Source organism: Bufo bufo, chromosome 2, assembly GCF_905171765.1.
Source record: "Bufo bufo chromosome 2, aBufBuf1.1, whole genome shotgun sequence".
Taxonomy (NCBI): domain Eukaryota; kingdom Metazoa; phylum Chordata; class Amphibia; order Anura; family Bufonidae; genus Bufo; species Bufo bufo.
Window position 1 is genome coordinate 73,251,002 of NC_053390.1, and position 72,089 is coordinate 73,323,090.

General features: G+C 42.9%; 1 protein-coding gene across 1 annotated transcript; it reads right to left on the reverse strand.

The window, feature by feature from the left end:
- Positions 1-2,724: 2,724 nt before the first annotated feature.
- LOC120990710 (von Willebrand factor A domain-containing protein 5A-like) lies at positions 2,725-50,651 on the reverse strand. Its single transcript, XM_040419615.1, has 17 exons — positions 50,486-50,651; positions 47,533-47,735; positions 44,053-44,275; positions 41,197-41,366; positions 41,001-41,121; positions 36,268-36,437; positions 36,034-36,122; positions 34,289-34,433; positions 33,758-33,837; positions 27,054-27,168; positions 24,449-24,607; positions 23,565-23,668; positions 22,147-22,367; positions 19,886-19,981; positions 6,746-6,763; positions 4,669-4,686; positions 2,725-2,858 (listed from the first exon to the last, which is right to left on the reverse strand). The coding sequence occupies exons 1-17, from the start codon at positions 50,649-50,651 to the stop codon at positions 2,725-2,727; spliced, it is 2,232 nt and encodes a 743-aa protein (XP_040275549.1).
- Between the last annotated feature and the right edge of the window lie 21,438 nt (positions 50,652-72,089).

Here is a 72,089-nt window from a genome sequence, read left to right on the forward strand (position 1 = left end):
ATGGGCTCCCGGAACCAGACGTTCCTATCGTGCGGCCTGGAAATCTTGGGCTGACTGGTGCGTGGTTAGGAACGTGGATCCCTTTTCAGCACCTGTGACGGAGATTCTGGAATTCCTCAGGTCTCTTTTTGATAAAGGCAGGGCTTATCGTACGATCAATCTGTATCGTTCGGCTATTTCCGCCTCTCATCTAGATTTTAGTGGAGTTCCTGCGGGTCAACACCCTTTAGTATGTCGTCTTCTTAAGGGCTCCTGCCTTTCGCGCCCTCCTAGGCACCGTTTTTCGTCCACCTGGGACGTTTCTTTGGTCCTGTCTCTTTTCTTGTCCTGGCCGCCCAACTCAAATCTATCCTTGCGACAGCTTTCCGCTAAGTTGGTTTCACTATTTTGTTTGGTCTCTTGTAAGAGAGTCTCAGATGTTAGGGCTTTGGACTACGACGCTCGTTCTTTTACACCGGAGGGTGTGGTATTTAATATCACGCGCCGCACAAAGACGAATATTCGGTCAGTGTCTTACCCGTGTTTTCCGGATTCTCCATCTCTCTGTCCAGTCGCTTGTCTTAGAGCAGTGTTTCCCAACCAGTGTGCCTCCAGCTGTTGCAAAACTACAACTCCCAGCATGCCCGGACAGCCTTTGGCTGTGCGGGAATGCTGGGAGTCGTAGTTTTGCAACAGCTGGAGGCACACTGGTTGGGAAACACTGTCTTAGAGAGTATGAATCTCGCACTTCTTCTCAACGTGTTTCCTCTTGCCCTCAGCTTTTCCTTTCTTATCGCCGTCCTTTTCACCCTGTTACCAGCGTCACCTTGGCTCGATGGTTTATATGGATTATGGCCCAATTGATACATTCCACAAGAGGTGGTGCAGCAACTTCCATGGCAGTCGCCGGAGCTCGATTGGAGGACATTATGCGGCTTGCAGACTGGTCCAGAGTTTCGACGTTTCGTGAGTTCTATTTTCGTCCTTCTTCTCATGTTTTTACTTCTGTGGTTTCTCAGCTTTGAACTCGCAATAGGAGCCTCCGTGTCATGTAATAAAATTGCATGATTTTCCTATCCTGTGACGTAAAGTCATGATTTTATTAAAGACACGGAGGCGAGTATTGCCCCTCCCCTTCCCTCCCTCTTATCTTGTTCTCGTTATTGATTCCGGTATTAGTACGTGCTTTTTGCTATTTTAGATGTCTCATACTGTATTGAATTTAGTCTTTGTCCAAACCCTTACAAGGTCAATTACCCTTTGTTTTATGATTTTTATTTTTTATAGGATGAGTCTACCTCGCTACTACTGATGACGGCAGTATCTACGTTCTCGTTCTCCAGCTCGGCAAGTCCGGTTTCCTGAGGATCTCGTCTTAGAGTTTGGTTTTTTCAGCTGGAACTTTTTTCTTTCAAGTTGGAATGTTATGTGTCAAGTGTGGACTCTCCATCAAAGAAAGAGGAGGAGTGTTTGGGGTCCAGACCTTTTATACTAGGACATATGGGGAGGGTTCTGTTGCCTTGGTAACGGGTTTGAGTTGTACTTTTTTCTTTGCTGCTGTTTATTTTAGTAAAGAAAGAGAAAGCAACACTCGCCTCCGTGTCTTTAATAAAATCATGACTTTACGTCACAGGATAGGAAAATAATGCAATTGTCATACTCTACAGTTAAGTCCTACTTAGCCGGTATTCAGCATTTCCGAGCCTCGAGTCAACCAGAAGCTCCCTCACTCTTCTCCATTCATGTAATTAAGGCTACTCTCAGGGGTCTTGAAAAATGCAATCAAAAATACGTCCTGGCCGACAGTCCATCACCGGGCGAACATTTCGTCAGTTATCTGACATGTTAGACAAAAGCCCCTTTGGCACCCAACAGAGTCTAGTGATCAAAGCAGCTATATACCTGGCTTTCTATGGGTTCCTGAGACCAGGAGAGTTTACCTCAGCCCTTTGTAGCCGCAGGTATCTGACTGTCGGTCAACTGAAGGCAAATAGAGTAAGCTTCATTCTCTCGCTCACGTCCACCAAAACATCACAATCAGGCCCTCCAACCCAGATCACATACTATCCTACCACCCACCGCTGGTGCCCCGTTCAAGTGCTACGCCAGTTGTTAAAAGATTCTGACAGTAAACCACCCCATAGTCCACTGTTGCCATTCAATGTGGCGCATCTCACAACTACCCAATTTGTCGCTCATATCCGTACCCTGGTGGCCAACCTAGGTATAGACCCAGCATCTGTCTCTGGCCACTCCTTTCGGATTGGCGCCGCTTCAGCAGCATCCAAGAACCAAGTTCCAGCTCACGTCATCAGAAATTATGGCGGTGGCAGTCCTCCTGTTATTACAGATACATACCTCACCCGAACGTTGAGATGTCTCTTGCCTTTCAGAACTTGGTGTTGTAAGTGCAAATTGCAATAAAGTTTTCTGGTTACATGTTGTCCTTTTTGGCCTCCTTCAGTTATCCCTACAACGTTGCGGTTACGGCACAAATCAAACCGTTTTTAGGTAACTTCTAGTTAGGATTCCTGTTCTAGGTGTAGCCCCGACCACAAGTAATAAGGACGATTTATTGGCCTGTATGTGTGGGAGGGCCTCTGCCCCGCTATTTAGGGTCATTCTCCCCTCCCCTACATTCTACGTCTGTTTCAACACACCCAACCTTCCCACCCTCCATTCCATTGTCACACCAGGGGATGGCCTCCTTCAGTCATACCTACAACGTTGCGGTTACGGCACAAATCAAACAGTTTTTAGGTAACTTCTAGTTAGGATTCCTGTTCTAGGTGTAGCCCCGACCACAAATGCTACTTGTTGAAGTGACACAAACCCTTGAAGTAGAATAAAGAGAAACTTACTTAACACGGGACCAGAATCTGTGAAACAAAAGCAAATTATTACAGAATATTAGTCCATATACCACACACTAATGTCCACATTGTGATTAATCACTACAGAGGGGAAATGCTAGAGAAATAGCATTCTTAGCTTATAATACTATTACTATACTAGGATGTGCTATATATTACTGCTCTATTTACCTGGTTTCCCTCTGCCCTATGTATCTGGCCACTATATGTTGTATGATATCGCTATATTTATTTTATGCACTTATATAGCGCTGACATATTCTGCAGCACTTTACAGACAGTAGCATTGTCCCCAATGAGGCTCACAATCTAAGTTCCCTATCAGTATGTCTTTGGAATGTGGGAGGAAACCAGAGAACCCAGAGGAAACCCACGCAAAAACGGGGAGAACATACAAACTCCATGCAGATGTTGTCCTTGGTCAGATTTGAACCCAGGACTTAGGGCAGTGCTTCTCAAATAGTGGGGCGCGCCCCCCAGGGGGGGCGCCAGGCTCCGTAAAGGGGGCTCGTTCAGGGCCGGCCTTTGGGGTGTGCGGACTGTGCGGCCGCACAGGGCGCCATAGCAACAGGGGCGCCGGGCGGCCGACAGCTCGCAGTGTAATATGCGGCAGGTAGATGAGCGCTTCCATTGTGGAAGCGCTCATCTCCCGTCTGATCAGAGGCCGGCGCAGGCGCTGGACGCGATGTACGGAGCGGGGGCCGGGGGAGGGACTGGGAGGAGGAGCTGGGGGCCGGCAATAGCGGTGGGGCGGTGCGGTCAGTGTACTATAGCCCCGCCCCACCGCTCCCTCCGGTGTACTAATATAAAATGTATTATTGAATTAAAAGTTATTAAACATGCCCCCCTCACTCCTAATAGTACCGTATATCCGAATTTTTTCTGTATAATGCCGGCAGGCAGGCCGGGCGGCCGGCGCGTCCCTCAGTGATGTCACGTGCCTGCGCCGCCTGCTTTATGAATGAAGCAGGCGGCGCAGACAAGTGACGTCACTGAGGGACGCGCCGGCCGCCCGGCCCGCCTGCCGGCATTATACAGAAGAAATTCGGATATACGGTACAATTAGGAGTGAGGGGGGCATGTTTAATAACTTTAAACGGCGGCGGCGGGCACACGGAATCTGTGGATGGCACAGTTAAGGGGTGGGGGTCTGTGGATGGCACTGTTATGGGCTGGGGGGGGCACTGTTATGGGGTGGGGGGTCTGTGGATGGCACATATATAACAGTGCCAGCCACAGATCCCCCTGTAACAGTGCCAGCCACAGATCCCCCCCATAAGTGTCCGTCATCCACAGATCCCCCCATAAGTGTCCGTCATCCACAGATCCCCCCATAAGTGTGTGTCTGATCCACATTTCTTTCTTTTTTTATTCTCTTATACGTTAATAAGGATACAGTGTTATGCAGAGGTGTACTTATAAGAATTTTATAGACAAATGATACTATTTACAGTCGCGCGGGGGGCGCAAAATGTTTTCTTCTTCCTAGGGGGGGCATGACAGAAAATAATTGAGAAGCACTGACTTAGGGCAACAACGCTAACAACTGAGCCACCATGCTGCCCATATATTTGATATTCATCTGATCACTACATGTGATATTTATCACCGTCACTACATGTGATATTTATCCAGTCGCTATATATGCTCCTTATCTGGTCACTATATGCTTCATGTGTCATACATCTTATAATTAAAAAAAGAGCCCCCTGATTAACTTCTTGTTTAATCTCCCGTGTATTTTCATGATCAGTCAAAAGTGCCCTATTCTACAATATATCATCTGATCTTAACAATACAAAAACATATTACTTACCGGTACCAAAAATGTATTCTGAAAAGTAAACAAAAAATAGAATTAGAATTTGTGACCATATCCTGCATACAAGTCTCCTACCTTGATGTAATACATTGTATTGTGTATAGGGGGCAGGACTTCTGATATCTACATGTAATTCTTATATGTTCTCAAGGGTCTAGACTTCAGGTTCTCAACCTGTATTGACCATAGTACATGGTGTGATATTTATCCGGTCACTATATGTGATATTTATCTAGACACTATGGTGGTAATTTATCATGCTGAGATCTGCCTAAATTACGGGTATTTCCGGCGCAGATTGCAGCGCAGAGGTTAGTTGTTGCTGCAATTTGCGACTTCTCCCCGCTCACGCCAGGTCTAAAAAAGTAGGCGTGCTGTGGACGAGGAAGGGGATGGGCCAGTAGGCCGTCTCATTTACCATTTTCTACTCTTGTTTCAGGCGTAGAAAAAAGGTCTAAATGTAAGACATCTAGGAACCTGTTTTACATTTAGAACTGGTGGAGGATCCGCGGAAGTTATGTAGAGGTCTGCGCCTCCTTATAACTCCGGCAGATCTATCGCTAGCTATAGGGCTTTATTAAGACCAGCGTCTAAAACGCCTGTCTTAATAACGGGCCCCTATATATGATATTCATCTGGTCACTATATATGATATTTATCTGTCACTACATGTGATATTTATCTAGAAACTATGGGGGAGATTTATCAAACTGGTGTAAAATAGAACTGAATTAGTTGCCCATAGCAACCAATCAGATTCCACCTTTCATTTTTGACAGCTCCTTTGGAAAATGAAATGTGGAATCTGATTGGTTGCTATGGGCAACTAAGCCAGTTCTACTCTACACCAGTTTGATAAATCCCCCCTATATATGCCCTTTATCTGGTCGCTCTATGCTCGTGTCATATATCTTAGAATTAAAAAAGAACCTCCTATCAAAAAAAAAGTCCATGGAGCATCTATATGTAAAGTAAAGATCTTGGAACTTGGATCACTACATGTAACACCTTCCAGGACATATTGTAATAGGCGTTTTATCTTCACTCCTTCAAGTTTTTTTTCCATTTTCCAGCAGTGTATTTCTCACACAGAATGGGGCACAACAGATGGAAATGTCAATGCTTTGATTCGGCCTAGTCAACCACTACCAGCAGACACATCCAGAGGATTGCATGGAGCGGCACATTTTGCAACAACTAGCAATTTTTGCAGCAATCACATACAGTTCATTGAATTCACACAGATAAAAAGGAGCTTAAAGAGGACCTTTCACCGATTATTACCCTATGAACTTACTATTACAGAGATTCCAGTCCCTAAGTTATGGTAGGCGGAGTCTGCCCTTGTTCTGCTCTAGCGCTGGCCAATCGCAGCGCAGAGCTCACAGCCTGGGAGGTTATTTTCTCCCAGGCTGTGAGCTCTGCAATGCGATTGGCCAGCGCTACAGAAGAACAAGGGCTCCGCCTACCATAACTTAGGGAACGGAGATACCGAAGGGCATAGCAGGAGAACGGAGCGGCGCCCGGGGATAATAGTAAGTGCAGTGAGATCCCCGGGCGCCGCTCTACATGTCTGTATGCTTAGTTCATAGGGTAATAATCGGTGAAAGGTCCTCTTTAAAGGGGTTTTGTCACTTCAGCAAATGGCATTTATTATATAGAGAAAGTTAATACACTCCACTTACTAATGTATTGTTATTACCGATATTGCTTTCTTTGCTGTCTGAATACATTTTTCTATCTCATTATACACGGCTTGTTTCCATTGTTACGACCACCCTGCAATCCATCAGCATGGCTGTGCTTGCATATTATAGGAAAAAGCACCAGCCTATGTGCGCTCCCACGGTCCCGGTCACCAGAGAGGCCGACATTTTTTCCTACAGTATAGTGTGCAAGCGCGACCACCACCACTGATGGATTTCAGGGAAAAATGAATCCAGCCATCAAAGGGAGGCAATATGGACAATCACAATACATTAGTAAGTGCCTTGTATTAACTTTCTCTACATGATAAATGCTACTTGCTGAAGTGACACAACCCCTTGAAGTAGAATAAAGAGAACCTTACCTGACACGGGCCCAGAATCTGTGAAAGAAAAGCAAATGATTAGAGAATATTAGTCCATATACCACACACTAATGTCCACATTGTGATTAATAACTATAGAGGGGAAATGCTAGAGAAATAGCATTCTTAGCTTATAATACTATTACTACACTAGGATGTGCTATATATTACTGCTCTTTTTATCTGGTTGCCCTCTGCCCTATTTATCTGGCCACTATATGTTGTATGATATCGCTATATTTATTTTATGCACTTATATAGCGCTGACATATTCCGCAGCACTTTACAGACATTAGCATTGTCCCCAATGAGGCTCACAATCTAAGTTCCCTATCAGTATGTCTTTGGAGTGTGGGAGGAAACCAGAGAACCCCGAGGAAACCCACGCAAATACGGGGAGAACATACAAACTCCATGCAGATGTTGTCCTTGGTGATATTTAAACCCAGGACCCAGGGCTGCAATGCAACAAAGCTAACCACTGAGCCACCAGTGCTAACCACTGAGCCACCATGCTCCCCTTATATGTGATAGTCATCTGGTCACTACATGTGATATTTATCCAGTTGCTATATGCTTCATTATCTGGTCACTATATGCTTCATGTGTCATACATCTTATAATTAAAAGAGAGCCTCCTGATCAACTTCATGTTTAATCTCCCATGTATTTTCATGATCAGTCAAAAGTGCCCTATTCTACAATATATCATCTGATCTTAACAATACAAAAACATATTACTTAACGAAACATGTCAATCGTGCTGAAAAGTATACAAGAAAATAAAATTAGAATTTGTGACCATATCCTGCATACAAGTCTCCTACCTTGATGTAATACATTGTATTGTGTATAGGGGGCAGGACTTCTAATATCTACATGTAATTCTTATATTTTCGCAAGGGTCTAGACTTCAGGTTCACAACCTGTATTGACCATAGTACATCCTTCACTGATGGAGGTCCCATGTTCCCTGTTACTACTCTAAACCTGGGCCAAAAAAATGGTAAAGAAGACTGACTCTGCTGCAAATTGAAGTCTATCCTTATATCACAGATGTTTATCGTGTCCTGTCCTTTTTGCGCTAGGTTTACAGTATTGAAACACTTGTAGTACGAGGATACTGTTGGACAAGCAAAATGTGTGACGATAATGTAAGATGAAAATGGTGTTGGATAAGTATATAGTAGCAGGTAATGATGGTGTTGGATGAGGATAGTAGTGGATGTTCTGCAGCATCTGATGTTTGCAGTATGATGTTCTGCAGGAGCAGTTGAGGTGTGTATTATACCGTTCTGCAGCATCTGAGGTGTGTATTATTAGGGTCTGCAGCATCTGAAGTGAGTATTTTTAGGGTCTGCAGCATCTGAGGTGTGTATTTTTAGGGTCTGCAGCATCTGAGGTGTGTATTATTAGGGTCTGCAGCATCTGAGGTGTGTATTATAATGTTCTGCAGCATCTGAGGTGTGTATTATTAGGGTCTGCAGCATCTGAGGTGTGTATTATTAGGGTCTGCAGCATCTGAGGTGTGTATTATTAGGGTCTGCAGCATCTGAGGTGTGTATTATTAGGGTCTGCAACATCTGAGGTGTGTATTTCTAGGGTCTGCAGCATCTGGGGTGTGCATATCATTTTTGAGCATAAGCTATTTTTAAAGGGGTATTCCGGTTACGTAAAGTTATTCTCTATCCTGTATTTATGAGATCGGTGGGAGTCCAACTGCTGCGACCCCCACCAATCACGAAAAAGGGGGCCCGTACCCTGTGGAACCCCCTGAAATTGCCGAGTACAGCTCTGCTGTTCTTTCTCCTCTGAAGGAACCAAGGCTGCTGCAGCTATGTTTCTATAGAGACCTTGCCTGTAGCAGGGCTCCATAGGAGCATAGTGAACTTCTCATAGACGCTAATGCTAATTCATTGGAGCCTATGACAGAAGCGATCCAATGATCACATGTTCACATTCCCAAAAGAAAAGTGTAAAATATATATATATATATATATACACTGCTCAAAAAAATAAAGGGAACACTTAAACAACACAATGTAACTCCAAGTCAATCACACTTCTGTGAAATCAAACTGTCCACTTAGGAAGCAACACTGAGTGACAATCAATTTCACATGCTGTTGTGCAAATGGAATAGACAACAGGTGGAAATTATAGGCAATTAGTAAGACACCCCCAATAAAGGAGTGGTTCTGCAGGTGGTAACCACAGACAACTTCTCAGTTCCTATGCTTCCTGGCTGATGTTTTGGTCACTTTTGAATGCTGGCGGTGCTTTTACTCTAGAGGTAGCATGAGACGGAGTCTACAACCCACACAAGTGGCTCAGGTAGTGCAGCTTATCCAGGATGGCACATCAATGCAAGCTGTGGCAAGAAGGTTTGCTGTGTCTGTCAGCGTAGTGTCCAGAGCATGGAGGTGCTACCAGGAGACAGACCAGTACATCAGGAGACGTGGAGGAGGCCGTAGGAGGGCAACAACCCAGCAGCAGGACCGCTACCTCCGCCTTTGTGCAAGGAGGAACAGGAGGAGCACTGCCAGAGCCCTGCAAAATGACCTCCAGCAGGCCACAAATGTGCATGTGTCTGCTCAAACGGTCAGAAACAGACTCCATGAGGGTGATATGAGGGCCCGATGTCCACAGGTGGGGGTTGTGCTTACAGCCCAACACTGTGCAGGATGTTTGGCATTTGCCAGAGAACACCAAGATTGGCAAATTCGCCACTGGCGCCCTGTGCTCTTCACAGATGAAAGCAGGTTCACACTGAGAAAGTGACAGACGTGACAGTCTGGAGACGCCGTGGAGAACGTTCTGCTGCCTGCAACATCCTCCAGCATGACCAGTTTGGCATTGGGTCAGTAATGGTGTGGGGTGGCATTTCTTTGGAGGGCCGCACAGCCCTCCATGTGCTCGCCAGAGGTAGCCTGACTGCCATTAGGTACCGAGATGAGATCCTCAGAACCCTTGTGAGACCATATTCTGGTGCGGTTGGCCCTGGGTTCCTCCTAATGCAAGACAATGTTAGACCTCATGTGGCTGGAGTGTGTCAGCAGTTCCTGCAAGACGAAGGCATTGATGCTATGGACTGGCCCGCCCGTTCCCCAGACCTGAATCCAATTGAGCACATCTGGGACATCATGTCTCGCTCTATCCACCACAGACTGTCCAGGAGTTGGCAGATGCTTTAGTCCAGGTCTGGGAGGAGATCCCTCAGGAGACCGTCCGCCACCTCATCAGGAGCATGCACAGGTGTTGTAGGGAGGTCATACAGGCACGTGGTGGCCACACACACTACTGAGCCTCATTTTGACTTGTTTTAAGGACATTACATCAAAGTTGGATCAGCCTGTAGTGTGTTTTTCCACTTTAATTTTGAGTGTGACTCCAAATCCAGACCTCCATGGGTTAAAAAATTTGATTTCCATTTTTAAATTTTTGTGTGATTTTGTTGTCAGCACATTCAACTATGTAAAGAACAAAGTATTTCAGAAGAATATTTAATTAATTCAGTTCTAGGATGTGTTATTTTTGTGTTTCCTTTATTTTTTTGAGCAGTGTATGTATATATATATATATATATATATTCAAATCAACCCAATTTCTCCAAAATGAAAATAATTAAGCTATTAAAAAAATAAACATCATAGGCATCGCACACACAAAAAACACCCGTACTATAAAAATATAGGAATATTTTTCCCAATTACACAGGAGATTACCTGTATAATAGGAAATTACCACTACATTTTAATATTGCTCACATAAAATTACTACCAAAAATAGGCAAAGACCCAACAATTCCTGGACCATACAGTCTGATTTCTCTAATAGACCAAGATAAAATAATAACCAAAAAAATTGCAGATAGGCTAGCCTCTCTGATGCCAAAACTTTTAAAACCTGCACAAGTTGGATTCATCAAAGGACGAACAGCAGTTACCGTCATTAGAAAGGTTTTATCTATACTAGACAGAACTAAGCACTGTCCCCAATCAGATGAACATCCAACATTAATAACCTTTGATGCTGAAAAAGCATTTGACAATATAAGGTGGTCCTGGTTGGGGGCAGTGCTCGACAAAATGAACTTACAGAACAACTTTAGAAAATTTCTCAACGGCCTTTATTTAAAACTCATGGCCAGAATACATACACCCGGGTTCTTATCTCCCACATTTAAATTATATAAAGGAATAAGACAGGGATGTCCTGTCCCCTATCACCACTTCTATTTGATTTGGCTAGAGAACCATTAGCAAGATCATTAGAAGAATCAGAACTATACAAGGGATCAATATTGACAAAAAAAGAAGTAAAATTAGCTATGTTTGCAGAAGACACAATATTTATGTCTCAACCACAAAAACAATTTTAAAAAAAGTACTGACAAATATTCAAGACTTCGGTATAATAGCAGGATTATATATTAACATATCTAAAAGTGAATTATTAGAACTAGAAAATCCCAAATCTGAACAGTTCTGGTGTCAGAAAGGCATAACTCTAAAACCAGTATCCACACACATGACTTACGGATAAAAATTGGATGTACCCCTGACACAATATATGCTAAACTGCCCCCCTTTATTAAAAAAAAAACCCAGAAGAATTACAAAAATGGGAACATTTATCACTATCATCAATGGGACGATGTCAAATATAAAAAATTATAACTTTTCCAAAATGATATATTATATATCCACTTCAAACCATCACAATATTATTAAATCATACAGACATAACAAACATAAACAAAATGTTTAAAATTTCTATGGCAAAGCAAAAAAAACTAAAATTGCACTAAAAAACTAATGTTACCAAAAGAGGAAGGAGAAATAATCCTCCCGAATATTTGAAACTACAATATTTTGCCTGTTTGAGTCGACACCTTCTAGACTGGCTACAGGACTCTCAGCATTACTCCAACACTCCTTTAGAAAAAGCATTAATAGCTCCAGAAAAATCTCAAAAAAGTCTCTTACACACAAAATACACCTAATGGCCGACCACAGCAAAGAGATCAATAGTCCTAAGAGACACATTGGTAACATGGAAAGAGATCCGAAAAATAGACAAACTACCGTATCTACTGTACATTCTTGTACTAAAGTCAAGTGCAATGATTCTTTGTTTTCTTTTTATTTTATTTGTCCCAATAGTTTGGGGGCTCCCTACCCCAATAATAAAAAAAAAAATAATACATTGTTGGCTACCTCCTCCTCCTCCATTGCTGCCTCCACCTACAACACCACATCCACCGCCTCCTCAACCTCCGACTCCATATCCACCTCCTTCTCTGAGTTGCAGGTTAATAATTTGTAATTTTTTGTTATTTTATTTCATTTTAAGTTATTTCCCATCCACATTTGTTTGCAGAGCAGTTGCCATGCTCTTAAGCACATTTTACTGCCTTTTAAATCCCTCTAGCCTTTTCAAGGACTATTTTAGAGCCATTTTAATGCAAAAAAGTGCCAATTTTAGTGCCCTAAATTGAAAAAATTCTTATTTTCAATTGTCGGGTGACATTTTACCATTTTTGGCGTATACAAACCCCTCCTGTGCCTGGGTGACAGGGGCCTAAATCTCTCAAAATCCTCTGTTCTATTGCTGGGTGACATGAACCCCCTTTTGTCGTGAATGAACCCCTGCTGTGCCTGAGTGACAGGGGCCTAAATCTCTCAAAATCCTCTGTTCTATTGCTGGGTGACATGAACCCCCTTTTGCCGTGAATGAACCCCTGCTGTGCCTGGGTGACAGGGGCCTAAATCTCTCAAAATCCTCTGTTCTATTGCTGGGTGACAAGAACCCCCTTTTGCCGTGAATGAACCCCTGCTGTGCCTGGGTGACATGGGCCTAAATCTCTCAAAATCCTCTGTTGTATTGCTAGGGGACATGAACCCCCTTTTGCCGTAAATGAACCCCTGTTCTGCATTGCTGACAGGGGCCTAACTCTCTCAAAATCCTCTGTTCTAATGCTGGGTGACATGAACCCCTTTTTGCCGTTAATCAACCCCTGCTCTGCATTGCTGACAGGGAACTAAATTTAGTGAAAACATCTGTTACCGATAGGAAGATGCGCGACTACAAGCGCACGCTGCTGATGGCATTCCCACCTGACAGCGGGGGCACAGTGGAAGCACAAGGCGAGGGCAGAGGAGGAGGAAGAGGTCGCCAACGCAGCTGGGGCACCGCCAGAACCTGAGAAGGCAGGGTTAGCATGGCCCAAATGTGGAAAAGCTTTGTCAGCCTTGGAGGTGCTGACCTGCCCTGCAGCCAGTGTATAGTGTGAACGTGTGTTTAGCACGGCAGAGAGCATTATCACAGGCCACAGCCAATGTGGACAAGCTTACGTTTATTAAAATGAACCAGGCATGGATCCCACAGGACTTGTCCGTACCTTGTGCAGAATAGACATTTATACCAGCCTCAACCATCCATTCTTGTACTTGCACTTATTCTTTGTTTTATTTTGTTATATGTCCCAATATTTTGGGGGATACCCCAATTAAAAAATAAATAAATAACACAAATCAGTGTTGGCTACCTATTCCTCCTTCACCATCGCTTTTACCTACACCGCCACGTCAACCTACACCGCCACATCCACCCATCCACCGCCTCCTCAACCTCCTACTCCTAGATCCAGATTGTTATTTAAAAATTTTCTGTATTTTATGTTATTTTAAGTCATTTCCCTATCCACATTTGTTTGCAGAACAGTTGCCATGCTCTTTAGCACATTTTGATGCCTTTTGTAGCCCTTTCCAGGACTATTTTAGAGCCATTTTAGTGCCTAAAAGTTTGGGTCCCCATTGACTTCAATGGGGTTCGGGGTAAAGTTCGGGTAAAGTTCGGGTCCCGAACCCGAACTTTTTTTTCAAGTTCGGCCGAACTCGTCAAACCCGAACATCCAGGTGTCCGCTCAACTTTAGTCAGCAGCTTGCAGTAAAGGTACAGATTGGTGTTACCAGTTGGGGGTGTGTCCATGCAAAGTCTGACACCAGCAGCACTGATTGGACAGAGTCAGACACACCAGCAACTGGTAACGCCCAGCAGTACCTTAACTGCAGATTGATGGCAATTTATTTGTAAACTTTTAGCAGGAATAATAAAGGAATGGCACAACATAGATTTATAAAAATAGATGCTCCATAATTGTTATTACATGGGGAATGCAAATAGTTGCTATGGCTACTTTTACACTAGCAGAAAGGAACTCCGGCAGTCTGTTCCGGCGGGTGAACAGCCCATCGGATCCGTGCTGCCGCTAGTGCACGCGTGCCCCCGGACTACTGCTCCGGCCCCATTGACTATAATGGGGGCGGGCCGGAGTTCCGGCGGCAGCACGGCAAAAATGCCGAGAGGCGGCCGGAATAAAACTACGACACGTCGTAGCGGCAGCACGGATCCGACAGTCTGCCGGATTTCCTTGCCGCTAGTGTGAAACTAGCCTAAAACTGTCAGGAGAGGTGACAGGTCCTCTTTGAGGGTGCATGCATATGGGGGAGTTGGAAGGGAGAGTTGACTGCCTAGAAAGCGTTTGGCCATCGGTTATCTAAATTGTATGGAACTGTATGGCATCCGTTAATGTATAATTTTTTGTATGCATTAAACAGATGTCAAAAACGTGATGTGAACCCATCCTTTACTGGGATGCAACAGATTTTTGTGACTCTTAAAAGGCTCAGTTGATAAATCTGCCTTAAATCATCTCGGCAGGCTAAACACGGCCTCTTTGCCACCCACTTTTGCGACTTTTTGAAGCCAGAATTCTGTTGTGCAGGGCTTGATAAATTTCCTCCATTATTCCCCTTTAAAAGACTTACATAACAGTCATAAAAGTAAAATTAAAGGAGTTCTTCGGGTTCAGGGCTGAACCGGGTATAAGCTTTTTTTTTTACTATATATTAGTGGAGCAAATGAACATTTCCTTGCTCCCCCTTTCCTTGTGCTGCATCACACAGCGCAAGGTCTCTTTGTTTACTGACGGTGACGTACCGGGCTTTACATCACTATGCTAAGCGGAGACTTCCGCCTTCAGTGAGCCCAGGTCTATAGTGCTGCCGGAGGTGGGTACTATGCTACTTTGCAAAAAACGTCAAGTAGGGAGGCTCAACACCTAGATGGAAGGGTAACGGTGGGATCACTGCTCACTGGGTAACCCACCCAGTTAAAGATAAGAGAATGAAGCAAGGAAAAGAGCAGGCACCACCTTCTGGAAAATAATGTTTTTGACTGTTTATTCAGGCTATAATACTCAATACATGATTTAAAACTCAATAATAGTTCAAAAGATATCATATAATAAAAATATAAATATAAACAATAAAAGTCACTAAATAGAAGTCACTAAGTGACTATTCAAAGGGTGTTCAGAGGTCTAGCGCCCTCATAATATACGGAATCCAATGTATACAGTCTCCTGAAACGTGCCACAACCGTGGCAAAAAAGGGTATCCAGCTGTAACACAGAGGTAAGCACCACTCTTCTCATAGACCAATATAGTCTGATGAATAGTTTCCAAGCTAATTAAATTGTCTCAGTGAGACTCTTACCACTCCATAGTGTTTGTAGTGTCCGTTGGTGTGTCAGCAGAATCGCTTACTCACGTGTCTGCACGGGCACCTTCCAAAGAATAGGGAGTAGGATGTCTTCACCGAGACGCTGAATACATGTGTTTGGAGCGCTCGGCTCTGTTGCTTGGGGGGGCGTGTCCAGGTCAGATGATCCTGGTAGACAGATCAGGTGATCAAATCAGCTGATGCAATATTGGAGTCATGTGGTACACAGGTCCTATATCACACAGGTGCACAGGTCCTATATCACAGTAGGAGTCTGTATCAACAATCGTTAGTTCAAGAAATTTATTTTATATCCACAGAATTCTTCTGTACTCTAGGTCCGGACCAGTACTGGATGTGGAGAAGGCGTAGTTCGCTAGACGCGTTTCGAGGCGACTTGCCTCTTCCTCAGTAGACTTTAGTGACTTTTATTGTTTATATTTATATTTTTATTATATGATATCTTTTGAACTATTATTGAGTTTTAAATCGTGTATTGAGTATTATAGCCTGAATAAACAGTCAAAAACATTATTTTCCAGAAGGTGGTGTGCCTGCTCTTTTCCTTGCTACTATGCTACTTTGCCTCCAAAACAGCCTAGGCCCTGCGCCACTCATATATAGTAAAATAATAAAAAATACAGTAGCTTATATCCCAGTTCAGCCCTGAACTCGGAGAACCCCTTTAAATACATGAGCAGCATTTCCTTTAGGCTATAGCACACCTGAAGAATTGTATTTCAGACCTGAAACAAAATCAGATGAGAATTAAAAGAACTAGTCATGAGTGTCCTGGATCCATAAATTTAAAAGGGTTGCCCAGGTCTGTGTCAGCTGATTGGCTGCAGCAGTCACGTGAGGTGGTCTCAGCATCATAGCTGCAGGACAGCCACAGTGGGAAAACCGCAGCGGTGGGGCACTTTCCAGGTGAGACATACTTTTTTGTTAGAATAAGATAATATACTACAACTCCTGCTCCATTCACCTCTCCCTGAAGAAGAATCATAGGGTGGGGATTTTGGATTTGTTCCAGTGCATGGTACAACTTGGTTCTGACATAATATGTGCTGTATTGTGCTTTGTTCTGGTTCTGCATTGATGTAACAAGCTTTGTTCTGGTGCCCTATTTACTGTATGTGCTTGCTCCTGACACCATTCTTATTTCTTCCAGCACACACTTATGGATGAGTTTAATATTGTGAGTGCAGATAGGAAGGGATCTAAATTATCTGCATGCAAATATACTGCACATATTACACAGCATGTAATCAGGATTTTTATAACCCTATCTGTGGATGTTCTGAACCCCCAATGGGCCTCACAATCTAAGTTCCCTATCAGTATGTCTTTGGAGTGTGGGAGGAAAAGGAGATTTTTGTATAACTTACCAGTAAAATCTCTTTCTCGCTCTTCATTGGGGGACACAGGAACCGTGGGTATAGCTATGTCCTCTAGGAGGCATTGACACTAGTAAAAGCTGTTAGCTCCTCCCCTGGCAGCTATACCCCCTCCAGCCTGAAGAGAGAGCTTCAGTTTGTGTACAAGCAGTAGGAGAAGCAAGCCAACCAAAGAAAAACACGTGGAACACCAACCATGTCAAAGGACCCAACGGGGTTCTAACCAGCAACAGCCACAACTGTGGTCGAACAACAATACTAGGTGGGTGCTGTGTCCCCCCGAATGAAGAGCGAGAAAGAGATTTTTCTGGTAAGTTATACAAAAATCTCCTTTTCTCGCCCATATTCATTGGGGGACACAGCAACCGTGGGACGTCCAAAAGCAGTCCACAGGGAGGGAAAAACCACAGACCCATGGAAGCAAGTGTCCCTGCAGGCATCTAAGAACTGTCGCCTGCAAGACCATGCGGCCCAAGGCAGCGACCGTCGATGCATAAGTATGCACCTGATAAATTTTTGTGAACGTGTGTAAGGAGGACCAGCAGCTGCCTTACACAATTGTGCAGCCGAAGCGCGATTCCTCCGAGCCCAAGAAAGCGCCCACCGCTCTGGCAGAGTGAGCCGTGACACCTAAGGGTGGAACCCTGCTCCGGGCGCGGTATGCCTCAGCACTTGCAGACCGAATCCAACGTGCAATCGCCACCTTGGAGTCCGCCAATCCCTAGCGAGGACCCTCCGAAGACAAAAAAGGGTTTTCGCACACCGGAAGGGACTGGAGGCTGCCAATAATGATCAGAGCTCTGACAACGTCCAATAATGTAACTCCCTTCCGTAGGGTGTGAAGGAGAGGGACAGAGAAGGAAGGACAATTTCTTCATTTATATGGAAGTCAGAGACCACCTTCGGGAGAAGAAGGAATGGGCCAGAGAACCACCTTATCCTTGTGAAGAACCAGGAAGGGTTTTCTGCAAGAGAGCGCCCCCAACTCGGACACCCGACTGATGGATGTGATAGCCACAAGAAAAAACTACCTTCTAGGACAGGAGCCGGAGAGAGATCTCCCGCAAGGACTCAAAGAGAGAAGACTGGAACTCTGAGAGAACTATATTCAGATCCCAAGGCGGTAAAGGACGGTATGGAGGAACCGTATGTGCCACTCCCTGAAGGAAGGTTACCATGGGCACCAGGGGAACCAGAGGACGCTGGAAAGCTGCCCCAGGACAGAAGTGCCAACACCTGACCCATCAAGGAACTAAGGGCTAAACCAAGGTCCAACCCTGATTGTAGAAGGATAGGACCGTGGGGAAAAAAAAAAACGGAGTGAGGGGATGTCCCGGCTTTCACAGAAGCCCAGGAAGTACCTCCAGGTCCTATAATAGATCCTGGATGATGCAGGCTTCCTGGCACGAGGGTTTTAAGAGCCACATCTGACTCCGTAATACCCGGGGTCAGGAAGTCGCAGCGAGTGGCTGCGCGCTCTATGTCTAAAGATCGCGCTGTTTCTTAATGGTAGCTTTCTGTGTTTGCCTTGCAATCCTTTTTGTCTCACTCAGGCATCCGTAGCTTCTTCTCCTCAGCTGTTTCTTGTCCGGCACTCCCAACCTCCTTATATTCCCCTCTCCCACTTCTCTGGTTGCCAGATATAAAGCTTCCTGCCTGGATTTCTATACTGACCCATTGGAGCTGTGTAGCTGTTATTCCTGGTTGTCGTACCAGAGCATTACCCTCCGGATCCCTGTTGGTCTTTTGTTGTCCGCTGTTGTCGCCCACCTGGGATTATATGTTTCGGCAGTATTGTCTGTCCTCTCCCTGGTGTTTTCCTTTAGTGTTAGTGGTGCGGACTAGTGTTCCCACCGCCCTATTCACTACTTAGGGCTCATCTTAAGGAAAGCCAGGGTTTAGGCACGTGATCGACGTACGGGTGAGAAACCCGTCTAGGGACGTCAGGGCAGTCAGGTGCCAGCCTCAAGGTGAGTTAGAGGTCACCATCTTTCCCTCTCCCTTGGACAGGGCCTTCCCTTTTCCCTCCCTTTGTGTCACGTATGTGATTGGCACGCCGTTCGTGATAATCATAGTGTGGATGACGTCCGCTGAAAACTCTCTCCACGTCAGAATGGCTATACCCACGGTTCCTGTGTCCCCCAATGAATATGGGCGAGAAATCGGAGTACCTGGAGGAAACCCACACAAACAGAGGGAGAACATACAAACTACATGCAGATGTTGTCCTTGGTCAGATTCTAACTGATTCTAACTAAATTCTAGGACCTGAGCACTGCAAGGCACTATGTTGCCCAATGTCTACTCTATGGTGTGTGGGGGTTGTTAATTTACTCTTTACTCAGGTTGCAGAAAGGATGGGTGCACTCCTGCCTGGTGATCATGGGAATACAGCTAAATATATATTTATAAGACACATTCCCCCCCCCCCCCCCAAAAGTGGGGGGAAAATGGCCGTGCTTCTTATAAAGCGAATACCAGTGAGCGCTTCCGTTATGGAAGCACTCACTAGTATGCATTAGGTGCCATTAGCGGGGAAGAAGCGCTGCTTCCGGTACTCACCCATCCTGGTCTTCTTTGCTGGGGCCGGCGCTGCACTGTCCTGACCCCGTACAGCGTCAGGATGTAGTGAGCGCACTATGACCTAACTCTGCACGCTGTCAGGTGACAGTGCAGCGCAGGCCGGAGAAGACAGGGGAACCCAACTCCTGCCGGAGATGAAGAGGAGCCGCGGCGCATGAGAGGTAAGAGGAGTTTTTTATTTTATTCTGACCTGGAGTCTGATGGGGGTCAGAAAAAAAGGGCTTATTTGAGGTCTGATGGGGTCTCACATAGAGGGCTGATATGGGGGTCTGATATGATGTCCTGATAATGGAGGTTTGATGTGATGTCCTGATATTTATGGGGGTCTCATCTGAAGATCTGATATGAGGTTCATATATGTGTATATATATATATATATATATATATATCAGATATGTTGCTAAGGGAAAAACAAGCTACTGCGTCTTGATAATGATTTACAGATGTAGCACTCAATGCCTTATCCCTCTGCTGAGCACCACGATGCTATACCAATGATAAACGATATATACATGTCATGTGTATGGGTCATTCTAGAAGGCACAGAAGTAACTTTCATGCCCAAAAAGTTCAAAGAAGTAACACTACTCACTCGCTCTTCGCTGAGACATACTACGATACCCCATAACTAATGGTCCACCACTACCCATTAGTGGCATTGACAAGTCAAACGAGGGATACATCACACCTGGGGAAATAAATGAAGGAAAACAACATTTAAAAAAAACATGATTGTTATGTCATTTCACATGGACAAATAAATGGGGATTAGTATTTGTAGAAATGCTCATTGCTAATAATTGCTCTGTGTAGAGGTGCTCATTCATTGGGTAATAGTCTCAGTAAATCGCAATAGATCGCCCCATGTAGACAGGGATCTGCTCCCTAGAATGAATAAATCTGTATAGGGACAAGCAATTGCAGTAGTGATCGCTAGTCCTCATACAGTGGAGGTGATTGCTGCATGTAATTGCCGCTCTCATCTCCCTGATGATCCATTCTTTCCTGATAATTGCTTGATCATTCTAGATAATTGCTTATAATATCAGTCCATGAATACACAGCAAAATTTCACAGGAAGTCTGAGAAGATCCCTGTTTAGAGGAAACTAATAATCAGTTGCCAATATCATATTCTGTGCAGTGTATGAGTTCTCACTTTTGATGTACCAAAAGGTTTTGACATAATCTTGCTGTACTAGAAAGGATTTCATGGTGTGACATCTGTTGTTGCCCCCATGATGCAGGATGGCAGCTCAGTCATACCCAGACAAGACAGTCAAAATGATTGGAGACGGTAATGGCGTTCGAGACAACACAATCCTTGTTAATAATAATGTGATAACTCTTAATGTTGGCCTGCAAATTGTAAGAAGCCCTAACGGAAGTTGGCCATGAAAATGGCTGATAAGATCCATATTTTGAGACCCAAACCAGGTCTATGGTGGTCTTCTCTGTGCGGGGGGCAATGTGTGCACGTATTCTCATTATTTACTCTTCTTAGTGTAACCCCTCTATTCTAGATAAACTCTTCTCAAACTTCCACTGTGAGACAAGGAATTATTGAAGAGTGCAGATCTTCTTTAGCAACATCCAAAACTCCTTCTCAAGAGCATTCAGGTATTTACTGTAAAATCTTTAGTGTGACTGAGTGAAAGTGTCCAAAGCTTCTTGTCGTACATCAGCCCATTTAACCAAAGGATCAAATGCTCAAAGATCTCTGAAGCCTTTGCTTATGTTGATAATGACATCTCTTAGAAAGGACTCAGGTTATTGGGGTAGGCAGTGATACGGTGCCTTCACACGGTGCACATCTGTGTGCAGAAAAGCTGCAAGAAATCTGCACCAAAACCGCACCAAATAAAAACGTACATAAATCCACACTATTTATCACGGTTTTGATGTGTTTTATGCGGTTTCCATTGGAAAGGGTAAAATTCACAACAATTGACACTCTGCAATTTTCAGTAGGTCGATTTTCACTGGGCTGAAGAACTGCGAGTAATCCACACCGTGTGCAGGCACCCTTAAAAGGGTGCTGCCGATATGGTCAGTGATGTAAAATGATAAGGTTTATGACAGCCACTACTATATGGACACTGCACAGTTCTATTATATGAGCACTGATATGACCACTTCTATTATATGAGCACTGATATGACCAGTTCTATTATATGAGTACTGATATGGCGAGTTCTATTATATGAGCACTGATATGACCATTACTATTATATGAGCACTGATATGACCACTTCTATTATATGAGCACTGATATGGCCAGTTCTATTATAATCAAAATCCCTTTATTGGGAGCCGCTTAGGTGAACAAAAAACGTGCAGAGGGTAGTTACATTTCGGCTAACACATAGCCTTTATCAAACACCCTGTGTTTGATAAAGGCTATGTGTTAGTCGAAACGTAACTACCCTCTGCACGTTTTTTGTTCACCTAAGCGGCTCCCAATAAAGGGATTTTTTGTACCGGACATGCTGCCTCCATCTTTATTCATTGGACTGTACATTCAGGAGCCCTGATGGATCTAGGACTCCAGGCAGGCTGCTGCATTCCGGATGACCATAAGTTCTGGTGAGTGCGACTCCACAACACTTCTTTTGCATCAATTCTATTATATGAGCACTGATATGACAGTTCTATTATATGAGCACTGATATGACCAGTACTATTATATAAGGCACTGATATGGCCAGTTCTATTATACGAGACCTGGCATGGCTGGTTCTATTATATAAGCACTGATTTCATAACACAATATGTAGGTTGATATGAATGGTTATATTATACGGGTACTAATATGGCTAGTACTTTTATATGAGCAGACACTTGGTATTTTTACCATGCATAAAACCTGGAGCAGGGATGTCTCTTCGTACTGGAGGACCTTCCACTGGAGTCTTGGTGTCTTTATTAACAGCAACAAAGGCAGTAAGCGAGGAGATGACTCCAGACTCTAGACTGACCTCCAGGATCCTCTTCTTCCGATCCTCGGATCTAGAGTCCTTTTCACATTGCAGCTCAGAGATCAGAGACTTGGCTGCCAGTCTATGGATGGTGGGTCTGAGAAAAGAATGGGATTTAGTAGATGGGTAGATCTATGATTGGTTTGCTGTCAGTGCGGTCATTGTGTACAGTGGTTTCAAGAAGAATCCATGCTCAAGAAGTTAAATCAGAAGAAAAAATCTGGTACTGTAAACATGTTTTATTGATCACATTAAGAGAAAGAAAATAATCATACCAGGTATAGCAGGTATCATACCTTTTAAAGGGGTTTTCCAGGTGTTTTATACTGATGACTATCCTCAGGCCATCAGTATCTGATCAGTGGAGGTCTGACACCTGGGACTCCCGCCGATCAGCTTTTTGAAAAGGCAGCGGTGCCCGCAGTAACACCGCGGCCTACTTCAGCTTTGCCTAGGCCAGGTGACTCTACGTTCATCGGCCTAGGTGCAGCTCAGCCCCATAGAAGTAAATGAGGCTGACCTGCGATGCCAAGCACAGCCGCTATACAATGTACGGTGCTGTGGTTCATGAGCTGAGAGGTCATGGCACTACTGCGAGCGACGGTGCCTTCTCAAACTGCTGATCATCGTATGATGTCTGACCCCCACCAATCAGATACTGATGACCTTTCTAGACAATCTAGAGGATAGGTCATCAGTATAAAACTCCAAGAAAACCCCTTTAATGTCTAATAAAATATAACCAATTTAACATAACAAGCTTTCAAAACAAGTTAGGTAATTCATCAAGCAAAGTATAACAAAATGTCTGAAAAAGTACACACACACATACATATATATTGTATATATTTATACGAAGAAGCAGAGATCTGATGTAATAAATGGACACTTAAAAAAAACTAAAAAACAATAAGGGTCATTTATTAAGACTTGTGTTTTAGACACCGGTCTTAATACCCCTTGTACTGAATGTGCCTAAGTTATGTAGAGGTGCGTATTCACTGCCTGTCCAGGCGGTTCCGTTATGCTTGCCCATAGACCTCTATTCTCACGGGTCAAAATGGAATACCTCTAAAAGGTTTCCATTTTGAATTCCGTCTTTTGAATTTCGTTATTTTCTGTTATAACCATGTTATAACGGAAAGATATAAAGTAATTCATAACGGTGATGTGAACCCGCGCTAAGGCTGTTTTTAACGTCTTTTCCGACAATGCACTGGTGGATTTAATTCATTGTGTCACCCCATTACTCTGTGGGTTTGTTCTGTTTGACAGTGAATTATCCTTGAATTACCTTTCAGCTTTTTCCACTTTAAGAGGGAAACGAATGGTGTTCTTCAAAAGCTCATCCTTAAAGTTGTACTGCAGGCAAACCTCACCCTCCGCTTCAGTCTCCACCTAGAAAGTGCAAAAGTAAGCTTAAATGACTCATCAATGGTGTTACACAGTACATGTACATGGGCAAATGGTTGAGGGGTCTGAATACTTTCTATATAGTCAACCAATAAAAGGTGCGCAGAGGAGGCTTCTATTATGAAATGAGCATAGACTCACCCCTACCAAAGGCATTTTGCCTAAAATAAGCACTTCTTGTGTCATGAGAGGATTCACTCTTAAGACGTGATTGGCAAATGGTTCTGTATATTCTTAGGCCCCTTTCACACGAGCGAGAATTTCGTGCGGGTGCAATACGTGATGCGAACGCATTGTGCCCGCACGGAATCCGGACCCTTTGATTTAAATGGGTCTGTGGGTTTTCACACATGTTCTATATTCTGCGATTTTCACGCAAAGCTGGCCCCATAGAAGTTAATGGGCCTGCGTGAAAATCGCATTGCATCTGCAAGCAAGCAAGTGGATGTGATTTTCACGGATGGTTGCTAAGAGATGCTGCTTATAAACATTCACTTTTTTATCACGCTCGTGCAAAAAGCAGTAAATCGCATTGCACCCGCGCGATAAGAACTGAACAACTGAATGCAATGGCAAGCAAAACTGAATGACTTTGTTTGCGAAATCGCGCAGTTTTCACTGAACGCAGCCGCAACGCATCCGGGCATAATCCGGACACGCTCGTCTGCAAGGGGCCTTATTTTGCCGCTAGCTATTACAAATAATGGTGAGAATTTTATGAGTGGGGTGTTTGGGATCTAGAGCTTTGGACCCGATCATACCTACCTTTCCTTTCAGTTGGGCATACACAATGGACCTTTGTCCCTGGAAGATGGCGGTGGGGACCTTAGACAGGAGAATGGCTTCCAAGCCAGAGGGAAGAGACCAAGTCAGGGAGACATTCTTCACAGTGGGCTGTAAGGGACATTTTAGAGCCCGAAGAACCTAGTAGGCAAAAAAAAAAAAACACAACGTTACGATGATTGGACTTCTTTATTGAAAATGTTACTTGGGTTCACCTGCCTCCATGTGAAATTGTGCTAATTTTTAAATGTTCTTAGCTAATGACTCTGAAGGTAAAGGAATCAGTCTTTAGCGGCAGCAGATTGCCCTGGTATGAACAGAGATGTACTGACTTCAACTCCCCATACAGAGGGGATGATAGCTGCATAGTCATCTCTCCTCGCTCTGTCAATCAGGATGAAAAGGGAGGGATTGGCAGAGGAAGCAGGAGGAGCAAGGGTGCACAGAGTGACTTGGATCCGCCCTCAGTGCACTTAACTGATCATTAGCATATGGATTAAAAGTATTTTTTCTCCAGGCTTAAGCAGACCCGATCACTGAAGTGAAAGATATCATTACATTCAGCTGAGCTAGCCACACTGATGTATCCTTCGATATCAATGATTCGTTTTTAAACAGGTCATTACTGGGAGAAGGGGTGGGTTGTCATGAGGAAACTATATAAGATACAGCATTAAAGGGGTTGTCTCACTTCACCAAATTCCATTTATTATGTAGAGAAAGTTAATACATGGCACTTACTAATCTATTTTTTCATCACATTATGTTTCCATGGTTACGACCACCCTAGCAATGATGGTCATGCTTGCACACTATAGGAAAAAGCACTAGCCTATAGGCGCTCCCACTGTCCCGGTCACCAAAGAGGCCAACACTTTTTCCTATAGTCTGCAAGCACGACCACCGCTGATGGATTGCAGGGTGGTTATAACCATGAAAACAAGCAGTGTATAATATGATGGAAAAATGAATCCAGCCAGCAAAGGAGGCAATATGGATAATAACAATGCATTAGAAAGGGGCTTGATAAATGCCATTTGCTGAGGTGAGACAACCCCTTTAAGCTTTAGTTAGTAGGAGCTCATCTATTGCGGAAGGATGCAGACAGAGATTCCATATCATCTGTTCCTTCCTCCTCATAGTTGCTGCTCAGAATTATGGACTCCTCATAAATCACAAGCTAAGTAGTATTCTCTATTACTTGAGATTTATTGTATCTGTTTGTATTACTGCCTCATTAAATCAATTGCTTTAACCTATTTTAATCAACTTGACTCATAAAAGTACCCTTGTAAAACACACCTAATCTAATACTATTATAATTAGTTAACAATAAGATCCATTACACAGTTACCATATTTCATCTTAACATTTGCTGGAAACCCTTTTAAGAACTATTCCCTCAAGGGGTATGTAGACTTTTGCAACCAGTTTTGTATTCCTCCAATGTATCTGAAATAAACAGTGAAGCAACTATAAAATGTATGGTCGGCGAAGTCCGTGAATAGCTTCAGTATTTGATATTTAAACTGGAAAGCCACTTTAAAACTTGGATCCGAACTCGGCTTCGGTTCCGAATGGTACCTCGGATCCAAATCAAATACCGAAGTTATTTACCGAAGTCTTGAGAGACTTTGGGAATAACTGACTTCGCCTCATCGGAGGCCATACATATTGATGCTGTACAGAGACAGATCTCCGTACACATTAATCCGAAGTTTTGAGCGAAGCGACTTCGGATCTAGGATCTGAAGCTCGCTTCCCTCATCATTGGAGATCTGCTTGTCTCCATAGCTGCAGAGTACCAAACCTGCATGTAGTCTGATCCTGCAGTCATGCTTTATTTCTCTCTGTTCTTGATAACCTCCATGTAGTAGTAGAGGGGGCAGATGACAATGACATGACTGCAGAATTAAGTACAGGGCAGATTTACTTATAAACTGTAACCATAAAGACATAGGTCTGCATAGCAGCTTTCTACCTTTGCATTGTTTGCAAAAGTACAGACACATCCTCAGCATAGGTCATCAGTATCAGATCAGCAGTGGTAGGACACCCGGGACCCCTACCAATCAGCTGAAAGCTGCGGCACTCAGTGGAGCGCTATGGCCTCCTTGCAGCTTACCGAGCACAGTGTTGTTCTTCAATAGCGGCTGTGCTTGGTATTGGAACTCAGTCACATTCACTTGAATGAGACTGAGCTGCACCTAGGCCGTGCGATCGATGAATGTGAAGACACTGACCTACGAAGAGGCTGTGGCATTCATTGAAGCACCGCAGCTAATCACTGGGGTTGCAAGAAGTCGGACTCCCGGCAATCTGATACTAATCACCTATCCTGAAGATAGGTCACCAATATCTAAATCTTGACAACCCCCATACAATGCATTTGTATCTGAAGCACAATAGTCTAGTAGCATTGTGGTCCTGGGAAGTCTGACGGGCGTCAACATCTACAATCCACTTCAGCACATCATCGGGACGTCCATCAGCACAGGGGTGTAATGTGAACACTGAAATTATGCATGTTGCCCCCCCTCACTTGGAACTTCGAGAAAGAAGCCCAACCAAGAAGGCCAGCACTCACCTTGGTTTGCATTCTGTCTTTGCCGGTGATGAACTCAAATGTTCCACCACCTGCTCGGGCCACACCTTTGATGAGGGATGTGGAGGCGCCCTCACCGATCCCAAATGCGAAGCATCTACACAAAAGTCAAGAATATGAAGGTCACAATGTGATATGTCATACATAATCAAACCATACAAAAATTGAGTACCAAGAAACTGGTATCGGGACCTTAAAATGGTTCCTTATATTCACAACTGAAGGAACAGAAAGTCAGAAATGGCCAATCATGGATAAAATATTATATACAGGTGAAACTCGAAAAATTAGAATATTGTGCAAAATTCCATTTATTTCAGTAATGCAACTGAAATATTGAGACAATTAAAAGGCTCAGGAACCCTTTGCTCAGGGGATATGGATTATTTAGGGTACTTTCACACTAGCGTTTTTCTTTTCCGGCATAGAGTTCCGTCCTAGGGGCTCTATACCGGAAAAGAACTGATCAGTTTTATCCCCATGCATTCTGAATGCTGAGCATTCCGTTCAGGATGCATCAGGATGTCTTAAGTTCAGTCTTTTTGACTGTTTGGGACGGAGATAATACCAGATTATCTCCGGCCAAAAATTCAGAACACTTGCCGGAATGTCGGATCCGGCATTTTTTTCCATAGGAATGTATTAGTGCCGGATCCGGCATTTAAAATACTGCAATGCCGGATGCGTCCTTCCGGTCTACACATGTGCAGACAGAAAAAAATGACAAAAATAAATGCCGGATCCATTTTTTTGGGATGACACCGGAAAGACTGATCCGGCATTTGAATGCATTTGTAAGGCTACTTTCACACTCGCGTTTTGTGTGGATCCATCTTGTATCTGCACAGACAGATCCGCACCAATAATGCAAACGCTTGTATCCGTTAATAACGGATCCGTTTGCATTATTCATAAAAAAAAAAGATCTGTCTTGACTTACATTGAAAGTCAATGGGGGACGGATCCGTTTTCAATTGCACCATATTGTGTCAGTGAAAAACGGATTCGTCCCCATTGACTTACATTTTAACCCCTTAAGGCCCTATTTCACCTTAAGGACCAGGCCATTTTTTGCAAATCTGACCAGTGTCACTTTAAGTGCTGATAACTTTAAAACGCTTTGACTTATCCAGGCCATTCTGAGATTGTTATTTCGTCACATATTGTACTTCATGACACTGGTAAAATAAAAAATAAAAATTAATTTTTATTTATAAAAAAATACCAAATTTACCAAAAATTTGTAAAAAATTGCAAATTTCTAAGTTTCAATTTCTCTACTTCTATAATACATAGTAATACCTCCAAAAATAGTTATTACTTTACATTCCCCATATGTCTACTTCATGTTTGGATCATTTTGGGAATGATATTAAATTTTTTGGGGATGTTACAAGGCTTAGAAGTTTAGAAGCAAATCTTGAAATTTTTCAGAAATTTTTAAAAACCCAATTTTTAGGGACCAGTTCAGGTCTGAAGTCACTTTGCGAGGCTTACATAATAGAAACCACCCAAAAATGAACCCATTCTACAAATTACACCCCTCAAGGTATTCAAAACTGATTTTACAAACTTTGTTAACCCTTTAGGTGTTCCACAAGAATTAATGGAAAATAGAGATACAATTTCAAAATTTAACTTTTTTGGCAGATTTTCCATTTTAATAATTTTTTTCCGGTTACAAAGCAAGGGTTAACAGCCAAACCAAACTCAATATTTATGGCCCTGATTCTGCAGTTTACAGGAACACCTCATATGTGGTCGTAAACCGCTGTACGGGCACACGGCAGGGAGCAGAAGGAAAGGAATTCCATACGGTTTTTGGAAGGCAGGTTTTGCTGGACTGTTTTTTTTTACACCATGTCCCATTTGAAGCCCCCTGATGCACCCCTAGAGTAGAAACTCCATAAAAGTGACCCCATCTAAGAAATTACACCCCTCAAGGTATTCAAAACTGATTTTTACAAATGTTGTTAACCCTTTAGGTGTTCCACAAGAATTAATGGAAAATAGAGATACAATTTCAAAATTTCACTTTTTTGGCAGATTTTCCATTTTAATATATTTTTTTCGGTTACAAAGCAAGGGTTAACAGCCAAACCAAACTCAATATTTATGACCCTGATTCTGTAGTTTACAGAAACACCCCATATGTGGTCGTAAACCGTTGTACGGGCACACGGCAGGGCGCAGAAGGAAAGGAATGCCATACGGTTTTTGGAAGGCAGGTTTTGCTGGACTTTTTTTTTAACACCATGTCCCATTTGAAGCCTCCCTGATGCACCCCTAGAGTGAAAACTCCATAAAAGTGACCCCATCTAAGAAACTACACCCCTTAAGGTATTCAAAACTGATTTTACAAACGTTGTTAACCCTTTAGGTGTTCCACAAGAATTAATGGAAAATAGAGATACAATTTCAAAATTTTACTTTTTTGTCAGATTTTCCATTTTAATAAATTTTTTTCCGGTTACAAATCAAGGGTTAACAGCCAAACCAAACTCAATATTTATGGCCCTGATTCTGTAGTTTACAGAAACACCCCATATGTGGTCGTAAACCACTGTACGGGCACACGGCAGGGCGCAGAAGGAAAGGAATGCCATACGGTTTTTGGAAGGCAGGTTTTGCTGGACTATTTTTTTGGACACTATGTCCCATTTAAAGCCCCCCTGATGCACCCCTAGAGTAGAAACTCCATAAAAGTGACACCATCTAAGAAACTACACCCCTCAAGGTATTCAAAACAGATTTTACAAACGTTGTTAACACTTTAGGTGTTCCACAAGAGTTATTGGCAAATGGAGATGAAATTTCAGAACTTCAATTTTTTGGCAAATTTTCCATTTTAATTAATTTTTCCCAGTAACAAAGCAAGGGTTAACAGCCAAACAAAACTCAATATTTATGGCGCTGATTCTGTAGTTTACAGAAACACCCTATATGTGGTCGTAAACAGCTGTACGGGCACACGGCAGGGCGCAGAAGGAAAGGAATGCCATACGGTTTTTGGAAGGCGGATTTTGCTGGACTGTTTTTTTGACACCATGTCCCATTTGAAGCCCCCCTGATGCACCCCTAGAGTAGAAACTCCAAAAAAGTGGCCCCATTTTAGAAACTACGGGATAAGTTGGCAGTATTGTTGGTACTAGTTTAGGGTACATATGATTTTTGGTTGCTCTATATTACACTTTTTGTGAGGCAAGATAACAAGAAATAGCTGTTTTGGCACCGTTTTTATTTTTTGTTATTTACAACATTCATCTGAGAGGTTAGATCATGTGATATGGGTATGATTTTTGCAGGATGAGATGACGGTTTTATTGGCACTATTTTGGGGTGCGAGTGACTTTTTGATCGCTTGCTATTACACTTTTTGTGATGTAAGGTGACAAAAAATGGTTTATTTAGCATAGTTTTTATTTTACATTTTTTACGGTGTTCATCTGAGGGGTTAGGTCATGTGATATTTTTATAGAACCGGTCGATACGGACGCGGCGATACCTAATATGTATACTTTTTTTATATTTATGTAAGTTTTACACAATGATTTCATTTTTGAAGCAAAAAAAATCATGTTTTAGTGTTTCCATAGTCTGAGAGCCATAATTTTTTCAGTTTTTGGGCGATTACTTTGGGTAGGGTATGATTTTTGCGGGATGAGATGACAGTTTTATTGGCACTATTTTGGGGTGCGTGTGACTTTTTGATCGCTTGCTATTACACTTTTTGGGATGTAAGGTGACAAAAAATGGTTTATTTAGCATAGTTTTTATTTTACATTTTTTACGGTGTTCATCTCAGAGGTTAGCTCATGTAATATTTTTATACAGCCGGTCGATACGAACGCGGCGATACCAAATATGTATACTTTTTTTTTATTTGTGTAAGTTTTACACAAACAAATAAAATGATGTTTTAGTGTCTCCATATTCTGAGCCATAGTTTTTTTAATTTTTTGGGCGATTGTCTCAGGTAGGGGCTCATTTTTTGCGGGATGAGGTGATGTTTAGATTGGTACTATTTTGGTGGGCAAACGCCTTTTTGATCGCTTGCTGTTGTACTTTTTGTGATGTAAGGTGACAAAAAAATGGTTTATTTAGCACAGTTTTTATTTTTTATTTTTTACGGTGTTCATCTGAGGGGTTAGGACATGTGATATGTTTATAGAGCCGGTCGATACGGACGCGGCGATACCTAATATGTATACTTTTTTTCCCCCCTATTTTTTACCAATTTTTTTTTACTTTATTTGGGGAAAATGACGTTTTTGTTTTTACTTGAAACTTTTAATTTTTTGGGGGGAAAACAAAATTTTTACAATTTTTTTTTTTACTTTTTTTTTTGTCCCACTTTGGGACTTGAACTTTGGGGGGTATATTACTTTACAATGCATTCCAATACTTCTGACTCGGGAAACATGCCGTACCGGTACATCATGTGTCCTTAAGGGGTTAAGTCTAGATGGATCTGTTTGGCTCCACATAGTCAAACGGTCACCAAAACGCTGCAAGCTGCGTTTTTGGGACCGTGTAAAAAACGCAACAGAGACCAAACGCAGCCAAATTGATGCATTCTGAACGGATCCTTTTCCATTCAGAATGCATTGGGGCTTAACTGATCCGTTTTGGGCCACTTGTGAGAGCCCTGAAACGGATCTCACAAGCGGACCCAGAAACGCCAGTGTGAAAGTAGCCTGGGTCCATTCACACGTCCGTTTTTTCTTTCCTGATCTGTTCCGTTTTTTGCGGAACAGATCTGGACCAGATCTGGACCCATTCATTTTCAATGGGTCCTGGAAAAAATCGGACAGCACAATGTGTGCTGTCCGTTTCCGTTGTTCCGTTCCACATGTCCGTTTAAATATAAAACATGTCCTATTCTTTTCCGCAAAATTCGGATCCTGGTACAATACAAAGTCAATGGATCCGCAAAAAACGGAAGACATTCGTATGTCATTACGTATGTCATCCGTTTTATGCGGATTCCTTTCCTGGAAATTACATTTTAATTTTTTATTTTTATTTTTTTTCAAAGAAATCCAAACAACTTTATTTGCTTATTGAAATTTATACATGTTTCCGTTTTTTGCGGATCCGCAAAAAACGGATGACATACGGATGACATACGGAAACATTTTCAGGAACAACGGATCCGCAAAAAATGGACCGAAAATCGGGATATAGAAAAATACTGACGTGTGAATGTAGCCTAAGACTGATCAGGATCCTGATCAGTCTGACAAATGCCATCAGTTGGCATACGTTTTGACGGATCCAGCAGGCAGTTCCGGCGACGGAACTGCCTGCCGGATTCCTCTGCCGCAAGTGTGAAAGTACCCTTAGCTGACTAGAGTGTGACATTTTGAGCCTAGAATATTGAACCTTTTCACAATATTAAAATTTTCTGAAATTGTGACTTTGGGGGTTTTCATATGCTGGAAGCCATAAACATCCAAATTATAACAAATAAAAGGCTTGAAATATCTCACTTTGCATGTAATGAGTCTCATATATTAGTTTCACCTTTTAAGTTGCATTACTGAAATCAATGAACTTTGCACGATATTCTAATTTTTCGAGTTTCACCTGTAACTATTGGGCTTTCATGATAAATCAACTGTCAACTAAACCTTCCCACCACAAGGTAGTGGGCTGAATACTAGGACCTATATGCTGAATACACCATAAAAATGGGTGCCAGTCATGCTGACCTCGACCCAGCAGATAAAGCATAAACAGCAGGTGAGGTGAATATTTTTTCTGAGAATGTTTCCCAATCATGTTTCATAGAACCTTGGTGATTCATGGAACGAGGTCAGAAAGTCAATGTAAGGTCTCATGCACGCGGCCGTTGTTTTGGTCCGCATCCGAGCCGACGTTTTGGCGGCTCGGATGCGGACCCATTCACTTCAATAGGGCCGCAAAAGATGCGGACAGCACTCCGTGTGCTGTCCGCATCCGTTGCTCCGTTCCGTGGCTCCGCTAAAAAAAATATAGCATGTCCTATTCTTGTCCGCGCATTGCGGACAAGAATAGGCATTTATATTGAAGGCTGTCTGTGACGTTCCGCAAATTGCAGAAACGGACGCCATCCGTGTTTTGCGGATCCACGATTTGTGGACCGCAAAACACACCACGGTCGTGTGCATGCGGCCTTAAACAGCAGCCACAAGAGATGTCACTTTTATTCTAAGAAATTTTGGATTTCTGCCTGCTCAATGATGGTATGTGTCAGGTCAGGCAAAGTATTCAACAATTAGTAAAGATAACACTAGTCTTAATATTAATATCATACTGGTAACTGGGTACTGCTCTCCATATTAATGTAATAGAAAAAGTAGCATTGTCTTTCTTGGGAGAACAAATGTTTGTATTTTTAATCATGTATATTTAATACATTTATTTTTTTTAAGGGAATTTTATGGAGCTCTTTAGTTTGTTTTTTTCTAAAGTATTCAACAAATCTGTGCAAGAAGACAGGAATGGCCGAGCAACATGCAATGTCTTGTCCATCACCTGACTAGGCGGTTTATTTGAGGTGGAAGTAAGCCAAGGGGTTCAATAAGTTGGGTAAAAAAAAATCCATGGTTACTCAATGGCACAAATATTAGGGATATATCAGTGTATTAGGGATAGAATGGGTTGAGACTGGCACAATAACACAGTAGGATTGTTGATATTACCTGTGATTATTAACATTTTTCTGGACTTCATCAATCACTGCTTTTGTGTTCCCAACCTCTCCATCCGTGAAGAGAAAAAGCTTGAAAGACCATAAATTGAAAGAGTTTAAATGCATCACACAATCTAAATTAAACTACCCCTCAAAATAAAACATTCTACCACAGATTATGCTAGTAATGCAAAATGAAAAGCCAGAGGGAACAAACCAGCTGAGCTCACTTTACCCCACCCTCATACAGCGTTGTTCACAGGTACAGCAAACAAGACTATTTCAGCCAACATCTATTCCTACGTACCGCTCATACATTTGGATGCGTAGCTCAACTAAGTGTTCAAGTGGTATACTAGTTTCAAGATACTAGAGGCCTCATTGTCTGCTATTCCCCATGTGCATCTATACAAGTTGAACCTATTAAATGCCCACTGCTAGGGGACAATCTCATAAAAAATGTAATGTGGTGGACAGGTACCTGATTATCAGTTAGACAGTAAGTAATACAAAAGGTTTACAGATTTTTTTAGTGACTTACCTGTCTTGGGTGGTCTGGCCTCCCAGCGGTATCATAGATTTTCTTCAAAGGGCTCAAGATTTCTGTTCCTCCAAAGTTGGCTTTCATCTCATTGACCTTCTTAACAGCTTCTTCCATGGATTGTTGTGTATACTCCTTACTCTCCCTGAAGAATACAAATAAATAAGCTAAGAGAAAGGGTAAGAGATGCCAACTTTGTCTTGTGCCTCAAGAACTCATAGATATGCAGTGTCCCACTATGTGCTACATGTGGGCACTTTAAACTTTTGCTAATTGTCATATTAATGTATTGTGATATCAAGCTGTAATTCCTATTATCAGGCTGTTTAGTTGGCATTACATCTATTTGCCCCTAGGTGGTGCTGGCATCACTTATATAAATAGTGGGGGTTTGTTACATGGGAGAGTAGAAGGAAATTAGATTTGGAGAGAAGAAGATAAGGGAGTAAGTTCCTGCAGGAGCAGAAAAGGCCTAGTCCACAATGTAGCTGGCATTTTATCCCCTTGGCCCTGATCATGCTAAGGGTCTATTCACAGATCCGCAATTCCATTCCGCATTTTGCGGAACGGAATTGCGGACCCATACATTTCTATGGGGCCGCACGATGTGCGGCCCCGATCTGGAATTGCGGACCCGCACTTCCGGGTCCGCAATTCCGATCCTGAAAAAAATAGAACATGTCCTATTCTTGTCCGCAATAGCGGACAAGAATAGACATATTCTCTAAGTGCCGGCAATGTACGTATTTTGCGGATCCTTGGATCCGCAAAACACACACGGATGTGTGAATGGACCCTAAGGGAGCATATAGAACAGTGAGCCAGCAGCATAGCACAGACCAGTTAGTCTACGTCTGGATATAGAGAAAGTCTAGTGAAGGTTGGAGCTAGTTTAGCTAATGGAATTCACAAGCAACAGTGGCCAGGAGGAACCTAAAAGTACTTTGACACAACCGGATGATTAGTGCGCAAAATTATCCTTTACCACATGCCTCTATGGACATAGTGGACCGTAATTCCTTCAGTGAGCATCCTTTCCTAAGAATGGAGCAGAAGACTGATGCCTGCCATTAGGAAGTCGCCCTGTGGATTGCTACTGACCAGTAAGAGATATTATATTCAGTACCTGAGTGCTAGAGTGTGGACAAAGTATAGAAAGATATAGAGAAAGAAGGAAAACTCCTCAGATTACAATTACTAAGCATGCTATAAGGAATACAGCTGAATCCATATTTATATGATGGCTTTTCTATCTACATGAACTGTACTGACTACCTGAAGACAAGTGATCTAGTAAAAGTTCTTTTGTTTATAACAATTGACTCCTCATTCTTTCTACCAACTTCATGTGCACCTAATGGTGCTGGCGTCACAAACAACCGGGGTCCCAGCCTCCAAAGCACCCTAAACACCTATACCATCAAGGGCACCTCAACTACCATCTGGCTGGTGATCCTTGTACTAGAGAGTGCCCCGGAGGATTTAGTGCTGTCTTCCCCATCACTGCACGCCAGCCAAGGGAGGCTCTGCTAACCGTGAGTACAAACAATTACTACCCCCATCGTCCCACTGTGCCTCACGTGTTGCCCCTGTGGTCCGGTTCGCTGCAGATACACGATTGATTAGAGAAACAAGGTGAGTGTTACTGTATAAAAGAAATAAAAAGCACAACCTAACCTTTATCGGGCCCCAAAAAGTACAAATGTGTCTACATACAGTACCAAAGCAAAGCACATTAAACTCACGTGAAGAAAGACTCAAAACGGGAACCAAATCCAAAAATATTAAAGTAACACCCAAGAGGCAAACTCTTCAATAGAAGGATGAGGGTCTCCTGCATAAGAGAGAAAAAAAAGCAATAGATTATAGCCACGTCCTCACTCGCACAATTTAGGCATATGGACTATTCTTCAAATCACTACAAATGGCTGCTATATAGATGGTTATTTTTAATAGCGGACTGGAATGATTTTACTGACCTTTGCGCTGTCAATACGTTGTGGAGCATTTGGCTTTGAATTCATTGCACACTCCATACTCCCGGACCGGTCCACCACAAAGATAAATTCTCCACAGTTTGTCTGTTCCTGCACAGCTGGGAAACTGGGATAGAAGTTCAACATGGCGACAGGCTCGGTCATCAAAGATCCTAAAAAATAAGAAAAGAAATCAGTTAGAAATCACAAAAGATGGCGAAGTAAGAAGAATTTCATGTACATCAGGCATCTCCTGCCAGTAGAACTATGAATGTTTTACGGGGTTTTTCCACTTTATATTATCCTTACCTATTATCCTCAAAGATACAATGTGTCACCCTGTTGGAACCCCCATCGATCAGCTGTAATTTATATGGAAACCAGGCAGTGTTCAATTTACCTACAGAAATCCTACAGGGGAAACTAAGGATTACACAGTGTCCATTCAAATCTATGCTCTGTTTGCAGGACAGGACAGGTCTTCCTTAGGGATACCCCATGTAACAGTTCAGGATGAATATACTTGGACAACAAAGCCAAGAAGAGTGGAGAGGCTCTGACAGGCCAATGGCCACAATGGTCTGAAGAGAAGTCAGGGATGAAGCCAAGGATTGGATCAATGAGCAAAAAACTGAAATGTAGTTAGGTGGAGCCAAAGTTAGATCGGTCAAATCCAAAAAGGAATAGACCATGGTCGGACGGAGGTGTGAGTCAGAGCAAGTAGGACCAGAATCAGGATCATTGTACGAGAAGTAGCATGTGAAGGCAGTTTAGGTCAAGGCCAGGAACCAGATCCCAGGAACAAGGATATATGGGCCAGAAGACCAGAGTCCAGGAACAGGCCAAGAGTCGAAACCAGGAACAAGGCAGCACGAGTAAGATACTGTACCACACTTAGAGGAGCTGGACAGAACCGAAAAAGGGTTGAACTGAAAAAGGGTTGAACGGAGTGAGAAACCTGGCTGGGTTTACATAGCAGGTCCTAATAAGATCATCAGAAACAACCCAGGAGAATTTATCAACAGGGCCCAGAACCAGGAACAATAAGTCAGAGTTCACACGTTGCAGCCATGATACAGTTGAAACCATGCAGATGTCCATGTTGGCATGATTTGGGCTGAACCATAAACCAAATGTGTGTACCCAGCCAGAACCAAAAAAAGCCTCATGCTACGACCATGAGACAAAAACTATTGGACAGAAGTTGAGTTATGTATTTATGGTAACCACGGCAAAGCTACTGGAGAAGAGCTTATCAGGGAGGGAGACAGCCTCAGCAAACATCTGGTATGCAACTCTGTCACCTCCTCGACTGGTCAACATGACCCATTTATTATAGCATATCTACCGTACTATAATCAAATCACATAAGCCTGAGGTTTCCCAGACTGACTTACAGATGTACCATGGTTAGCACTCCCGCTGTTAACTCAAATTTCTTAACTCATTTCATTATCTTGAGACAAAAGCCATTGAAAAGCAATTGAAGGTGTTTGCTTAGATTAGATAAAGAAACACAGAAATCTCAGAAAAAAGGAGTGCTAACCATGAGACCAAGTCTAATGTGAGGTTTTGAGCTGAATTTTTGCTGAACTAGAGTCCATAACTAGTGGGAAACTAGAAGGGAATGAAACCAGGTAGTAATTAGAAAAGAGCGAAACTTTGTCTCACTGGCATTCCGGTGAATAATGGTAAATCCATTTGCGGTAAAATATAAGATGAAAAACAAGTTTCTACCGTATAATTTATTTTCGTGTGTTCTTTTGTCCTATTGGTTTCGGTAGTAGAATCAGAAGTTGCAGCAACTGCACTCTTTTGACAAGGAGGGGGTCCAAATTTCTTATTTTCTGTCTGGATGTTGGCTGTCCACAAATATGGGACTACCTGCTGAATTCCTGTCATGCAAAATGCGATCTGGAAGGACCATAATTTCACCCATAAGTAACTGGCACATCAAAAGAGTTCATAGAGAAGAAAACGAAAAAAATCACTAAAAATGGAAAGCAAAGCAGCGGTGCATAGAATAAAGGACTAAAGTAATGAAACAAGTTAAAGAAGTTGTAGAACCAGCACCACACAATGCCAACAGGTTGTGTCTGGTGTTGCAGCGCAGCTTCAGTGATGTGAATAAGGCTACATTCACAAGAACGTATTTTGTGTCCGTGTCTGTTCCGTTTTTTTAGCGGATAGGATGCTGACCCATTGATGCTGATCCATATGTCCGTTTTTTTTTTGCAGATGCGCAATTTGCGGACCACAAAACATACGGTCGTGTGAATTTAGCCTAAACGATGCTCTGGGGTAAGTGGCAGAAAGGATCCATTGGAGACTGGCTGTTGGAGATTGGGAAGAGAAGCCAACATGGAGACAGGAGGTGTCAGAAGTCTGCTGAGTTATTGGGGACTTCTCAATAGCTCAGCTCTCTGGCTTCCTTTGTGATGCATCCTCCCTACCACCAGAATTCTTCAGAACTTAAGTCACCCATATAGTGCGAAGCAAAATGTATAGGTTTGTATCAGGTTTAATCAAACTGTATAATCCAAACTGTTACTTCATGGTGACCTCTTAAGTAGTTTTCCACTGAGTGCAGCACAGCACCCGCAGGGGTTCAAACCATCCTAAAGGCTCAGCCCCTTTCTTCAGTTTTGGCTTGAAGGAAATGTCACCACAACAACCTTAGATATGTGTCCAAATATTAGATAGGTGTTAAAATTATGTACCAGTTGATGATAGGAGGAGTATGGTAGGTTTTCCTGCTAATTGCAGCAAAGTATTACTGACTCCACTGTAGCTCCAGGCTAGGCAGGATGATGCGATGCTCCAGAGTCCTGAGAAAGAAGCGACTTCTGCGGGTGAAGATCAGAAAGCCTGAAGGTATGGCCATCGTGGCAAAATAAGTTCAAGCATGGCCTTGGCTGATGCAGGTTTTGCTTTTGTACTCTGGTGATACTTTCTCTAGGGATCCTGTGGTTCCTTCAAGAGAAGCCAACATTCCAATTTTGATATTCTCATCCTCCGTGTACTGACTTTTTTTTTTGTAGAGGACCCATTGCATCTTCTGAAAAATTCTTGACTATATTTCTTGGCCTATTGACCATACTCATCATGCAGTACCATACATGGTGCATGGCATCCTGTTTTCCTTTTGGCTTCTTTGTTTCCAGGCTACTGTATTATGATGTTTGTGCGTGTTCCTCTGCAACATAAGTATCATTTGTCCGGCTGCCAATACATACTTCAACCACCAGATGTCCCACTGTCCTTGTTTATTGGTCATATGTGGATTAGTTTTTTATGATAACATGAATTTGTTTTTGTTGATTTTTTTTCCCCAATAGTATTTACTTAAATAAATTTTGATTCAATTTGTTAATGTTTTGTCCAGCAAAGTTTCAAGTTGGTGAATACTGTTTGTATGCACTGGGGCACTTAGGGTTAATTATATTGAATTAATCCTCTGTTCATTTTAGGTAGGAGTCACGTGGGTGGTGACTGACATTGTGCACCCGCATCTGTATGGAGCAGACTGCTGTGGCGAGCCTGCTCCATACGTGGCAGGTGCTGGGTGTATCATACAATTTATTTATTTTTTCAAAGGTTTTTGAACATTTTTTTTTTTCCAAAGGTTTTTTTTTTTTAAGTAGTTAAAATAAGAGCTATACAAGTTTTCTATTGCAGCAAATCGTATTGAGCCACAGAATAAGGCCGCCATGTTATTTTTAGTGCAAAGTGAACAAAACGATGTCAAAACCCCAAAAAACTTGGCAGAATTGTTTTTTTTTGTTTTTTTAATTTTACTCCACACAGAATTTTTTTCCTGTTTTCCAATACAAGACATGGTAAATTAAATGGTGGCATTAAAAAATGCAGCTTGTCCCGCAAGAGCCCTCTAAGCCCTCATATGGCCATGTAAATGGAAAAATAAAAAAGTTATTGCTATTGGAACGTGGGGAGGAAAAATAAAAGTGTAAAATTAAATAGGCCAGGTCTTTAAGGAGTTAAATTACAAGAGCTGCTGAATCTTTTCCCATAAAACTATACATCAATCTCCTCTGCTCCTCCTGCTCTATAACATTCTGCCTGTACATGAAACTGCATTTTAATGACAGGTTCTCTTTAAACCACTTTTCACATGAAAATATAATTTCCAATCTTAGAAGACTATATATTCCCAAGCTCAGTTTATACATATCTATATTAAACTGTTCTCTGATACAGGATATGATGGATCCACTTTAAGTAGGACCTTTCACAGCTCCTGACATGCCTGTTTTAATAGCCACATGTATTCCCCATGTAATAACAATTCTGGAACATCTATTCTTATGACTGTATGTTGTTCCATTCCCTTATTATTTCTACTAGAAGTTATGAATGAATGTCTAGCAGTCTGCAGTAAGGGTACAGAGGGGTGGTAACCAGTTGGGGGGTGTCCCTGCACAGTATCACTCTATCCAGTCAGTGCTGCCATTGTGAGATAGTGCAGGTACTCACCCCCAACTGGTTACCACCCTCTGTACCATTACTGCAGACTGCTAGCAATTCATTCATGACTTCTAGCAGGAATAATAAAGGAATGGCACAACATAGAGTTATAAGAATAGATGCTCCAGAATTGTTATTACATGGGGAATGCAGGTAGAATTTCAGTATTGAAAAGCTCTACAGTTCCTTAGAGGATGTACTTGACGTGTGCATAGAGCAGGTATGGTCAACGTATTGAGCATCTGAGTCACCTGATGACTTTGGCTCCTTGGCAGCATCAGCCTCCACAGTCACACTCGGTTTGTTCACCTCTGAGTAATAAGCAAGGAGCTCCACGTCTCTCTCAAACTTGTGTCCCTCAGCCAGCGATACCTGGAAAAAAACATGCATTATGTCGGACATTTACTATGGATTTATGCAGTCCGCATGGCTCTGTTATCTCCTCACCTTGGCTGCGGTCTTGTCCTCATTAGTGTACTCCACAGGGCTGATATCACAGTTGGATACTATCTTGACAATGCCGAATGCAGACTGGAAGTGTGCGCTCAGACTCAGGGTGTACGGGATCTCTCCTATAGGCACCTGTGGGCGTGTGGCAGTCACACTCACAGGTTGGTCTAGAATGGGGAATTGGGAACGATGAACAAGGAGAAAAGAAGGAAAAGTAAATAAGTTTGATACAATGTATTCTGAAAAGTCTTCAGACCCTTTCACATTTGTTATATTGCAGCCTTTAGCGGGGGAAAAAAAAAAAGAGACGTTTTTCCCAATCATGACAAGTTTGGAACAACCAGGACTCTTCCTAGAGCTGGCCGCCCCACCAAACAAAGTAATCAGAGGAGAAGGGTCTTGGTAAGTGAGGTGACCGAAAACCCAATGGTCACTCTGGCTGGGCTCCTAACCCTGTGTGCAGATAGGAGAAACTTCTAGAAGTTCACCCATCACTGCAGCGCCACACCAATCTGGGCTTTATGGCAGAGTGGCCAGAAAGAAGCCTCTGCTTAGTAAAAGACACATGAAAGCTGTCTGGAGTTTGCAAAAAAAGCACCGAAAGGAGTCTCAGACTGTGAGAAACAAGATTATCTGGTCTGATGAAACAAGATTGACCTTTTTGGTCTCAATTCTAAGGGTCATGTCTGAGGGAAACCAGGCATTTGCTTATCACCTGGCTAATGCCATCCCTACAGTGCAGCATAGTGGTGGCAGCATCATGCTATGGGAATGTTTTTCAGCGGCTCGGACAGGAAGATTGGTCAAGATCGAGGGAAAGCAGAATGGAGCAAAGTACAGAGATAGTCTTAATGAAAACCTGATCCAGAGTGCTCTGGTCCTCAGACTGGGAGGAAGGTTCACCTTCAAACAAAACAATGATCTACGCACAAAGCTAAGACAACACAGAAGTGGCTTAGAGACAACTGCGAATCTCTTTCAGTGGCCCAGCCAGAGCCCTGACTTGGACCTAATCGAACATCTCTAGATAGACCTGAAAATGGCTGTCCACCGACAGTCCACATCCAACCTGACTGAGGATCTGCAGAGAAGAATGGGAGAAAATACAGAAATTACTTTATCACTTTCTCATTATGGAGTATTGAGTGCAGAATGATGGGGGGAAAAGTTGATTTTTTTTATTTTGGCACAAGGCCACAACATAACAAAATGTGAAAAAAGTAGAAGGGTCATTAGACTTCCTGAATGCATTGTAGATCACAACAGATGTGACTACTGTTATGTATTATTCGTGATTCAGTATGACATCTGCAGTATATGTATATTATCAGCTCTTCATGCATTAACCCTGAAATCAATCATTCATCATAAACATTATCCAAAATCATTATCCAGTCCTCATAAAATTCTACTGTTCTAGTCTTATCAACATTTATCTTCAGAACACTCATTTTCTGTCATCCTTTTCATCCAGGATAATCCCGTATTGTCATCATCCTAATCATCTATGGACACCCCTATATAATAATCTACTCCATCACCATCATCTTCTTCATCCACTATCATTGTAATCGATTATTCTCTGTTGTATCATCATCTGTTCTTTTTCATCCTCATAATTCTCTTTTTCATCATTTCTAATCATCCATTCACATTCATACACCATTATTTACCATCATCCTCTTGATCCACCATTGTTGACATCAATCACCTTAATTCTCTATTATTTCCCCCGTCCAGTCATTCTTCATTATTCTTGTTATCATTCACCCTCATCAAGTCTCACCATGCTTCATAATCCTCACCATCAATCACTCATCTCACCCATGACATATTGTCACAATTTTCAAGAACAACTCAAAGGGTTCACTTAAATGTTTTGACTTGTATTGACATTGTAATGAACAGGAACATGGCTGTACATATGTGGCATCCAAAGGGTTAATTTTACAAAGAGAATAAATCTATTTTGGACTGCCTAGGACATTCTTACTGGCAGATGGCGATAAAGGACCCAGAGCTTTCTTGAGGAAAATAAAGTGAGACTTTTGACACTTCACCCTGGCTTCTACAAGATTCAAGGGTTAACAGATGGACATCTGTTTATCCCCCTGAACACATATAGTGAGGTGAATCAAGTGACAGTGCCAATTCAATATTCACAGTACTAACCCCCTTATTTAATATACTTTCCAGTCACATATAAGGGGTTTGGAGAATGAATCAGAAGGATAGCTCTGAAACCCGAACTAAGGCCTCAAACGATAAACCATGACTGGTTCAATATAAAGGGGTTCACACGACTGAGGCCAGACTGGATACCTAGATGTGGATCTGTTATATCTCCTGCCCTCAAGGAAACATAAAAGATTAAAGATTGCAGGTTTTAGGCCTTTAGCTATTTTTATCAAATTATTTTATAACAGTTTGTATGTAATTTTGTCTCTTTCTGTACAGTGTTTTGTAAGCACTGCACCTTTTGCTATTAAAGTGTGAAACCTTAATGTTTCCGCCTTGTATGCTCTAAGAATCCATAGCCCTTCAATGCGAGTTTTAAATGTTTGATACTTTAGAGCAGGATATGCTTGTGTTTGTTAACAGAGTGGCATCTCATTGGCTGTGATGTAAACGTAGTGACAGCGTATATTTCAGGTGCATGGACTGTTTTGGGGTGTGATTTATGCTCAATTTGCAACCTAAGTTGAAGGTGAGCGCAAGACTGAGTAGAAAAAGATAAACCCCTTGCAGTTAAACCCATATCACATGCTGGGATGGTGCATACATGGCAGGCATGCATGTCAATTACTTTATAAGAAAATGAACATTTTTTGAAGGTCAGCTTGACTGCCTTACCTTTTGGGGTATATCTGGGGTTGAGGACAGCAGGAAGCACAAATCGGATGGCACCGTCAGCCTCAACTGGAAGCTCCCGCACATATTTTAATGTCACTTCAGCCTCCTGACCAGGTGGCAGGTTCCCAACATTGCAGCTGAAAACATCAGCAGAGCTCTTGTCTTCTTCCAGAAGAAAAGCCTGCTGGCCTCGGCTGATGGCCTCATTGTAGGTCCTATGAGCCTGGAGGAAGAGGAAGGAGAAGAGGGCTATGCTATACCTCATCAAGATCTGGCTAGCTGGGTATATTATACGGTATATAGTTTACAGACTTCACAGATTTAATTTTCCAGTAATTTCTGCTGGTTCAGGGTCTGCACAGAGCTTGATTTAAGATTTACATTATGGGAACTATTGTTTTTAACTCCTTGACTTACTTTCTCATTAAAGCATCATACCACCAGAGAATTTTTTTCTACTATAATGTTTAATATCTTTCTACAGGAAGATTCACTCAAAAAAGGCCAAATATAAATATTCTGTAATAACTAGGACTAAGCAATCTGACTAAACAACATGCAATGTGCTCCTCAGTGTATATGGAGCTTCGAACAAGTAGGGATGCCCCAGCGTCACACCGATTAGGTAGGTGCCATAGTGATGTTTGACTTCCTGGTGCACACCCCTGTACCTCTTCACTTAGTCACTCGACTTATCATCAGGATGGTGGTGTACTGTATTGAGCAGTGGATCTTCATGGAAAATGCGTACCTGAATATTTTTGAACAGTTTGTGAATCATTGGACTAGATGGTAGTGAGTTAACGGAGCGTTACTTCCAGCAAGATGGAGCAACGTGTCACACATGGGAAAGGAGCATGGCAGAAATGTTTATATCGGCACACTGCTGGGCGGAGGCTTCCCGGTGACGTCACCAGCTCTAATGGGTGGACTTTAGTGCTGCCATGCTCCTTCACCGGGCTCACTGCTGGGTGGAAGCCTCCAGCTAGCAGTCCTTATGGAGAGCATGGTACATTACCGAAACGCCAAAAAAAAACCTTTGCCCTGAGCGATTCAGCGCAGGGCAAGACGGGCCAGAGAGGTGAGGATGGGGATATGTCCAAGCTCAGCTCTGAACCCGGATAACCCCTTTAAGTCCTTTTTCAGCGACAGGGCAATTTGAAATATTGTCTGAAATATTGAGTTGAAATATGTCTGGCAGAAAACGGAGATCATTTCCAACATCGCATGTAATGCAGTCGATTACACATACACCAAGGTATGTAACATATTTGTTTTTGTTCACTTTGCTTTAGCCTAACGGGATAGAACAGAATATTCAAGGCTTTTTAACATTTCATTTGCTGAAATCAGTTCTAACTTTGGAACTATTTTTTCATATTTGAATATCATGCTTACATTAACATAAAGTTTAGCAACTTTGCAAATACGCTACTTGTTCTGATAAATAACGCTGATACACTATTCCATAGCTTACTTCCCCTCATTCCCTGCTAAGTCAGTGTCTGCACAGAACATGTTTTGTCGATTTGCATCGTAGGATGCACAGTATATTAATATGGCTCTACATACACAGTACTGACCCCAGGTTGTACCCAACCAACTGAATGAGATATAAAAGGGGTAGCGCCATCCTGGGTTGTTTCCTCTACACGGTCCATTTCAGGTGAGCTTAGGTCGCAGCATTTACCTCTATGGCTTCTTGATGCCGGTGTTGGAACCCCACACCTGGCTCTTTATTCTAGTTGCTAGTTATCCACCATCCTTTACCTTTAGCTTTCTGCTTCAGCATACTATGTATCACTGCCGTGGTTGGTCTCCAGCTGACCTTTCTCTCATTTCACATTTTTTAGATATATTTGGTTTATGGGCTGGTCACTGTACCAAGCATTTTCCTATGACCTTCATTAACATGTATCACTGATTCTGTGACCTGTGTGTTCTCCCAGGGTAGCGCCTGTTCTCTCCCTCTCCCTGCTCCCATCTACCTTGTCCATGGCATTATTTGCATGTATTTTTAATAATGTTTTGATATAACTCAATAAAATAAAATATTTATTCTTTGGTACTTTGAGCTCCATTTCTATTTCTTCGCTGAATGAGATATAGGACAGTGTTCACGTTTACGGCACACAGTTCAGCAGAGAGTAGAGGTTTCCTCTACATGATAGTATCATATAGAAGGTTTAAGCAAAGCAGAATTGCTAGTAAGTCAATTTTAAGGTTTGTTTTGAGTATAGAATATCCTGCTCCCAGGAATCATCTTGAAAGAAGACTAACAGTGGCCATAAACACTAGACTATTTCAATATTTTACGTTTGACCAACATTTCTTTAGCTATATCATAGAAAGGAAGAATTGGAAATGTTGAATTTCCAATAACCTAGACGATGCCATTCTGGTCACTGCTGCTGTTCACTTGCCGTCAAAGCTCTACGTGCCAAAAATGCTGGAACTACACAGCTCTGTCCATTGTGTAGTGGAAGGAGATTGTAACTGCATATTCGCTTCAATGGGAGAAGCACTACAGTAACCAGCTCCATCCACTATACAATGGAGAGAGCTCTGTAATTCTGACATCCACTTCCAGCGCCAGAGTTACAACAAAACAGCTGACTGTCGGTGGTCCTGGGTGTCGGACCCCTGCTGGTCTAATATTGATGGCCTATTGAACAGATAGGCCATCAATATGAAAATCCTGGAAAACTCCTTTAAGTGGCTGCAGCTATTCCTCTTGACTCCTCAAACACATACATTCTTGGTTTGGCCATGTGTGCATGTTTTCAATGGGGAGAGGGGATTAACCCTCTGCCAGACACCTCTGAGGTAGCCTAAGGGATCTTTATACGGGCCGAGAGACCACGAGCGTTCATAGGAGCTCTTATGATCGACTATCTCGCGGTGTAAAAGTACTGCCAATTACTCGGGTAATAGATCATTAATGTGGACACAAGAATCGTCATTTGCCAGATCGTGTTGTGTAAACCGGCTCTGCTGTCAGCAAACAACGAGTCTGTATGGGGACGAGCCATGGCATTAGATGTAAATGCGGCGGTCTCCTCTGCTGACAAGCAGGTTCTTCCAGGGAGGGAAACGCTTCCATCCCGACAATTGCCGGCTGTATCGCACCGTCTAAAGGGACCTTTACATTTCCAAATAATTGCTAAATGAAAGTCCCTATGAATGCTTGTTAGCAATTATATGGCAGAGTCTCGGCCCTTGTAAAGGGGACTTTATGCTCTTTGAGAACAAAGGATTGGACATATTGAAATTTAGCATGCTTGATGCTTCTTTCCCATGATATCACCTGTCCAGGGAGACCTGGAACACCCCATACACATAAGATAATTGGTTAGAATTGCTGCAATCGGTGTCTTTAGCTGCATCTGGTGTCCTCAGACTTTGCTCTTATGAGTATGGGTACCATTAGTTGCCACTGTTACACTTTTCATGATATCCTCAAAAGCACCAACAAATTACCTGTTTCTTCTCCTGGAGATCAGCTACAATGGTCTTTCCCTCTACTTTGGCCTCAAAGCTGTAGACAGCTGAGTCTTCATCCATGGGGAATACAAAGATGGCCTCCACAGCCTTCTCCTCCTCATTCTTGTACTTGAGCGTAGCAGACACATCAGCCACAAAGCCTTTCACCTGGACGTCAACAGAGATCCCCTTGAGAGGAACTGAATGACCCAAAGAAATTGAAGAAGTAATATGTGCATCAACTACATGTACTGTTCTTGATAGGATTGAGTGCCTAATATAACGTAAATAACATATACCATGTCCCATACTAGTCAAGGCAAAGGTGAGTTAGACAGGGGCACAGGGCACTACTATGACTTTGTAGCCTGAATGAGACCCCAGCAATGGTTTAGTCTTTTGTGTTTACTTATTTAATTTTTAAAAGGGGTTTTCCTGTATTTTCATAGGATCAGGTCATCAATATCAGTTTGGTGTGGGTCCGACTTCTGGTACCCACACTGATCAGCTGTTCGAAGAGGACATGGTGCTTCCAGAACACTTAGGCCTCTTCCTAGGCCATGTGGCATCATGTTCATTGGGGACATGGTATAGGCGCAGCTCAGTTCCATACAAGTGAATAGGGATGAGCTGCGATACCAAGCATAACCGCTATCAAGGACTGCACTGTGCTTGGTAAGCTGTAAGGAAGCGTCCTTTGAAGCTCCATTGAGCGCGGTGGGGCTCAAACAGCTGATCAGCGAGGGTGCTGGGAGTCGGACCCCCGTGATCTCCTATTGATGATTTATCCTGAGAATACGCCATCAAAATAAAACTCTGCATTGCATTATTTCTGATTTATTTTTAGCTTTGTACATTTTTGTTGCGCCCCTCTTACCTTTTCTTTTTCTTGAGATATTACGAGATGAGTGAGGTTTGAAAAAAATATATATTCGTGTTATTTGCAATGTAACGCAAATAGTTTTTTTGTTTTTCAAAACCGGTCATCTCGTATGACACCTCTCAGGATTTTTCAAGCACAAAGGAAAAAAAATAGGAAGGACCCATCTGTACTTTTAAAAGCCTTTTGTTATTGCAGCTATTTGGGAAGAGTAACTTATAGTTTTGTTCATTAGGGTTGTATTTAGAGGCTCCTTCACCATGTTATAAGGGAAAATAATAAAATTAATAGAAACCCTAACCCAAACCTGAACTTCAGTGAGGAAGTCCGGGTTCGGGTCTGGGTACCACATTCAGTTTTTTCTCACGCGCGTGCAAAACGCATTGCACACGCGTGGAGAAAACTGAACATCGGAACGCAATCGCACTCAAAACTGACTGCAATTGCGTGCCTACTCGTGCGGGTTTGCCGCAATGCACCCTGAGCAAATCCGTGATGCCCGTGTGAAAGAGGCCTAAGGCCTCTTTCATCCAAGCGTGAAGGATTAGGATGCGTTCAGTGAAACTTGCACCATTTTGCAAGCAAGTTCAGTCAGTTTTGCCTGTTCAGTTTTTCAGTTCAGTTTTTTCTAATGCATTTTGATGCACTTGTGATAAAAAACTTAAGGTTTACAAACAACATCTCTTAGCAACCATCAGTGAAAAACGCATTGCATCCGCACTTGCTTCCAGGTGAAATGCGTTTTTCACTGAAGCCCTATTTACTTCTATGGGGCCAGGCCTAAGGCCCCTTTCACACGAGCGAGTATTCCGCACGGGTGCAATGCGTGATGCGAACGCATAGCACCTGCACTTAATCCTGACCCATTCATTTCAATGGGTCTGTGTACATGAGCGTTTTTTTTTCACGCATCAGTTCTGCGTTGCGTAAAAAACACAGCATGTTCTATATTCTGCGTTTTTCACGCAGCCCTGGCCCCATATAAGTAAATGGGGCTTCAGTGAAAAACGCATGCCCTGTGCTTTGTGCACACAGCAGCAGGGAGCTTACCATGGCAGCCAAGGCTTCAGTAGCGTCTTGGCCGCCATGGCAACCGACCGGAGCCCCACGACTTTGACTTCACTGCTGGGGCTCCAATCAGAAGCTACCACTGCCACAAATGAGGAGAGGAGGAGGGGACCCTGAGGCCACTACCTTCAATAACTATAATACTGGGAAGGTTGGGGGGGCCCACTGCGCCACCACTGAAGATAATTAACCTGTTAATACAAATATAGGATGACAAGGCACTCTACGACAAGGTGCTGCGATCCCCGTCAATTAACCCCTCAGGTGCGGCACCTGAGGAGTTAATTGCCGCGTTTGGAGGATTACAGCGCCTTGTCATAGAGGGCGGGTGCCGGGTATGTTATACTGCTGGCACCCACATCCTACATTTCTATTAATAGGTTAATTATCTTCAGTGGTGGCGCAGTGGCCACAGCCCCTCCCTTACTCCTCCCCTGTCTTCTCATTGGCGGCAGTGGCAGCAGCGGCACAGTGGGGAAGGAGGGAGAGACTGCCTCCTTCTCCACTGTGCTGCTAAGGAGAACATGGCGCGTGCTTAGAGCGACATGTGCCATGTTCTCGAACTGATACTAGGCTGCGCCGTAGCGCAGTCTAGTATCGGAAAATATTAAAACCTGGTATCGAATTGGTACGGGTCTAAAGGTATCGATTTGGTATCAATAGTTCGATATCAGGTGCAACCCTAATCCATTACACCAGTGATGCCCAACCTGTGGCCCTCCAGCTGTTGTAAAACTACAACTCCCACCATGCCCTGCTGTAGGCTGATAGTTGTAAGCTGTCCAGGGATGCTGGGAATTGTAGTTTTAGAACAGCTGGAGGGCCGCAGGTTGGGCATCACTGCATTACACTATGAATATTCCATAAAAGTATAATTGGATAAACCTTTAACATAGTGACCGCTATATCCCTGAAATTACGACAATAAAAGTCACCCAAGACTCCCCAATGAGATATTATAACATTTTCTGGTTGGCAAAAAACTGGAAAAAAGTTTCTCACCTGGAAGATTGAAACCAAAAACGATGAGACCACAAAATGGAGGAGGCAGCGGCATCTTGGGTCTTGCTCTGTTAGGACATAAGACACAACAGTCATCAGGATGTCTCTGTATCTGTGCTTCCTCAGCTAAGTATCTCTGATCTCTATCATATTTCAATTTGAGCATTGTTCTCAGTGACTCACAACTAGGGATGAGCGAACCCGAACTGTATAGTTCGGGTTCGTACCGAATTTTGGGGTGTCCGTGACACGGACCCGAGCCCGAACATTTTTGTAAAAGTCCGGGTTCGGTGTTCGGCGCTTTCTTAACGCTTTTTGAAAGGCTGCAAAGCAGCCAATCAACAAGCGTCATACTACTTGCCCCAAGAGGCCATCACAGCCATGACTACTATTGGCATGGCTGTGATTGGCCAGTGCAGCATGTGACCCAGCCTCTATTTAAGCTGGAGTCACGTAGCGCTGCACGTCACTCTGCTCTGATCAGTGTAGGGATAGGATGCAGCTGCTGCTGTTAGGGCGAGAATAGGCAGTGATTTATTTACTGAAGTGATCGATATACAGCTGTGTATCATACAACCTCTGCTATTCAATTGTTCACTGTTTTAAGGCTGCCCAGAGCGTTTTTCAGTCACTTTTTTCTGGGGTGATCGGCGGCCATTTTGTGTCTTGTGGTGCGCCAGCACAAGCTGCCACAAAGTCCATTTTTAACCATCAATAGTGTGTTTTTTTTTTTGCTATATCCTACATCAGGGGCTTGGCTAAGCTTGCTATTTTATTGAGGGGTAAAATACAATTGCCAAAATAGCAGTACCCTAAATCTGGTGTTTCAGCTGTGGCTAGCCAATTGTAATACTGTCTGCTGTCTGCCGAAGCACAGTTTTTGTTCTGGGTTGAATACAATTCCTAACTTAGCAATTCCCTAAATAATTGTTTTCTGCTGTATCAGGCCAAGTTTAAATCTATCCATAAAAGGGTATATTAGATTGAAGGTGCTGATAGGGTCATCCTCAATAACTTCACACGCTACCGTGCATTTCCAAGTCTAATTCGGTCCGTAAACGTATACCTGTCATCCAGCGCCTAAATAATAGGCCTACAATTTATATTCAGCTAAATCTGTCGTTACTGCTGTGCCTGTATTAGTGTAATATGGTACCTAAATAGATAGCCAGATAGTGTTAGGTGCCTGTAAAAAAAGGCCTGAATTTGAATTCAATACATTGGGCCAAATAATTTTTTTCTTATTGTGGTGAACGGTAACAATGAGGAAAACATCTAGTAAGGGACGCGGACATGGTCGTGGTGGTGTTAGTGGACCCTCTGGTGCTGGGAGAGGACGTGGCTGTTCTGCCACAGCAACACATCCTAGTGAACTAACTACCTCAGGTCCCAGTAGCCGCCAGAATTTACAGCGATATTTGGTGGGGCCCAATGCCGTTCTAAGGATGGTAAGGCCTGAACAGGTACAGGCATTAGTCAATTGGGTGTCCGACAGTGGATCCAGCACGTTCACATTATCTCCCACCCAGTCTTCTGCAGAAAGCGCACAGATGGCGCCTGAAAACCAAGCCCATCAGTCTGTCACATCACCCCCATGCATATCAGGGAAACTGTCTGAGCCTCAAGTTATGCAGCAGTTTCTTATGCTGTTTGAAGACTCTGCTGGCAGGGTTTCCCAAGGGCATCCACCTAGCCCTTCCCCAGCGGTGGAAGACATAGAATGCACTGACGCACAACCACTTATGTTTCCTGATGATGAGGACATGGGAATACCACCTCAGCACGTCTCTGATGATGACGAAACACAGGTGCCAACTGCTGCGTCTTTCTGCAGTGTGCAGACTGAACAGGAGGTCAGGGAGGAAGACTGGGTGGAAGACGATGCAGGGGACGATGAGGTCCTAGACCCCACATGGAATGAAGGTCGTGCCACTGACTTTCAGAATTCGGAGGAAGAGGCAGTGGTGAGACTGAGCCAACAGCGTAGCAAAAGAGGGAGCAGTGGGCAAAAGCAGAAAACCTCTGCCAAGAGAGTCCGTCTGCTACTGGCCACTGCCATCTGGGACCAAGCATCCCAAAGGCAGCTTCAAGGAGTTCCCTGGCGTGGCAGTTCTTCAAACAATGTGCTGATGACAAGACCCGAGTGGTTTGCACGCAGTGCCATCAGAGCCTGAAGCGAGGCATTAACATTCTGAACCTTAGCACAACCTGCATGACCAGGCACCTGCATGCAAAGCATGAACTGCAGTGGAGTAAATACCTTAAAAACAAGGAACTCACTCAGGCTCCCCCCGCTACCTCTTCTGCTGCTGCCACCTCGGCCTCTTCCTCCGCCTCTGGAGGAACGTTGGCACCTGCCACCCAGCAAACAGAGGATGTACCACCAACACCACCACCTCCGTCACCAAGCATCTCAACCATGTCACACGGCAGCGTTCAGCTCTCCATCTCACAAACATTTGAGAGAAAGCGTAAATTCCCACCTAGCCACCCTCGATCCCTGGCCCTGAATGCCAGCATTTCTAAACTACTGGCCTATGAAATGCTGTCATTCAGGCTGGTGGACACAGACAGCTTCAAACAGCTCATGTCGCTTGCTGTCCCACAGTATGTTGTTCCCAGCCGCCACTACTTCTCCAAGACAGCCGTGCCTTCCCTGCACAACTAAGTATCCGATAAAATTAAGTGTGCACTGTGCAACGCCATCTGTTGCAAGGTCCACCTAACCACAGATACGTGGACCAGTAAGCACGGCCAGGGACGCTATATCTCCTTAACTGCACACTGGGTAAATGTAGTGGCGGCTGGGCCCCAGGCGGAGAGCTGTTTGGCGCACGTCCTTCCGCCGGCAAGGATCGCAGGGCAACATTCTTTGCCTCCTGTTGCCTCCTCCTCCCACTCGGCTTCCTCCTCCTATTCTTCCACCTGCTCATCCAGTCAGCCACACACCTTCACCACCAACTTCAGCACAGCCCGGGGTAAACGTCAGCAGGCCATTCTGAAACTCATATGTTTGGGGGACAGGCCCCACACTGCACAGGAGTTGTGGCGGGGTATAGAACAATAGACCGACGAGTGGTTGCTGCCGGTGAGCCTCAAGCCCGGCCTGGTGGTGTGCGATAATGGGCGAAATCTCGTTGCAGCTCTGGGACTAGCCGGTTTGACGCACATCCCTTGCCTGGCGCATGTGCTGAATTTGGTGGTGGAGAAGTTCATTCACAACTACCCCGACATGTCAGAGCTGCTGCATAAGGTGAGGGCCGTCTGTGAGCGCTTCCGTTGTTCACATCCTGCCGCTGCTCGCCTGTCTGCGCTACAGTGTAACTTCGGCCTTCCCGCTCACCGCCTCATATGCGACGTGCCCACCAGGTGGAACTCCACCTTGCACATGCTGGACAGACTGTGCGAGCAGCAGCAGGCCATAGTGGAGTTTCAGCTGCAGCACGCACGGGTCAGTCGCACTGCGGAACAGCACCACTTCACCACCAATGACTGGGCCTCCATGCGAGACCTGTGTGCCCTGTTGCGCTGTTTCGAGTACTCCACCAACATGGCCAGTGGCGATGACGCCGTTATCAGCGTTACAATACCACTTCTATGTCTCCTTGAGAAAACACTTAGGGCGATGATGGAAGAGGAGGTGGCCCAGGAGGAGGAGGAGGAGGAGGAGGAAGAGGGGTCATTTTTAGCACTTTCAGGCCAGTCTCTTCGAAGTGACTCAGAGGGAGGTTTTTTGCAACAGCAGAGGCCAGGTACAAATGTGGCCAGCCAGGGCCCACTACTGGAGGACGAGGATAAGAAGGAGGTGGAGGAGGATGAGGATGAAGCATGTTCACAGCGGGGTGGCACCCAACGCAGCTCGGGCCCATCACTGGTGCGTGGCTGGGGGGAAACGCAGGATGATGACGATACGACTCCCACAGAGGACAGCTTGTCCTTACCTCTGGGCAGCCTGGCACACATGAGCGACTACATGCTGCAGTGCCTGCGCAACGACAGCAGAGTTGCCCACATTTTAACGTGTGCGGACTACTGGGTTGCCACCCTGCTGGATCCCTGGTACAAAGACAATGTGCCCACCTTACTTCCTGCACTGGAGCGTGATAGGAAGATGCGCGAGTACAAGCGCACGTTGGTAGACGCGCTACTGAAAGCATTCCCAAATGTCACAGGGTAACAAGTGGAAGCCCAAGGCAGAGGAGGAGCAAGAGGTCGCCAACGCAGCTGTGTCACGGCCAGCTCCTCTGAGGGCAGGGTTAGCATGGCAGAGATGTGGAAAAGTTTTGTCACCACGCCACAGCTAACTGCACCACCACCTGATACGAAAGTGTTAGCAGGAGGCAACATTTCACTAACATGGTGGAACAGTACGTGTGCACACTCCTCCACGTACTGACTGATGGTTCGGCCCCATTCAACTTCTGGGTCTCCAAATTGTCCACGTGGCCAGAGCTAGCCTTTTATGCCTTGGAGGTGCTGGCCTGCCCGGCGGCCAGCGTTTTGTCTGAACGTGTATTTAGCACGGCAGGGGGCGTCATTACAGACAAACGCAGCCGTCTGTCTACAGCCAATGTGGACAAGCTGACGTTCATAAAAATGAACCAAGCATGGATCCCACAGGACCTAAAAATGAACTAAGCATGGATCCCACAGGACCTGTCCATCCCTTGTGCAGATTAGACATTTATAACTACCTCCCCTTAACCATATATTACTCCATATAGTACTCCAGGGCACTTCCTCATTCAATCCTTTTTTTTTTTTTCATTTTACCATTATATTGCGGGGCAACCCAAAGTTGAATGAACCTCTCCTCTGTCTGGGTGCCGGGGCCTAAAAATATCTGACAGTGGCCTGTTCCAGTGTTGGGTGACATGAAGCATGATTCTCTGCTATGACATGAAGCCTGATTCTCTGCTACGGGACCTCTCTCCTCTGTCTGGGTGCCTGGGCCTAAAAATATCTGACAATGGCCTGTTCCAGTGGTGGGTGACATGAAGCCTGATTCTCTGCTATGACATGAAGACTGATTCTCTGCTATGGGACCTCTCTCCTCTGTCTGGGTGCCGGGGCCTAAATATCTGACAATGGCCTGCTCCAGTGTTGGGTGACATGAAGCCTGGTTCTCTGCTATGACATGAAGCCTGATTCTCTGCTTTGACTTGAAGCCTGATTCTCTGCTATGACATGAAGCCGGATTTTCTGCTATGGGACCTCTCTCCTCTGTCTGGGTCCCGGGGCCTAAATATCTGACAATGGCCTGTTCCAGTGGTGGGTGACGTGAAGCCTGATTCTCTGCTATGACATGAAGCCTGATTCTCTGCTATGACTTGAAGCCTTATTCTCTGCTATGACATGAAGCCTGATTCTCTGCTATGACATGAAGCCTGATTCTCTGCTATGGGACCTCTCTCCTCTGTCTGGGTGCCGGGGCCTAAATATCTGACAATGGCCTGTTCCAGTGGTGGGTGATGTGAAGCCTGATTCTCTGCTATGACATGAAGCCTGATTCTCTGCCATGAGACCTCTCTCCAATTGATATTGGTTAATTTACATTTATTTTATTTTTATTTTAATTCATTTCCCTATCCACATTTATTTGCAGGGGATTTACCTACATTTTGCTGCCTTTTGCAGCCCTCTAGCCCTTTCCTGGGCTATTTTACAGCCTTTTTAGTGCCGAAAAGTTCGGGTCCCCATTTCCGGGAAGTTCGGCCGAACTTCTCGAACCCGAACATCCAGGTGTTCGCTCAACTCTACTCACAACCGAAGATTAACAAGAACTCCAAATTCTTCCATCATGCACCAAAGAATTCTAAGCATTGTTTGGCGGTGACCGTTCATATCTCATTTTTACTACATACTCTGTTTGTGCTCAAACATATCCACAGGTATCTGGCGGGAGTATACATCTTAAAATATTCCTGACATATCTCTCTGATGGAAGAAAAAAACTGAAATGTGAAGAGAACATTAAAGGGGTTGTTATTTTATAAGAAGTTTTTATGTTTTGCTTGAGACTACTTCCAATCTTAATCTGACCCTTTCATTTAAAGATGAGCCTAAGAGGTTGTCCAGGGTGTTGATATTGATAACCTATCCTCAGGATCGATTATCTTTATCAAATCAGTCGGGCCCGACACCCCCACCGATCAGCTGTTTGAGGTAGCTGTTGTGCCATCAAATGCACATTGTACAGAGTGGAAGCAGAAGGCTCCATACACTGTGTAGTTTCTGGATTCACTTGAAAGGGAGCTGAGCTGCAGTACCCCAACATGACCACTACACAGTGTACAGAGCAGTCTGCTTCCACTTCTGTATACTGTATAGTTTCCGGCACAGGGGCTACCCGAAAGAGCTAATCGGTGGGGAGTGTCAGGTATGGAACACCCACCTATCTGATACTGATGGCATTTTTGGAGGTTAGGTCATCAATATCTATAGCTTGGAATCCCTTTAACCCCTTAAGGACCCGTGACGTACATGTACTTCATGGGGATCGGGCTGGTGCAGGAGCTGCGCCCGCCCGATCCGCAGCAGGGGTCTGGCAGTCACTGATAGCCGGACTCCTGCTGCATGCGCCGGCATTGGTGAAATCACCGATGCCAGCACATTAACCCTTCATGTGCTGCGGTCAGCGCTGACCACGGCACGTGCGATGTCGGGCGGGGATCGGAGCTGCCATCAGGTCCCCGTGCTGCTGTGACAGGGACCCGATGGCATGGAAGGCAGCCCCATGCCTTCCTTAGGCATCGGGGCTACCTTCCGGTCGAGAGCCCGTGAGATCCAGCCCCCTGGATCTCACAGGCAGGAAGCTGTATGAGTAATACACACTGTATTACTCATAGAGCCAATGCATTCCAATACAGAACTATTGGAATGCATTGTAAAGGGGATCAGACCACCAAAAGTTGAAGTCCCAAAGTGGGGAAAAAAATTAAGTGAATAAAAAGTTGAAAAAATAAAGTTTTCTCCCCCAAAAAATAGGAAAAAAAAAGAAAATTACACATATTAGGTATTACTGCGTCCGTATCGACCGGCTCTATAAACATATGACATGACCTAACCCCTCAGATGAACACTGTAAAAAAACAAAAATGTGCTAAATAAACCATTTTTTGTCACCTTACATCACTAAAAGTACAACACCAAACGATCAAAAAGGCGTATGCCCACCAAAATAGTACAAATACACCCAAAAAAATTAATTATTTTGGCTCAGAATATGGAGACACTAAAACATAGTTTTTTTTTGTTTAAAAAATGCTGTTATTGTGTAAAACGTAATCACCAAAAAATGAAACTGACTTTCATATATATGAAAATCCCAAAAACTTTATTATAAATATATATGAACAATACATACATACATAATAAAAAAGGCAGCACAAGGCGGGACACACAGATGAGGAGCAGGACCCAAGGAGAGGCCGGGAGATCAGTGCACGGAATAACAGGGAAAAAGAATGCAAGCTAAAAGAGCATACCTCAGAACCTCATGACAGCAACGCCCCAAACAAAGTACAAAGGAGGCAATTGTAGAGATTGAGGTTTAGATGAAAGGACAAAAATAGACATACCCTGAGTGGTGCAAAGATCTCTCGGCCGACTCCTGACCCAACGCCGTTTCGCCAGTAGACCTGGCTTCTTCCGGGGATATGTGTAAAACGTAAGCAAATAAAAAAAAGTATACATATTAGGTATCACCGTGTCCGTAAAAACCTGCGCTATAAAAATATCACATAACCTAATCCCTCAGATGAACACCGTAAAAAAAATTAAATAAAAACGGTGTAAAAAAAGCCATTTTTTGTCACCTTACATCACAAAAAGTGTAATAAAAGTGTAATAGCAAGCGACCAAAAGGTCATACGCACCCCAAAATAGTGCCAATCAAACCGTCATCTCATCCCGCGAAAATGGTACCCTACCTTAGATAATCGCCCAAAAACTGAAAAAACTATGGCTCTCAGAATATGGAGACACTAAAACATGATTTTTTTTTTGTCTCAAAAATTATAATATTGTGTAAAACTAGACCGTAACGAAAGGCTCTATAAAAATACCACATGACCTAACCCCTCAGATGAAAACCGTAAAAAAAATTAAATAAAAACTGCAAAAAAAGCTATTTTTTGGTACCTTACATCACAAAAAGTGTAATAGCAAGCGATCAAAAAGTCATACGCAGCCCAAAATAGTGCCAATCAAACAGTCATCTCATCCCGCAAAAATCATACCCTACCTAAGATAATCGCCCAAAAACTGAAAAAAATAATTGTTTAAAATATAAAATCCTTGTGTAAAACTTACATCCGTAATAACCTGCTCTATAAAAAATATCACATGTCCTAACCGCTCAGGTGAATACCGTAAAAATAAATAAAAAAGGTGTAAAAAAAAGCCATTTTTTGTCACCTTACATCACAAAAAGTGTAATAGCAAGCGATCAAAAAGTCATATGCACCCTATAATAGTACCAATCAAGCCGTCATTTCATCCCGATAAAAAATGAGCCCCTACACAAAAGAGTCACCCAAAAAATAAATAAAACTATGGCTTTCAGAAAGTGGAGACACTAAAAAATCTTTTTTTTTTCAAAAATGCTTTGTTAAGTAAAACTTAAACAACCCAAAAAAGTTGTCATATTTGGTAATGTCGCATCCGTGACAACCTGCTCTATAAAAATACCACATGATCTAACCTGTCAGATGAATGTTGTAAATAACAAAAAATAAAAACGGTGCCTAAACATCCATTTCTTGTTACCTTGCCTCACAAAAAGTATAATATAGAGCAACCAAAAATCATATGTACCCTAAAATAGTACCAACAAAATTGCCACCTTATCCCGTAGTTTCCAAAATGGGGTCACTATTTTGGAGGTTCTACTCTAGGGGTGCATCAAGGGGGCTTCAAATAGGACATGGTGTCAAAAAACCAGTACAGCGAAATCTGCCTTCCTAAAAACACATGGCATTTCTTTCCTCCTGCGCAGTGCCGTGTGCCCGTACAGCAGTTTACGACCACATATGGGGTGTTTCTGTAAACTACAGAATCAGGGCCATAAATATTGAGTTTTGTTTGGCTGTTAACCCTTGCTTTGTAACTGGAAAAAATTGATTAAAATGGAAACTCTGCCAAAAAAGTGAAATTCTGAAATTTCATCTTTATTTTCCATTAATTCTTGTGGAACACCTAAAGGGTTAACAAAGTTTGTAAAATCAGTTTGGTATACCTTGATGGGTGTAGTTTCTAAAATGGGGTCACATCAGGCGGTCTTCAAATGTGACATGGCAGCTTAAAGGGGTTGTCCAAGTCAAATTTATTGATGACCTATCCTGCCGGGTGTCGGGTGTCGGATCAGCTGTTTGAAGAGAAGGCGCGCGCCGTGCCAGCGCTGTCTCCTCTTCATTGTTTACCTTCTCGCTGTTGCATCTGCAGCGGTAAGCAGGTGTAATTACACCAAAGCCATCCCAATCATTTCAATGGGACGGATCGCTCCTATACAAGTGTCAAGCAGCGATCCGTACCATTGAAATGAATAGGACGGTTAGGTGTAATTACACCTGCTCACCGCTGCAGATGCAATGGCGAGAAGGTAAACAGTGAAGAGGAGGCGGCGCTGGCATGGCGCGTGCCTTCTCTTGAAACAGCTGATCGGCAGGGGTGCCGGGTGTCGGACCCCAGCCGATCTGATATTGATGACCTATCCTGAGGATAGGTCATCAATAAATATAACTTGGACAACCCTTTTAAAATTATCCCAGTGCGCAATGCCGTGTGTCCGTACAACAGTTTACGACCACATATGGGGTGTTTCTGTAAACTAGAGAATCAGGGCCATAAATATTGAGTTTTGTTTGGCTGTTAACCCTTGCTTTGTAAAAAATTGATTCAAATGGAAAATCTGCCAAAAAAGTGACATTCTGAAATTTCATCTCTAATTCCCATTAATTCTTGTGGAACACCTAAAGGATTAACAAAGTTAGTAAAATCTGTTTTGTACAGGGTGGATAGAAAACAATGATTTTTTTTTAAAAAAACAAAAAAATCAGATTTTTTTAATTTTATTTGGATTTAAAAATGCTTTTTGAGGAAAATATATTACCAACCAAAGGTTATTCCATCATGAAATAAACATTCGTTTTTTAATTATGTAGAATAAGGCTGTATATATGTTTAATTTTTTGGGTAAATAAATTCCATTAATCCATTCACAATGTCATGCTCTTCCAGAGGTTTTTGTAAGATTATTGAACAGTTTCTCTGCCTACAAGATATTATCACAGATGCTTGGTTTACTTTTGCAAATCTCAAAACTGAATTTGACTCAGCAGAGATCACATGCCTCTTCACAGCAAAAATGTTATAACATGAACAGAGTTGAGAAAAAGACCTTAATCCTAATTTCCACAAACCTATGAATACAGAATCAACCTAATCAAATTAATATGAAAAGTTGTTATTCTAAAAATCTTCATCTACTTGCATATTATAAGTTATACCAGCAAGAATTTGTCTTTATGTAGAAAACTATGATTTAAATCAAGCCTTACTGACTAGTGATTTAAATTGTGATTTAAATCAGTTTGATTTAAATTAAATCCACCCTGGTTTTGTATACCTTAACCCCTTAGGGACACAGCCTTATTTCACCTTAAGGACCAGGCCATTTTTTGCAAATCTGACCAGTGTCAATTTAAGTGGTGATAACTTTAAAACGCTTTGACTTATCCAGGTCATTCTGAGATTGTTTTTTCATCACATATTGTACTTCATGACACTGGTAAAATGAAGTTAAAAAAATAATTTTTATTTATAAAAAAAAATACCAAATTTACCAAAAATTTGTAAAAAATACCAAATTTCCAAGTTTCAATTTCTCTACTTCTATAATACATAGAAATACCTACAAAAATAGTTATTACTTTACATTCCCCATATGTCTACTTCATGCTTGGGTCATTTTGGGAATGATATTTTATTTTTTGGGGATGTTACAAGGTTTAGAAGCAAATCTTGAAATTTTTCAGAAATGTTCAAAAACCCAATTTTTAGGGACCAGTACAGGTCTGAAGTCACTTTGCGAGGCTTACATAATAGAAACCACCCAAAAATGACCCCTCAAGGTATTCTAAACAGATTTTATAAACTTCATTAACCCTTTAGGTGTTGCACAAGAGTTATTGGCAAATGGGGATGAAATTTGAGAATTTCTTTTTTTTGCCAAATTTTACATTTTAACCCATTTTTTCCAAAAACAAAGCAAGGGTTAACAGCCAAAGAAGACTGTATATTTATTGCCCTGACTCTGCCGTTTACAGAAACACCCCATATGTGGTCGTACACTACTGTAAGGGCACACGGTAGGGCGTAGAGGGAAAGGTGCGCCATATGGTTTTTGGAAGGCAGATTTTGCTGCACTGGATTATTTACACCATGTCCCATTTGAAGCCCCCCTAATGCACCCCTAGAGTATAAACTCCCTAAAAGTGACCCCATCTAAGAAACTACACCCCTCAAGGTATTTAAAACTGATTTTACAAACGTCGTTAACCCATTAGGTGTTGCACAAGAGTTATTGGCAAATGGGGATGAAATTTGAGAATTAATTTTTTTTGCCAAATTTTACATTTTAACCCATTTTTTCCACTAACAAAGCAAGGGTTAACAGACAAACAAGACTGTATCTTTATTGCCCTGACTCTGCCGTTTACAGAAACACCCCATATGTGGTCGTACACTACTGTACGGCCACACAGTAGGGCGTAGAGGGAAAGGTGCGCCATATGGTTTTTGGAAGGCCGATTTTGCTGCACTGGATTATTTACACCATGTCCCATTTGAAGCCCCCCTGATGCACCCCTAAAATAGAAACTCCCTAAAAGTGACCCCATCTAATAAACTACACCCCTCAAGGTATTCAAAACTGATATTACAAACGTCGTTAACCCTTTATGTGTTGCACAAGAGTTATTGGCAAATGGGGATAAAATTTGAGAATTAAATTTTTTTGCCAAATTTTACATTTTAACCCATTTTTTCCACTAACAAAGCAAGGGTTAACAGCCAAACAAGACTGTATCTTTATTGCCCTGACTATGCCGTTTACAGAAACACCCCATATGTGGTCGTACACTACTGTAAGGGCACACGGTAGGGCGTAGAGGGAAAGGTGCGCCATATGGTTTTTGGAAGGCAGATTTTGCTGCACTGGATTATTTACACCATGTCTCATTTGAAGCCCCCCTGATGCACCCCTAGAGTAGAAACTCCCTAAAAGTGACCCCATCTAAGAAACTACACCCCTCAAGGTATTCAAAACTGATTTTACAAACATCGTTAACCCTTTAGGTGTTGCATAAGAGTTTTTGGCAAATGGAGATGAAATTTGAGAATTAAATTTTTTAGCCAAATTTTACATTTTAACCCATTTTTTCCACTAACAAAGCAAGGGTTAACAGCCAAACAAGACTGTATCTTTATTGCCCTGACTCTGCCGTTTACAGAAACACCCCATATGTGGTCGTGCACTACTGTACGGCCACACAGTAGGGCGTAGAGGGAAAGGTGCGCCATATGGTTTTTGGAAGGCAGATTTTGCTGCACTGGATTATTTACACCATGTCCCATTTGAAGCCCCCCTGATGCACCCCTAGAGTAGAAACTGCCTAAAAGTGACCCCATCTAAGAAACTACACCCCTCAAGGTATTCAAAACTGATTTTACAAACGTCGTTAACCCTTTAGGTGTTGCACAAGAGTTATTGGCAAATGGGGATAAAATTTGAGAATTTCTTTTTTTTTGCCAAATTTTACATTTTAACCCCATTTTTTCCACTAACAAAGCAAGGGTTAACAGTCAAACAAGACTGTATCTTTATTGCCCAGACTATGCCGTTTACAGAAACACCCCATATGTGGTCGTACACTACTATAAGGGCACACGGTAGGGCGTAGAGGGAAAGGTGCGTCATATGGTTTTTGGAAGGCAGATTTTGCTGCACTGGATTATTTAAACCATGTCCCATTTGAAGCCCCCCTGATGCACCCCTAGAGTAGAAACTCCCTAAAAGTGACCCCATCTAAGAAACTAAACCCCTCAAGGTATTCAAAACTGATTTTACAAACATCGTTAACCCTTTAGGTGTTGCACAAGAGTTATTGGCAAATGGAGATGAAATTTGAGATTTTTATTTTTTTGCCAAATGTTACATTTTAACCCATTTTTTCCACTAACAAAGCAAGGGTTAACAGCCTAACAAGACTGTATCTTTATTGCCCTGACTCTCCCGTTTACAGAAACACCCCATATGTGGTCGTACACTACTGTACGGCCACACGGCGGGGCGTAGAGGGAACCGAGCGACGTGTGGTTTTTGGAGGGCTGATTTTTATGGACCGGTTTATTTACATCGTGTCCTGTTTCAACCCCCCTGATGCACCCCTAGAGTAGAAACTCCCTAAAAGTGACCCCATCTAAGAAACTACACCCCTCAAGGTATTTAAAACTGATTTTACAAATGTCGTTAACCCTTTAGGTGTTGCACAAGAGTTATTGGCAAATGGGGATGAAATTTGAGAATTTCTTTTTTTTGCCAAATGTTACATTTTAACCCATTTTTTCCACTAACAAAGCAAGGGTTAACAGCCAAACAAGACTGTATCTTTATTACCCTGACTCTGCCGTTTACAGAAACACCCCATATGTGGTCGTACACTACTGTACGGCCACACGGCGGGCGTAGAGGGAACCGAGCGCGTGTGGTTTTTGGAGGGCTGATTTTTATTGACCGGTTTATTTACACCGTGTCCTGTTTCAACCCCCCTGATGCACCCCTAGAGTAGAAACTCCCTAAAAGTGACCCCATCTAAGAAACTACACCCCTCAAGGTATTCAAAACTGATTTTACAAACGTCGTTAACCCTTTAGGTCTTGCACAAGAGTTATTGGCAAATGGGGATGAAATTTGAGAATTTCATTTTTTTGCCAAATTTTACATTTTAACCCATTTTTTTCACTAACAAAGCAAGGGTTAACAGTCAAACAAGACTGTATCTTTATTGCCCTGACTATGCCGTTTACAGAAACACCCCATATGTGGTCGTACACTACTGTAAGGGCACACGGTAGGGCGTAGAGGGAAAGGTGCGCCATATGGTTTTTGGAAGGCAGATTTTGCTGCACTGGATTATTTACACCATTTCCCATTTGAAGCCCCCCTGATGCACCCCTAGAGTAGAAACCCCCTAAAAGTGACCCCATCTAAGAAACTACACCCCTCAAGGTATTCAAAACTGATTTTACAAACGTCATTAACCCTTTAGGTGTTGCACAAGAGTTTTTGGCAAATGGACATGAAATTTGAGAATTTTATTTTTTTGCCAAATGTTACATTTTAACCCATTTTTTCCACTAACAAAGCAAGGGTTAACAGCCAAACAAGACTGTATCTTTATTACCCTGACTTTGCCGTTCACAGAAACACCCCATATGTGGTTGTACACTACTGTACGGACACACGGCGGGGCGTAGAGGGAACCGAGCGCCGTGTGGTTTTTGGAGGGCTAATTTTTATGGACCGGTTTATTTACACCGTGTCCTGTTTCAACCCCCCTGATGCACCCCTAGAGTAGAAACTCCCTAAAAGTGACCCCATCTAATAAACTACACCCCTCAAGGTATTCAAAACTGATATTACAAACGTCGTTAACCCTTTATGTGTTGCACAAGAGTTATTGGCAAATGGGGATAAAATTTGAGAATTTAATTTTTTTGCCAAATTTTACATTTTAACCCATTTTTTCCACTAACAAAGCAAGGGTTAACAGCCAAACAAGACTGTATCTTTATTGCCCTGACTATGCCGTTTACAGAAACACCCCATATGTGGTCGTACACTACTGTAAGGGCACACGGTAGGGCGTAGAGGGAAAGGTGCGCCATATGGTTTTTGGAAGGCAGATTTTGCTGCACTGGATTATTTACACCATGTCCCATTTGAAGCCCCCCTGATGCACCCCTAGAGTAGAAACTCCCTAAAAGTGACCCCATCTAAGAAACTACACCCCTCAAGGTATTCAAAACTTATTTTACAAACGTCGTTAACCCTTTAGGTGTTGCACAAGAGTTATTGGCAAATGGGGATAAAATTTGAGAATTTCTTTTTTTTGCCAAATTTTACATTTTAACCCCATTTTTTCCACTAACAAAACAAGGGTTAACAGTCAAACAAGACTGTATCTTTATTGCCCAGACTATGCCGTTTACAGAAACACCCATATGTGGTCGTACACTACTATAAGGGCACACGGTAGGGCGTAGAGGGAAAGGTGCGTCATATGGTTTTTGGAAGGCAGATTTTGCTGCACTGGATTATTTACACCATGTCCCATTTGAAGCCCCCCTGATGCACCCCTAGAGTAGAAACTCCCTAAAAGTGACCCCATCTAAGAAACTAAACCCCTCAAGGTATACAAAACTGATTTTACAAACATCGTTAACCCTTTAGGTGTTGCACAAGAGTTATTGGCAAATGGAGATGAAATTTGAGATTTTTATTTTTTTGCCAAATGTTACATTTTAACCCATTTTTTCCACTAACAAAGCAAGGGTTAACAGCCTAACAAGACTGTATCTTTATTGCCCTGACTCTGCCGTTTACAGAAACACCCCATATGTGGTCGTACACTACTGTACGGCCACACGGCGGGGCGTAGAGGGAACCGAGCGACGTGTGGTTTTTGGAGGGCTGATTTTTATGGACCGGTTTATTTACATCGTGTCCTGTTTCAACCCCCCTGATGCACCCCTAGAGTAGAAACTCCCTAAAAGTGACCCCATCTAAGAAACTAAACCCCTCAAGGTATTTAAAACTGATTTTACAAATGTCGTTAACCCTTTAGGTGTTGCACAAGAGTTATTGGCAAATGGGGATGAAATTTGAGAATTTCTTTTTTTTGCCAAATGTTACATTTTAACCCATTTTTTCCACTAACAAATCAAGGGTTAACAGACAAACAAGACTGTATCTTTATTGCCCTGACTCTGCCGTTTACAGAAACACCCCATATGTGGTCGTACACTACTGTACGGCCACACAGTAGGGCGTAGAGGGAAAGGTGCGCCATATGGTTTTTGGAAGGCCGATTTTGCTGCACTGGATTATTTACACCATGTCCCATTTGAAGCCCCCCTGATGCACCCCTAAAATAGAAACTCCCTAAAAGTGACCCCATCTAATAAACTACACCCCTCAAGGTATTCAAAACTGATATTACAAACGTCGTTAACCCTTTATGTGTTGCACAAGAGTTATTGGCAAATGGGGATAAAATTTGAGAATTAAATTTTTTTGCCAAATTTTACATTTTAACCCATTTTTTCCACTAACAAAGCAAGGGTTAACAGCCAAACAAGACTGTATCTTTATTGCCCTGACTATGCCGTTTACAGAAACACCCCATATGTGGTCGTACACTACTGTAAGGGCACACGGTAGGGCGTAGAGGGAAAGGTGCGCCATATGGTTTTTGGAAGGCAGATTTTGCTGCACTGGATTATTTACACCATGTCTCATTTGAAGCCCCCCTGATGCACCCCTAGAGTAGAAACTCCCTAAAAGTGACCCCATCTAAGAAACTACACCCCTCAAGGTATTCAAAACTGATTTTACAAACATCGTTAACCCTTTAGGTGTTGCATAAGAGTTTTTGGCAAATGGAGATGAAATTTGAGAATTAAATTTTTTAGCCAAATTTTACATTTTAACCCATTTTTTCCACTAACAAAGCAAGGGTTAACAGCCAAACAAGACTGTATCTTTATTGCCCTGACTCTGCCGTTTACAGAAACACCCCATATGTGGTCGTGCACTACTGTACGGCCACACAGTAGGGTGTAGAGGGAAAGGTGCGCCATATGGTTTTTGGAAGGCAGATTTTGCTGCACTGGATTATTTACACCATGTCCCATTTGAAGCCCCCCTGATGCACCCCTAGAGTAGAAACTCCCTAAAAGTGACCCCATCTAAGAAACTACACCCCTCAAGGTATTCAAAACTGATTTTACAAACGTCGTTAACCCTTTAGGTGTTGCACAAGAGTTATTGGCAAATGGGGATAAAATTTGAGAATTTCTTTTTTTTGCCAAATTTTACATTTTAACCCCATTTTTTCCACTAACAAAGCAAGGGTTAACAGTCAAACAAGACTGTATCTTTATTGCCCAGACTATGCCGTTTACAGAAACACCCCATATGTGGTCGTACACTACTATAAGGGCACACGGTAGGGCGTAGAGGGAAAGGTGCGTCATATGGTTTTTGGAAGGCAGATTTTGCTGCACTGGATTATTTACACCATGTCCCATTTGAAGCCCCCCTGATGCACCCCTAGAGTAGAAACTCCCTAAAAGTGACCCCATCTAAGAAACTAAACCCCTCAAGGTATTCAAAACTGATTTTACAAACATAGTTAACCCTTTAGGTGTTGCACAAGAGTTATTGGCAAATGGAGATGAAATTTGAGATTTTTATTTTTTTGCCAAATGTTACATTTTAACCCATTTTTTCCACTAACAAAGCAAGGGTTAACAGCCTAACAAGACTGTATCTTTATTGCCCTGACTCTGCCGTTTACAGAAACACCCCATATGTGGTCGTACACTACTGTACGGCCACACGGCGGGGCGTAGAGGGAACCGAGCGACGTGTGGTTTTTGGAGGGCTGATTTTTATGGACCGGTTTATTTACATCGTGTCCTGTTTCAACCCCCCTGATGCACCCCTAGAGTAGAAACTCCCTAAAAGTGACCCCATCTAAGAAACTACACCCCTCAAGGTATTTAAAACTGATTTTACAAATGTCGTTAACCCTTTAGGTGTTGCACAAGAGTTATTGGCAAATGGGGATGAAATTTGAGAATTTCTTTTTTTTGCCAAATGTTACATTTTAACCCATTTTTTCCACTAACAAAGCAAGGGTTAACAGCCAAACAAGACTGTATCTTTATTACCCTGACTCTGCCGTTTACAGAAACACCCCATATGTGGTCGTACACTACTGTACGGCCACACGGCGGGCGTAGAGGGAACCGAGCGCCGTGTGGTTTTTGGAGGGCTGATTTTTATTGACCGGTTTATTTACACCGTGTCCTGTTTCAACCCCCCTGATGCACCCCTAGAGTAGAAACTCCCTAAAAGTGACCCCATCTAAGAAACTACACCCCTCAAGGTATTCAAAACTGATTTTACAAACGTCGTTAACCCTTTAGGTCTTGCACAAGAGTTATTGGCAAATGGGGATGAAATTTGAGAATTTCATTTTTTTGCCAAATTTTACATTTTAACCCATTTTTTTTCACTAACAAAGCAAGGGTTAACAGTCAAACAAGACTGTATCTTTATTGCCCTGACTATGCCGTTTACAGAAACACCCCATATGTGGTCGTACACTACTGTAAGGGCACACGGTAGGGCGTAGAGGGAAAGGTGCGCCATTTGGTTTTTGGAAGGCAGATTTTGCTGCACTGGATTATTTACACCATTTCCCATTTGAAGCCCCCCTGATGCACCCCTAGAGTAGAAACCCCCTAAAAGTGACCCCATCTAAGAAACTACACCCCTCAAGGTATTCAAAACTGATTTTACAAACGTCATTAACCCTTTAGGTGTTGCACAAGAGTTTTTGGCAAATGGACATGAAATTTGAGAATTTTATTTTTTTGCCAAATGTTACATTTTAACCCATTTTTTTCCACTAACAAAGCAAGGGTTAACAGCCAAACAAGACTGTATCTTTATTACCCTGACTTTGCCGTTTACAGAAACACCCCATATGTGGTTGTACACTACTGTACGGACACACGGCGGGGCGTAGAGGGAACCGAGCGCCGTGTGGTTTTTGGAGGGCTAATTTTTATGGACCGGTTTATTTACACCGTGTCCTGTTTCAACCCCCCTGATGCACCCCTAGAGTAGAAACTCCCTAAAAGTGACCCCATCTAATAAACTACACCCCTCAAGGTATTCAAAACTGATATTACAAACGTCGTTAACCCTTTATGTGTTGCACAAGAGTTATTGGCAAATGGGGATAAAATTTGAGAATTTAATTTTTTTGCCAAATTTTACATTTTAACCCATTTTTTCCACTAACAAAGCAAGGGTTAACAGCCAAACAAGACTGTATCTTTATTGCCCTGACTATGCCGTTTACAGAAACACCCCATATGTGGTCGTACACTACTGTAAGGGCACACGGTAGGGCGTAGAGGGAAAGGTGCGCCATATGGTTTTTGGAAGGCAGATTTTGCTGCACTGGATTATTTACACCATGTCCCATTTGAAGCCCCCCTGATGCACCCCTAGAGTAGAAACTCCCTAAAAGTGACCCCATCTAAGAAACTACACCCCTCAAGGTATTCAAAACTGATTTTACAAACGTCGTTAACCCTTTAGGTGTTGCACAAGAGTTATTGGCAAATGGGGATAAAATTTGAGAATTTCTTTTTTTTGCCAAATTTTACATTTTAACCCCATTTTTTCCACTAACAAAACAAGGGTTAACAGTCAAACAAGACTGTATCTTTATTGCCCAGACTATGCCGTTTACAGAAACACCCCATATGTGGTCGTACACTACTATAAGGGCACACGGTAGGGCGTAGAGGGAAAGGTGCGTCATATGGTTTTTGGAAGGCAGATTTTGCTGCACTGGATTATTTACACCATGTCCCATTTGAAGCCCCCCTGATGCACCCCTAGAGTAGAAACTCCCTAAAAGTGACCCCATCTAAGAAACTAAACCCCTCAAGGTATACAAAACTGATTTTACAAACATCGTTAACCCTTTAGGTGTTGCACAAGAGTTATTGGCAAATGGAGATGAAATTTGAGATTTTTATTTTTTTGCCAAATGTTACATTTTAACCCATTTTTTCCACTAACAAAGCAAGGGTTAACAGCCTAACAAGACTGTATCTTTATTGCCCTGACTCTGCCGTTTACAGAAACACCCCATATGTGGTCGTACACTACTGTACGGCCACACGGCGGGGCGTAGAGGGAACCGAGCGACGTGTGGTTTTTGGAGGGCTGATTTTTATGGACCGGTTTATTTACATCGTGTCCTGTTTCAACCCCCCTGATGCACCCCTAGAGTAGAAACTCCCTAAAAGTGACCCCATCTAAGAAACTAAACCCCTCAAGGTATTTAAAACTGATTTTACAAATGTCGTTAACCCTTTAGGTGTTGCACAAGAGTTATTGGCAAATGGGGATGAAATTTGAGAATTTCTTTTTTTTGCCAAATGTTACATTTTAACCCATTTTTTCCACTAACAAAGCAAGGGTTAACAGCCAAACAAGACTGTATCTTTATTACCCTGACTCTGCCGTTTACAGAAACACCCCATATGTGGTCGTACACTACTGTACGGCCACACGGCGGGCGTAGAGGGAACCGAGCGCCGTGTGGTTTTTGGAGGGCTGATTTTTATTGACCGGTTTATTTACACCGTGTCCTGTTTCAACCCCCCTGATGCACCCCTAGAGTAGAAACTCCCTAAAAGTGACCCCATCTAATAAACTACACCCCTCAAGGTATTCAAAACTGATTTTACAAACGTCGTTAACCCTTTAGGTCTTGCACAAGAGTTATTGGCAAATGGGGATGAAATTTGAGAATTTCATTTTTTTGCCAAATTTTACATTTTAACCCATTTTTTTCACTAACAAAGCAAGGGTTAACAGTCAAACAAGACTGTATCTTTATTGCCCTGACTATGCCGTTTACAGAAACACCCCATATGTGGTCGTACACTACTGTAAGGGCACACGGTAGGGCGTAGAGGGAAAGGTGCGCCATATGGTTTTTGGAAGGCAGATTTTGCTGCACTGGATTATTTACACCATGTCCCATTTGAAGCCCCCCTGATGCACCCCTAGAGTAGAAACCCCCTAAAAGTGACCCCATCTAAGAAACTACACCCCTCAAGGTATTCAAAACTGATTTTACAAACGTCATTAACCCTTTAGGTGTTGCACAAGAGTTTTTGGCAAATGGACATGAAATTTGAGAATTTTATTTTTTTGCCAAATGTTACATTTTAACCCATTTTTTCCACTAACAAAGCAAGGGTTAACAGCCAAACAAGACTGTATCTTTATTACCCTGACTCTGCCGTTTACAGAAACACCCCATATGTGGTTGTACACTACTGTACGGCCACACGGCGGGGCGTAGAGGGAACCGAGCGCCGTGTGGTTTTTGGAGGGCTAATTTTTATGGACCGGTTTATTTACACCGTGTCCTGTTTCAACCCCCCTGATGCACCCCTAGAGTAGAAACTCCCTAAAAGTGACCCCATCTAATAAACTACACCCCTCAAGGTATTCAAAACTGATATTACAAACGTCGTTAACCCTTTATGTGTTGCACAAGAGTTATTGGCAAATGGGGATAAAATTTGAGAATTTAATTTTTTTGCCAAATTTTACATTTTAACCCATTTTTTCCACTAACAAAGCAAGGGTTAACAGCCAAACAAGACTGTATCTTTATTGCCCTGACTATGCCGTTTACAGAAACACCCCATATGT

Coding starts and splice junctions, on each gene's coding strand:
- LOC120990710 (XM_040419615.1), bottom strand. CDS start 50,651: ATGCTCAAATTGAAATATGATAGAGATCAGAGATACTTAGCTGAGGAA. Junction 47,736..50,485: donor TTTTGGTTTCAATCTTCCAG/GTGAGAAACTTT, acceptor TGGGTCATTCAG/TTCCTCTCAAGGGGATCTCT. Junction 23,669..24,448: donor ATGCCCAACTGAAAGGAAAG/GTAGGTATGATC, acceptor TGCACTTTCTAG/GTGGAGACTGAAGCGGAGGG.